General features: G+C 42.7%; 1 protein-coding gene across 1 annotated transcript; it reads right to left on the reverse strand.

The window, feature by feature from the left end:
- Positions 1–28,129: 28,129 nt before the first annotated feature.
- On the reverse strand, positions 28,130–29,532 carry LOC127309075 (expansin-B6). Its single transcript, XM_051340060.2, has 3 exons — positions 29,245–29,532; positions 29,041–29,150; positions 28,130–28,919 (listed from the first exon to the last, which is right to left on the reverse strand). The coding sequence occupies exons 1-3, from the start codon at positions 29,432–29,434 to the stop codon at positions 28,410–28,412; spliced, it is 810 nt and encodes a 269-aa protein (XP_051196020.1). The 5' UTR covers positions 29,435–29,532; the 3' UTR covers positions 28,130–28,409.
- Between the last annotated feature and the right edge of the window lie 42,557 nt (positions 29,533–72,089).

Genomic DNA, 72,089 nt, shown 5'->3' on the forward strand with positions numbered 1-72,089 from the left:
CTCTCCCTGTAAAAAAACAGAGTTGTTTGACAAAACTTTTTATTATTATTTTAATACAATGGCAATTTTTTTTGCCTAATCTGTTGAAGTTTGACAACAAAATAACTTTACTATAAGGGATTACTCTCCTGATATTATTTCACAAAAATGATTGGCACCCGCTGAAACCCACAAGCAGGTTTTCCTCTTTTGAAGGAGAACAACGATCTCCTCTCCCCTAACCCTACCCCGCCGCCTCCCTCTCCCGCCCCCTCCTGGGCGGAGGCGGGGGCTCCTCCTCCCCCCCCCCCCCCGCGCCCCACAGCCACCCACCGCCCGTCGCCCTCAGCCGCTGCCGGCCGCGGCCCCGACCCCGGCGCTAGCCTTGGCCCTGGCCCCCGTGCCTCGGCCCCGGCCATGGCCCCGGTCCCGGCCTAGCTATGGCGGTGGTCGCGGCACCCCCTCCGTCAAATCGACGAGGGGGAGAAGAGGGTTTCCGCGGCGACGTTCTATGGGAAGTGATGTAGCGCTGCTGGAGGAAGCCGGACGGCACGGCTACTTGGCCGGGGCCTGAGGCTCTTCGTCGGTAGCCATGGAGGATCACTATGGTACATGACCATGTTTCTCTCCCTGTAAAAAAACAGAGTTGTTCGACAAAACTTTTTATTATTATTTTAATACAATGGCAAAAAACTTTGCCCAATCTGTTGAAGTTTAACAACAAAATAAAACTTTACTATAAGGGACTACTCTCATTATTTCACAAAAATGATTGGCACCCGCTGAAACCCACAAGCAGGTTTTCCTCTTCTTCTTTTTTTAATCAAAAATCACTTGGCTTGGCACAAGTTTGTTATGGGAGACACTAACGTTGTGCTAATTCCAAATCTCCCATGGGGTAGATCCGCCCCGACATCATACTGCACAAACTCGGTGACATAGGCATCCCCAATGGGCCTGCCGAAGATGGTACCCGAGATTTACTGAAGGCCCACGACCCGAAGGATAAGGAGAATTCGGAAGCCCAATTTGCTAGTTAAGGAAAGCTAGAGTTGTATTAGGAGAGAACACTTGTAATATTACGAGAGGAGTTGGAAACCTTCCCGGACTCTGTAACTTGTACATCACGAATCCCTCGGCTCCACCTCTTATATAAGGGGGAGTCGAGGGACAAAGAAAGCATCGATTCATTGTCTCACAAACCCTAGTTTTCATATCGTCGAGTACTTTTCGGCTGAAACCTTCGAGATCTACTTGCCCTCTACTTCTAACTAAAACCCTAGTCTACAACCCGTAGGCATTGACAAGTTAATCTCTTGTCAATTGGCGCCGTCTGTGGGAATTAGAGGCGTCAAGGATCTGAACTCGATGGCACGTTCAAGATCGTCGACTTCATCAACAGCAAGCAACGCGATGGATCGAGGTAAACAGATCGCAACTGGTCCTGTCGATTTTGTTCCTCACCCGCCCTCCCGTTTGGATGCATATGCGTATCTGGAGGAGCCTATGGAGATGACGTTCGGAAGGTTCCACTTCCGCGTCGAGAAGGAGGGAGCGTATCGTCTTGAAATTCCGATCTCGTCGGGATTATCAGCGGCCGATTCCGATTTTTCGAACTCAACATCGTCAATCGAGTCAGGCGAAGAGGAGACTTCATCACCACGCTTCATCAGCACCAGGGCAAGCGAAAAGCTCGCCAAGATCTTCAGCGACATGTCCTTCGAGTCGTCTGCGGACTCAGATATAAGCGATGACTCGAATAGCTTCGACAGCTTCAACTTCATCGACCGATCCACTACCGTTGGCAAGGTCTTCACCGATCTCTATGATGGTGTCACCAAACCCAACATGGTTCAGTATCCAAAATATCATCAGATCTATGCAATCGGAGATCCGAGTCGCCCACAAGAGGAGACATCTGAGAACTTCGACGAGGCAGGGAATCCATATGTCGATCCTGCAGATCTCACGAGAGGTCTAGGAACAAAATATATCGGACCAGGGACACGAGAGATGGTGCGATTTCCGCAGGAAGTATGGGATCGAGTCGCGAGAGCTATTAATGGTACGGAGCCAATGACTGTAACGGCGACACCTGAGGAGTTACAAGCATATCAGTATAGGCTTGCACGTACCAGGCGGGAGCTCGAGAAGCAGAAAATCGAGTTGGATAGAAGGCAGGAAGAAGCCTCTGCATCCAGCAGGCGAAGGGCAGAGTTAAGTCGACATTCAGGAACTTCGGGAGATAGCCATAGAGAAGCTCAGAACAGGGCAAGATCTAGGCTGCAAAACATACCTGAAGCTGATAGAGAGCACTTGGTGCAAAACCTCGACATGTCCTTTATGTCGATAGACACAAGAGGGAACATTATCCCTAAAACACCGGAAGCTGGGTATATGGCGACACAAGCCTTTATCCTCGCGTCCAGGCCACCTCCTGGAGATCCAAGGGAGGCATTATACAACATGGCCATGGCAGGTGTTGGGGCCATGGGAACGGCGTTTGCATCAACGCCTCCCGAAGGAACAGCAAGACAAAATAGTCCACGACCTGCGGTAGCAGCACCAGTTCCCGAAAGAACAAGTGGAGCAAGAGACACAGCAGCGCAGGCAAGGGTGGACAGAGCACGACAAAGTAGAAGGGAACATCGACACTCCCCAGAGATAGAAGAGGAGGATATGTGTGGGTTGCCGTGCTTTACAGGGAGGGTCCGAAAAACTCGAGTTCCTGCGGGGTTCAAATTGCCCGATAACTTCAAAAAATTCGACGGCTTGCAAGATCCAGAGGATTGGCTAGTTGATACGTCTCCGACGTATCGATAATTTCTTATGTTCCATGCCACATTATTGATGATATCTACATGTTTTATGCATACTTTATGTCATTATTATGCGTTTTCCGGAACTAACCTATTGACGAGATGCCGAAGGGCCAGGTCCTGTTTTCTGCTGTTTTTGGTTTCAGAAATCCTAGTAAGGAAATATTCTCGGAATCGGACGAAATCAACGCCCAGCATCTTAGAATCCCCGGAAGCATCCAGAACACCCGAGAGTCGCCAGAGGGGGGCCACAGGGGCCCCAGATGATAGGCCGGCGCAGCCCAGGCCCTGGCCGCGCCGCCCTATGGTGTCGTCGCCTCGTTGACCTTCTGACGCTGCCTCTTCGCCTATAAGAAGCCCCTCGACCTAAAACCTCGATACGAAAAAGCCACGGTACGAGAAACCTTCCAGAGCCGCCGCCATCGCGAAGCCAAGATCTGGGGGACAGGACTCTCTGTTCCGGCACGCCGCCGGGACGGGGAAGTGCCCCCGGAAGGCTCCTCCATCGACACCACCGCCATCTCCATCAACGCTGCTGTCTCCCATGAGGAGGGAGTAGTTCTCCATCGAGGCTCGGGGCTGTACCGGTAGCTATGTGGTTCATCTCTCTCCTATGTACTTCAATACAATAATCTCATGAGCTGCCTTACATGATTGAGATTCATATGATGATGCTTGTAATCTAGATGTCGTTATGCTAGTCAAGTGAATTTTACTTATGTGATCTCTGGAGACTCCTTGTCCCACGTGTGTAAAGGTGACAGTGTGTGCACCGTGTGGGTCTCTTAGGCTATATTTCACAGAATACTTATCCACTGTTATGAATGGCATAGTGAAGTGCTTATTTATATCTCTTTATGATTGCAATGTGTTTTGTATCACAATTTATCTATGTGCTACTCTAGTGATGTTATTAAAGTAGTTTTATTCCTCCTGCACGGTGTAATGGTGACAGTGTGTGCATCCGTGTTAGTACTTGGCGTAGGCTATGATTATGATCTCTTGTAGATTATGAAGTTAACTATTGCTATGATGGTATTGATGTGATCTATTCCTCCTACATAGTGTGAAGGTGACAGTGTGCATGCTATGTTAGTACTTGGTTTAGTCGTGTTGATCTTTCATGGACTCTAAGGTTATTTAAATATGAACATTGAATTGTGGAGCTTGTTAACTCCGGCATTGAGGGTTCGTGTAATCCTACGCAATGGTGTTCATCATCCAACAAAAGAGTGTAGAGTATGCATTTATCTATTCTGTTATGTGATCAATGTTGAGAGTGTCCACTAGTGAAAGTCTAATCCCTAGGCCTTGTTCCTAAATACTGCTATCATTTGCTTGTTTCTTGTTTTCTGCGTTACTGCTGCGTTACTACTGCTCATACTTATTCATACCACCTGTATTTCACTATCTCTTCGCCGAACTAGTGCACCTATTAGGTGTGTTGGGGACACAAGAGACTTCTTGCTTTGTGGTTGCAGGGTTGCTTGAGAGGGATATCTTTGACCTCTTCCTCCCTGAGTTCGATAAACCTTGGGTGATCCACTTAAGGGAAACTTGCTGCTGTTCTACAAACCTCTGCTCTTGGAGGCCCAACACTGTCTACAGGAAAAGGAGGGGGCGTAGACATCAAGCTATTTTCTGGCGCCGTTGCCGGGGAACAAAAAGCTACAATACAGGGATTTCCTCCCTCGTCAACCACGCGCCAGTTGTAGGCAGTCAAGCTATTTTCTGGCGCCGTTGCCGGGGAGGAAAGGTAAAAGGCACTCATACTCCGGTTCCAGGTAACAATACTCTTCTGGCGCCATTGTATTTGTGCTCGAAGCTATTTCCTTTAGATCCTGCAATTGTATCTTTTTGTTTCTTTTTTACACTAGTAAGGCATAATGGAAAACAACAAAAATATGAGAGATCTTTATGAACTTTATCTTGAATTAGGACATGATGTGTTTGAAGAGAGAATTAAAAAACCCATGGAACTTTATATGCATGCTAATGGGAATGTTATTAATATGAATGCTTTGAACACTATTGTTGCTAATGCTATGGAAAATTCTAAGCTTGGGGAAGCTGGTTTTGATGAGCATGATCTTTTTAGTCCCGCAAGCATGGAGGAGAAAATTTACTTTGATGATACTTTGCCTCCTATTTATGATGATTATAATGATAGTAGCCTTTTGGTGCCGCCTGTTATGGAGGATAAATTTGATTATGATTACAATATGTCTCCTATATTTGATGATGAGAATAATAATGATAGCTACTTTGTTGAATTTGCTCCCACTACAACTAATAAAATTGATTATGCTTATGTGGAGAGTAATAATTTTATGCATGAGACTCATGATAAGAATGCTTTATGTGATAGTTATATTGTTGAGTTTTCTCATGATGTTACTGAAAGTTATTATGAGAGAGGAAAATATGGTTGTAAAAATTTTCATGTTACTAAAACACCTCTCTATGTGCCGAAATTTTTGAAGCTACACTTGTTCTATCTTCCTATGTTTGTTACTTTGCTCTTCATGAACTTGTTTATTTACAAGATTCCTTTTCATAGGAAGCATGTTAGACTTAAATGTGTTTTGGATTTGCTTCTTGATGCTCTCTTTTTGCTCCAAATACTATTTCCTGCGAGTGCAACATTAAAACTGCTGAGCCCATCTTAATGGCTATAAAGAAAGAACTTCTTGGGAGATAACCCATGTGTTATTTTGCTACAGTACTTTCTTTTATATTTGTGTCTTGGAAGTTCTTTACTACTGTAGCAACCTCTCCTTATCTTAGTTTTGTGTTTTGTTGTGCCAAGTAAAGTCGTTGATAGTAAGGTTCATACTAGATTTGGATTACTGCGCAGAAACAGATTTCTTTGCTGTCACGAATCTGGGCAAAATTCTCTGTAGGTAACTCAGAAAATTATGCCAATTTACGTGAGTGATCCTCAGATATGTACGCAACTTTCATTAAATTTGAGCATTTTCATTTGAGCAAGTCTGGTGCCTCAATAAAATTCGTCTTTACGGACTGTTCTGTTTTGACAGATTCTGCCTTTTATTTCACATTGCTTCTTTTGCTATGTGGGATGGATTTCTTTGTTCTATTAACTTCCAGTAGCTTTGAGCAATGTCCAGAAGTGTTAAGAATGATTGTGTCACCTCTGAACATGTGAGTTTTTGATTATGCACTAACCCTCTAATGAGTTTGTTTCGAGTTTGGTGTGGAGGAAGTTTTCAAGGGTCAAGAGAGGAGGATGATATACTATGATCAAGAAGAGTGAAAGCTCTAAGCTTGGGGATGCCCCGGTGGTTCATCCCTGCATATTTCAAGAAAACTCAAGCATCTAAGCTTGGGGATGCCCAAGGCATCCCCTTCTTCATCGACAAAATTATCAGGTTCCTTCTCTTGAAACTATATTTTTATTCGGTCACATCTTATGTACTTTACTTGGAGCGTCTGTATGTTTTTGTTTTTGTTTTTGTTTGAATAAATACTTGTGTGGAAGAGAGACACGCTCCGCTGGTTCGTATGAACACATGTGTTCTTAGCTTTTAATGTTCATGGCGAAGGTTGAACCTGCTTCGTTAATTGTTATATGGTTGGAATTGGAAAATGATACATGTAGTAATTGCTAAAATGTCTTGGATAATGTGATACTTGGCAATTGTTGTGCTCATGTTTAAGCTCTTGCATCATATACGTTGCACCTATTAATGAAGAAATACATAGATCATGCTAAAATTTGGTTTTCATATTTGGTCTCTCTAAAGTCTAGATAATTTCTAGTATTGAGTTTGAACAACAAGGAAGACGGTGTAGAGTCTTATAATGTTTTCAATATGTCTTTTATGTGAGTTTTGCTGCACCGGTTCATCCTTGTGTTTGTTTCAAATAAGCCTTGCTAGCCTAAACCTTGTATCGAGAGGGAATGCCTCTCATGCATCCAAAATACTTGAGCCAACCACTATGCCATTTGTGTCCACCATATCTACCTACTACATGGTATTTCTCCGCCATTCTAAAGTAAATTGCTTGAGTGCTACCTTTAAATTTCCATTCTCCACCTTTACAATATATAGCTCATGGGACAAATAGCTTAAAAACTATTGTGGTATTGAATATGTACTTATGCACTTTATCTCTTATTAAGTTGCTCGTTGTGCGATAACCATGTTCACTGGGGACGCCATCAACTACTCTTTGTTGAATTTCATGTGAGTTGCTATGCATGTTCGTCTTGTCTGAAGTAAGAGCGATCTACCACCTTATGGTTAGAGCATGCATATTGTTAGAGAAGAACATTGGGCCGCTAACTAAAGCCATGATCCATGGTGGAAGTTTCAGTTTTGGACAATATCCTCAATCTCATATGAGAAAATTAATTGTTTTTACATGCTTATGCATAAAAGAGGAGTCCATTATCTGTTGTCTATGTTGTCCCGGTATGGATGTCTAAGTTGAGAATAATCAATAGCGGGAAATCCGATGCGAGCTTTCTCCTTAGACCTTTGTACAGGCGGCATAGAGGTACCCCTTTGTGACACTTGGTTAAAACATGTGCATTGCGATGATCCCGGTAGTCCAAGCTAATTAGGACAAGGTGCGGGCACTATTAGTATACTATGCATGAGGCTTGCAACTTGTAAGATATAATTTACATGATACATATGCTTTATTACTACCGTTGACAAAATTGTTTCTTGTTTTCAAAATCAAAGCTCTAGCACAAATATAGCAATCGTTGCTTTCCTCTTTGAAGGACCATTCTTTTACTTTTATTGTTGAGTCAGTTCACCTATTTCTCTCCACCTTAAGAAGCAAACACTTGTGTGAACTGTGCATTGATTCCTACATACTTGCATATTGCACTTGTTATATTACTTTACATTGACAACTATCCATGAGATATACATGTTACAAGTTGAAAGCAACCGCTGAAATTTAATCTTCCTTTGTGTTGCTTCAATGTTTTTGCTATGAATTATTGCTTTATGAGTTAACTCTTATGCAAGACTTATTGATGCTTGTCTTGAAGTACTATTCATGAAAAGTCTTTGTTATATGATTCACTTGTTTACTCATGTCATTTACATTGTTTTGATCGCTGCATTCATTACATATGCTTACAATAGTATGATCAAGGTTATGATGGCATGTCACTCCAGAAATTATCTTTGTTATCGTTTACCTGCTCGGGACGAGCAGAAACTAAGCTTGGGGATGCTGATACGTCTCCGACGTATCGATAATTTCTTATGTTCTATGCCACATTATTGATGATATCTACATGTTTTATGCATACTTTATGTCATTATTATGCGTTTTTTGGAACTAACCTATTGACGAGATGCCGAAGGGCCAGTTCCTGTTTTCTGCTGTTTTTGGTTTCGGAAATCCTAGTAAGGAAATATTCTCGGAATCGGACGAAATCAACGCCCAACATCTTAGAATCCCCGGAAGCATCCAGAACACCCGAGAGTCGCCAGAGGGGGGCCACAGGGGCCCCAGATGATAGGCCGGCGCGGCCCAGGCCCTGGCCGCGCCGCCCTATGGTGTCGTCGCCTCGTTGACCTTCTGACGCCGCCTCTTCGCCTATAAGAAGCCCCTCGACCTAAAACCTCGATACGAAAAAGCCACGGTACGAGAAACCTTCCAGAGCCGCCGCCATCGCGAAGCCAAGATCTGGGGGACAGGACTCTCTGTTCCGGCACGCCGCCGGGACGGGGAAGTGCCCCCGGAAGGCTCCTCCATCGACACCACCGCCATCTCCATCAACGCTGCTGTCTCCCATGAGGAGGGAGTAGTTCTCCATCGAGGCTCGGGGCTGTACCGGTAGCTATGTGGTTCATCTCTCTCCTATGTACTTCAATACAATAATCTCATGAGCTGCCTTACATGATTGAGATTCATATGATGATGCTTGTAATCTAGATGTCGTTATGCTAGTCAAGTGAATTTTACTTATGTGATCTCCGGAGACTCCTTGTCCCACGTGTGTAAAGGTGACAGTGTGTGCACCGTCTGGGTCTCTTAGGCTATATTTCACAGAATACTTATTCACTGTTATGAATGGCATAGTGAAGTGCTTATTTATATCTCTTTATGATTGCAATGTGTTTTGTATCACAATTTATCTATGTGCTACTCTAGTGATGTTACTAAAGTAGTTTTATTCCTCCTGCACGGTGTAATGGTGACAGTGTGTGCATCTGTGTTAGTACTTGGCGTAGGCTATGATTATGATCTCTTGTAGATTATGAAGTTAACTATTGCTATGATGGTATTGATGTGATCTATTCCTCCTACATAGTGTGAAGGTGACAGTGTGCATGCTATATTAGTACTTGGTTTAGTCGTGTTGATCTTTCATGCACTCTAAGGTTATTTAAATATGAACATTGAATTGTGGAGCTTGTTAACTCCGGCATTGAGGGTTCGTGTAATCCTACGCAATGGTGTTCATCATCCAACAAAAGAGTGTAGAGTATGCATTTATCTATTCTGTTATGTGATCAATGTAGAGAGTGTCCACTAGTGAAAGTCTAATCCCTAGGCCTTGTTCCTAAATACTGCTATCGCTGCTTGTTTACTGTTTTACTGCGTTACTACTGCTGCATTACTACTGCTCATACTTATTCATACCACCTGTATTTCACTATCTCTTCGCCGAACTAGTGCACCTATTAGGTGTGTTGGGGACACAAGAGACTTCTTGCTTTGTGGTTGCAGGGTTGCTTGAGAGGGATATCTTTGACCTCTTCCTCCCTGAGTTCGATAAACCTTGGGTGATCCACTTAAGGGAAACTTGCTGCTGTTCTACAAACCTCTGCTCTTGGAGGCCCAACACTGTCTACAGGAAAAGGAGGGGGCGTAGACATCAAGCTATTTTCTGGCGCCGTTGCCGGGGAACAAAAAGCTACAATACAGGGATTTCCTCCCTCGTCAACCACGCGCCAGTTGTAGGCAGTCACTAGTCGATTATCTCGAGACGGTAAAATTGACAGGAGGAACCAGAGCAACAGCCATGCAGAGCATCCTAGTACATCTGAGTGGATCTGCGCGATCTTGGATAAAGAAGCTTCCTCCAGGTTCTATCGACAGCTGGGATAGCTTCGAGGATGTGTTCGTCAAGAATTTCCGGTCTACTTGCAAAAAACCCGCATCACTAGAGGAGTTGAGAGCGTGTCGACAAAAGCCGGATGAATCAATGAGAAAGTACATCCAAAGGTGGAATATCATCAAAAACTCGGCAAAGAATATATCTGACGAGAGAGCGATAGATGTGTTTGTCGTAGGAATCCGACGAGGAGATTTTGTCGAGGACTTGGGGAGAACCAACCCAAAGACAGTATCTGCATTGATGGAGATAGCAAAACAGATGGGCAGATGGAGAGGATGCTGTTCACAACAAACGGCATAGGTCACCAGAGGAGGACCGTGGTCGAAATTATCAAAATAGACGCCGGTTTTCTCGGAAATACTCAAACTACGATGCACCTGGCCAAATCTCTGCCGGATTTCGAGCAAGCGCTGGAGGAAACAATAGAGATGATTATCAAAGGAGCAACGAGCAGCGAGGCGACAATAGAGATGACTCCCGAAATAACAGGCCAAATAATGGGCCTAGGTTCTAGAGACCTTTCGTGTCCCCTGAGGAGATGATGAACGGGCCATGCCAGATGCACTTTTATCTCGACAACAATGGAAAAAGACAATCAGGACACCTGCAAAAGGATTGCCGAAATTTTCAGGCAATGCTAAGGTGGGCAGGGCACGCCAACGCCCAGGCGACAAATAGAAACCCGCAAGGGCCCAGGAGTGAGATTCACTTGCCACCTCCTCCCGCAATTACGGACGTAAATCGACATCAGCTCAGAATAGCGGCAGCACCAGCACCACCACCTTATGTTGATCCCAACTCCAATGGAGCGGTCTCGATGATTCAGAAAGGCAGGCCATCCAATAGAGCTCAGAAAGTAATCTCGCGACAGGTGTTCATGGCAGAGAAGATGCCTCCACCAACGATTGAGTACCTCAATTGGTCAGGGCAAGACATTGGCTTTACAATAGCAGACCATCCGCAGCAAGTTCCTCGACCAGGGCAGTCAGCACTTATCTTACCAGCAGTAATCGCGGGATTCGACGTATCGCGAGTATTCATAGATGGAGGCAGCAGCCTAAACCTTATGTATGCAGATACACTAAGGAAAATGAACATATCTCTAGCAAATCTGAAGCCAACCGATACGCGTTTCCATGGAATTACGCCGTAGAAGCCAAGTTATCCGTTGGGGAAGATCAATCTCGACGTTCAGTTTGGGACCCGAGAAAACTACAGGATAGAGAGGCTGGAGTTTGAAGTCGTGGATTTCCCATCACAGTACCACGCTTTGTTGGGGCGCCCAGCATATGCCAGGTTTATGGCAGTACCACATTACACATACTTGTTATGGAGGATGCCTGGACCTAAAGGACCAATCACAGTTAAAGGAAGCTTCGCGTTAGCCGATAAATGTGACAAGGATTTTCATCAACTGTCAGAAATCTTCGGGATGTAAGCAGAGTATATGGCGTCAAGGCTCATGACTGATTACGCTGTGTTGCCAGATGTAGGAAGGCCTAACAAGGAATCAACTTTCAATACCGCGAAAAATTCTAAGGAGGTGCAGATTCACCCGACAGATCCAAAGAAGACGACGTCCATTGCGACAAACATGGACCTCACATAGGAAAGCGCGCTCGTCGAGTTCCTCCGTGAGCACTGGAAAATCTTCGCATGGTGTCCAGCTGACATGCCAGGAGTACCCAGGGAACTTGCCGAGCACCACCTAAACTTGGATCCACTAGCGAGACCAATAAAACAACCTTTGCGGCGTTTTTCGGAGCCAAACCGCAAAGCTATGCTGTCAGAGATTGATCGACTGAGAGAAGCTGGTTTCATCAAGGAGCTGCATACAGAGGCCACGTGGGTTGCAAACCCAGTATTGGTCCTGAAGAAAAACACTAAAGTCCTTCGCATGTGTGTCGACTTTACGTGTCTCAACAAACATTGTCCAAAGGATCACTTTCCCCTCCCAAGGATCGATCAAATTATCGACTCCACGGCAAGATGTGAACGTCTTTCCTTCCTGGATGCTTACTCTGGTTATAACCAGATCAGATTGAAAGAAGAGGACAAGGTCAAAACAGCGTTCATCACACCTTATGGCGTGTTTTGCTATCGAACAATGCCCTTTGGTCTGAAAAACGCGGGAGCAACGTACCAAAGGATGATGCAGAAGTGCCTAGCAACACAGATTGGGAAAAACGTACAAGTGTACATTGATGATGTCGTCATAACATCGAAAAGGGGGCAACGCTAATCGAGGACCTGAAGGAAACTTTCGACAACCTCGACAAGTTTTTCCTAAAGCTGAACCCAACGAAGTGTTCTTTCGGCGTCCCTGCAGGGGAACTTCTCGGGTTCCTAGTCTCAGCAAGAGGGATTGAAGCTAATCCCGAAAAAATCCAAGCTATCGTTACAATGAGGAAGCCAACAAAGTTAAAAGAAATACAGCAGTTAACTGGGCGAGTCGTAGCTTTAAGCAGATTCGTCGCCAGGTTAGGAGAAAAGGCGTTACCGTTCTACGCTCTAATCAAGCAAGGAGAGAAATTCCAGTGGAACGAAGAGGCAGATAGAGCCTTCGAGGATCTTAAACGCACAATCTCGACACCACCAATCTTGGTGGCGCCGAAAGAGAAGGAACCCCTCTTGTTATATATTGCAGCCACACCTCAGGTGGTCAGCACGGTGCTAGTTGTCGAAAGAGAAGAAGAAGGAAAACTCCATGGAGTGCAAAGGCCGGTATATTTCATTAGTTAAGTTTTATCGCCTTCAAAACAGCGGTACCCACAGTACCAGAAGCTAGCATATGGAGTGTTCACAACCGCAAGGAAATTGCGCCACTATTTTTCGGCACACCCGATAATAGTGGTCAATGAAGCACCTCTATCAAATATACTGAACAATCCAGAAGCTACAGGTCGTGTCTCCCTTTGGGGAATAGAACTTTCTCCTCGGGACATCACATACGAAAAAAGAAAAGCAATAAAGTCGCAAATTCTGCCAGATTTCATCGCAGAGTGGATGGAGTTGCAAAATACAGGACCCCCAGATTTATCGAGAACTTGGACTATGAACTTTGACGTGTCTAAGAGGGTAGAAGGAGCCGGTGCAGGCGTGATACTTATATCACCTGAAGGCGGCAAACTGAAGTATGTCCGACGGATGACGTTCCCAAACGCATCTAACTATGAAGCAGAATATGAAGCTCTCATACACGGGATGAAGATGGCGAAAGCTTATGGTGCAACCCGATTAAAAATCTTTGGCGACTCACAATTGGTGGCTCAGCAAGTCATGAACCAATGTGATGCAGTCAATGACAGCATGGTGGCATACAAGGAAGTGTACAACGAGCTCGAGAAGTTATTTGATGGATGCGAAGTAAATCACATCAGCAGGCTGAGCAATGATGAAGCCGATATTCTCGCAAACATCGGGTCGCAGTGCCTCGCAATTCCGCAAGGTGTGTTTTGGGAAGAGATAGCCGAGAGATCCACAAAGCCAAAGAAGGCACAGAAGAAGGAGAAGGAGGAGAAAACTTCAACGCCTCCCAAAGAAGCACTAGAAGAAGAAGAGGACCAGGAGCTGGTAATGATGGTGCAGGTCCCATGGATGCAAGCGTACATATCGTATATCTTAAGGAAAGAAATACCCGAAGACCCAGTTGAAGCAAGGCGAGTTATTCGATGATCCAAAGCCTTTACAGTGGTCAAAGGGGAGTTGTACAAACGCAGTATTTCGGGCGTGTTACAAAGGTGCGTCACACCCGAAGAAGGAAGGATAATCTTGAAAGATGTACACGAGGGAATATGTAGTCATCACGCGAGCAGTCGAGCTATCGCGACAAAGGTTTTTCGAGCCTGATTTTACTGGTTGACAGCAATCGAAGACGCAAAGGAGATAGTACGAACTTGTGACGCGTGCCAGAGATTTGTCGCAAAACCTCACTCTCCGACGGCAGAACTAATGCCAATACCATTGTCTTGGCCCTTTGCCCAATGGGGTCTCGACATGGTGGGAAAATTACACAAGGCCTCGCCAGGAGGATACGAGTATATGCTGGTCGCTGTCGACAAATTCACCAAGTGGATAGAAGCGAAGCCGATAAATTCACCAGATGCAGCGTCAGCAATAAAATTCGTGAAGAGCATTGTTTTTCGGTTTGGAGTACCTCATAGCATCGTCACGGACAATGGCAGTAACTTCACATCCAAGGAATTCAAGGCATACTGCGCAGAAGTAGGCATCAAATTGCACTTCGCGTCAGTTGGGCATCCGCAAACCAATGGTCAAGTCGAGAAAGCCAATGGTATCATCTGCAACGGTATCAAGAAGCGCCTACTTGGACCGCTAGAAAAGGCTCGACATACTTGGCCAGAAGAGTTGCCAAGTGTTTTATGGAGTATTCGAACAACGCCAAATACAGCGACACAGGAAACTCCGTTCTTTCTGGTCCATGAAGCTGAGGCAGTACTACTGATCGAAATAGAGCATGATTCCCCAAGAGTCACAGAATATGATGAAGAAACTTCTAGAAGAGCATTAGAGGACGATGTAGGTGCACTCGATGAAGCTCGAGACGAAGTACTGTCACGGGTCACCAAGTACCAGCAAGACTTGAAAAACTACCACAGTCGACGACTGCGGCCAAGGTCTTTTCAGGTCGGAGATTTAGTCCTACGGCTCAATCAACAGAGTACTGAAAAACTCGGGCTTGGCCCTTACATCGTCACAGAAGTAATCGAAGGAGGAGCATACATGATCAAGGAAAAGAAGACAGGGGTTCCCGAGAAAAACCCTTGGAACGTGGCGCAACTCAGGCGGTTCTACGCTTAGTGTCGAAATATAGTCCTCCTTTGTAAAAATACAATGTACTGAAACGCCCGCGAGTTTTCAGACGCACTCTTTTCCTTTTCAGGGCACCGAGTGGGGCTGGAAAGGTTTTTAATGAGGCGGGCTCGCGGTGCTGCAATATAGTAAAAGATATTGGTGATATACATCTTTTTCGTCGACAGGCTCGGGGGCTCATAACCCACGACAGCAAAATATCTATACTCTCGCAAAATAGTAAATTCATCAAGACGCAAAAATAGTATAAGCTTCGGCCAAAGGCTCGGGGGCTTCGCAATATAGATTACACTTCACAATATAGACAACTTCATTATCACAAAGAATTCGACAAAGAATACAGACATGATTTCTCACCATATAGTACAATTCAGTTAATGCCTAATATACTATCTATGGATAGACCTTTGTTATTTGCAGCGGTTGTCGTATGTTCAGCATAGCTCCCTTTGACAAAGAATTCAGAGTCCATCCGAAGAAGTTCGTCCATCATTTCTTCGGCTACAGGAGTTACAATGTCATTGATTTTGTCGACGTTCCTTTTTCGCTTCGATTGCTTGGCCAGGCATTTGGAGACAATCGTCGTCAGGTCTAATTTTCGATAGCAGATCTGTATCATGATCATGGCGAATCTTGCTCCAGCAGATAATTGAGCTCGCACAAAGTTATGGATACGAGGAGCATCCCGAAATTTTTCCATCAAACTAAGAAGAGTGTCGGGCGCCTCGTTCCGAGGAAACATCGTCTTGTAAACCAGGGACAATGTTCTAGTGCAGAAATCAAGGAACTCGCGAACCTGACAGACGCGGTCTTGAAACCTGACAATCTGTCGGGTCCGCTCTGGAGTGGCCCAGAACAGAGAACCATGGTCAAGAGAAAGGTTAACGAGAAGATTTGTCCTTGCGTTTACCCTTTCATCTTCAGCAGCAGCGTCGAGAAAGGAACCTATTTGGCGACGGCACAAGAATTTCAAAAAAGGATACAGCAGGAAGATAGAAGAAGTTCTGGTTTGAAAAAGCATACCTGACATATCCACACTGGCTTCATTCATCAGTTCGAGCATAAAATTCTCTCGAGTGGTTGCCTTTTCAGCTTCAGAAACGGCGGCTTCCTTGGTAGCTATGGCTTCTTGAGCTTGCTGAAGTGCAACTTTCTCTTTTTCGGATGCCTTGCGAGATTGCTCCATCATCACAAGTGTTTGCTTCGTCGCATACTGAAGTTGCTGACGAAGTTCTTCCAAGTCTTGCGATAAACTCTTACTCGAGGAATCTTCACCAAGTTCACTATTAACAAGCGCTTTCTTCGAGCGAGAAGAAGTAGGCAAAACATCGGAAGGAGCAGGAGTTGGAGTATAGTTATCGAACGTCAACTGAAAGAAAAGGCTCGACATCAATCATCAAGCAAGATAGAATTCCATTGATTTTCAGAATATTTACAAGACATTACAATGGAGAAAGCCCTAACAAACTAGTGGGTTGGCGTCACCAAAGCTACTTTGGCGACATCATCAAAAGAAAAAAAAAGAAAAAAAGAAAGAAAGGGTGGTCTACTTGACCTCCGGCTTGGATGCGCTTGGAGCAGGAGTTGGTTTAACACCAAGGAAGGCAAGGATTGGCTTTGAGGGAGGCTTGGCAGCTCTAATTAGAGATTGCCACTTCTTCGTTTCCATCTCCCCTATGTCGCCAACCTTGGTCCAGTCGACGTTTTGCTGGCTATCAGCAATCAGCGCGATGGTGCCCTCAACGCCAATCTTCAGGCCCTCTTGGCGAAGTTTGAGCCCAAGATCTTCCGGCACGTTGAAGCTTTTGGCAAGAGCAACAAAAGTGTTGGGCTCCTCTTTCTTCGGGAAGAAGTAGGGGAAAAGCTTCGACAGACCTGCCTCAGGGTCAGCAAGGCCTTCGCGTGCTTCATCCCCATGGATTTCAAGAAGGGTCAGCGCGTCGAGAAGCTCGTCGCCTTTAGGACCATCCACTTCGTATTCTTGATGAGTTCTCCCTGAAAACAAGCAAAGGGTAGCTCGTAAATAAGAATGCTCGGAAGATGTGAATTAACCCGAGGAAATGCACAAGGATTCGAGCACTTACTAACAAATCGTCGACTCTGTGCCTCCAAGCGACTGAGGATCTTTCCTTCTCGAGCAGCTTGCTCAGACACTTTGTCGCTCAAAGCAGTTTCTGCCTCATGAAGTCTCTTCCAAAGATCTTCGACAGCAGCAACATCCTCTTTGGCCTTCTTGGCATCCGCTACAGCCTTTTTATGAGCCTTTTCACTTTGCTCCAATTTTTGAGCAAGTGCATCAGCACGCTTGTTGGCTTCCGCAAGATTTTCTGCCAAAATAGTCAAAACCAGTCAAAACCACGACAAGAAATGAGTGAGAAGTCATGGGCCAGGAGAAGCAGCAAAATATTACCTTTAGCTTTGCTAGCATATTCACGGTACCCAACGAATTGGGCACCGAAGCGGATGAATTCCTTAATCAAAGGCTGATAAAGAAAGATAGAGAAAGAAAGCGTCAATATAGTAAAAAGCTCGACAACACAAAGCATGAACGAGGCAAACAACGAAAAAAGTCGATAGCATTGGAAAATACTTAGCACAAAAAAAAGAGAAGGGACTTACATCATCCAAAAGAGGAGTGGTGGAGCCACCCAATTGTAAGGCGGGCTCCGTGATTGATTCAACCCTTGCCCTTTTTGGCGAAGGGACACGGGGGCTTGCAGGAGGAGTAGGCTGTTCGGTGTTTTGTTGAGGAGGCGAAGATTCTTCTCCTTCAACTTGCACTTCAGAAACAACTAAAGTACGCGATGTACTCGTTCGAGCAGTCGCGTCAATAGCTTGCGCTTCTTCCTCGTCACCACTACAGTAAAATGGCGACAGTATAAGAAGCAAGATAGACAAAAAACGTCAAGAGCAAAACAGTAAGAAGCAAGGGGTAACTTACGAGCTGACGAGGGTATCATCGTATGGATTGAAAGCTGCCTTCCTATCTGAAGGACCAGCTTCTTCGGCTTTGGAGGTGCCGGAATCTTCGACTTCATCCCTCTTCCTCTTGTTCCTTGGAGAAACAGCAGGAGGAAGGGAGTGTGTCGAGGCAGTGGCCTCAGACTCAGCGTCTTTTTCAGAAGAAGCCGCGGATTTGTGAGAATCCGCGACTTCACTTTCAGGGCGCGAGGTACCTTGGTTGTCATCATCGACAACGGTACGGTCTTCAACTTATCCACCCTCAGGAAGAGGAGGAAGAGAAGTGAGAACGGGGTGATTCTGAGAAAAAGAAAGAGTGTCGATAAAAAAGAAGTTATGCAAAAAAAAGCTAGCAAGACAGTAGTCGATAAAATAGTAAAACACGAGGAGACAATATGGCAATTAAGAGGAAAAATTACCTCGGGGAGGGGATTGGCGCCACTATATGGCGTAATGCGGCAAGAGGATGTAATTGGATCCTTCTTGTTGAGCGATGAGATTTTGCGGATAAGCTTTTCAAAATCCTTCAAAGGAAGGTCTTTTGAGAGCCTGTCGACATCTTCTTCACCAGCATACTTCCAGAGGGGATTTTTGCGAGCCTGGAGAGGCTGCACTCTAATCCTAAGGAAATAGGTAGTAATCTCAATACCCGAAAGTTCCTTGCCGCGGGTGTTCTGTAGCTCGTGGATGCGAGTCATCAGCGCTTCTGTCGCCAACTTCTCAGCTTCGGTAGCTTTAGCATCCCAGGAACGGCGGCGAAGGATTTTGGCTTCTCCGTCGAAAGGGGCGATGTTGTCGTCCACTGGATTGGAGATTTCTTCGTGGATATACAGCCATTTCTTCCGCCAACCTTGGACAGAGTCGGGGAATTTGACGTCAAAATATTCGATGTCAGAGCGAACACAGATAACAACGCCGCCAATATTGTAGGAGACCTTGTGGGAGCCATTACGGCCGAGGCAGAAGATACGCTTCCACAGAGCCCAATTAGGTTGGACCCCGAGGAAGCACTCACACAATATGATAAAAATCGACACGTGGAGGATGGAATTGGGCGTCAACTGATGCAGCTGAAGCCCATAGACAAACAAAAGACCCCGAAGAAACTCGTGGATTGGGGGAGAAAGACATCGGATGAGGTGGTCAACGAAACTGACCCGATACTCGATTGGAGGCCTTAGATAGCTCTCCTCCTTGGGGAAGCGGAGCGAGTTCTCTTTCTTGCTGAACCCCATCTTCTTCAGCAGGTTGATGTCTTGGGTAGAGATCTTGGATCTTTCCCACTCGGCGCTTCCCAGATCCACCGTCGCCATCTTTGACTCCGGAGTGCTGTGCCTAGTCAAACGGATGCGAGGCGGCATCAATGAGCTTGGCGGCGAAGGGTGTGAGTGTGGTTGAGCGCTTGGAGCAATGGGAGCAATGGAGGATTTGGCAGAGGAGAAGCAGAGGTGCGGCGCGAGCGAAAGGACTAGAGGAGGAAGACGATACCTTTATATAGAGGTGCGGTGAATCGACGCGCCGTTGGATTGAGAGATTGCGGGACAGATGGTGTACACGTGGACAAGGGGTAAAAAGTAATTTCATACAGACGAGAAAGCACAGGAGCTGCAGTACGTGTGCCAGAAAAAGCGGAGAACGTGTGTCCCCCACTTGCACGACGTGTCAATACGGTGCGTAATTTGGGCCCGCAGGGCAGCGGGAGAGAACTTCTCACGTTTTCCAGGAACAGCGGTCGTGGCTATCGTCAGCAGTGATGTCACCTTAGCAAGAGAAAATTTCGACTCAACAGCTTCATAAAAAAGGCGACAGCAGAAGATTATGGATTATTTTGAGAGCCTTTGATCAAATACAAGTTTTTGACCAAATGCTCGGGGGCTACTTTGGAAAAATGAAAAATTCGAGAAAGACAAAATAGAAATGGCGAGAATCTATGATCAAATACAAGTATTTGTTCATAGCCTCGGGGGTTACTCCCATCGGGAGCGCTGTTCGCGCACCCGAGAGATTTGAAAAACTATGCGACAGGTGAAAAATATAACGACATAAGGCATGGAGCCTACACCCAAGCACAAGTCCTTGGCTGTAGCCTCGGGGGCTACTCCCATCGGGAACGCTGTTCGCGTGCCCGATGAAATTATAAAAAAAAGAGAGAAAAATAAGAAGAAAAGTGAGCATATTTCGAGTTATATAAATAACTCTACATATACTCCCATCGGGAGAGCAATATAAGTCATCCATTGACTCAATAAAATGTGCTATTCCAACAGCCGAAAAAGCACTCGACAATATATTCTCAGAACGCCAAAGTTGCGAACAATTTCTGAATGCCGCAAAACTTTGCGAAGGTAAGACCCCGGATCCGTTCTGTGTGACGTGGTGCCGTCTCTGACGTCGGTTTGCTACTTTTTTCCGTATCAACAGATACGAAGAAAAATCCTAACGGACGCGTTAGGTACCCGATAAATATGACTGGGACTCGACAGAATGGTAAGACCTTAAGCGGCACCTGTCGAAGTTTACACCAGTATCCCGAGATCATGTCCAGGGACGTGATCTTGAAGTAGGTTTTTGCGGATTGCCACTAGAGCAGTTAACTAGTACCTTATCCGTCAGATGAACTAGCCCCAACTACCATTATCCCTGTACAATATAGAAATTTGCATGCAAAGATATGTGGTAAAGTTCAGAGTTATCGAATAAATATAAAGGTGGAGATTTTCCCTGACTCTACGATTCAAGCAAAATCTCGGGGGCTACTGACATAGGCATCCCCAATAGGCCTGCCGAAGATGGTACCCGGGGTTTACTGAAGGCCCACGACCCGAAGGATAAGGAGAATTCGGAAGCCCAATTTGCTAGTTAAGGAAAGCTAGAGTTGTATTAGGAGAGAACACTTGTAATATTACGAGAGGAGTTGGAAACCTTCCCGGACTCTGTAACTTTTTGTACATCACGAATCCCTCGGCCCCACCTCTTATATAAGGGGGAGTCGAGGGACAAAGAAAGCATCGATTCATTGTCTCACAAACCCTAGTTTTCATATCGTCGAGTACTTTTCGGCTGAAACCTTCGAGATCTACTTGCCCTCTACTTCTAACTAAAACCCTAGTCTACAATCCGTAGGCATTGACAAGTTTGTCACTCGGGATCATCAGCCCCGTCCTTGATGAATCCCCATATGTGGATGGTATAGAGGTGATGGACGAACAAATGACATACCAACTCTAGGGTCTCCTTGCAATAGGGGCATACACTTTTTTCAAACGGTCCATCATTTAAATCTTATTTTTATTTTGGTTGACGCGTCGTTTACTTTGCATTTGACACCGACCATGGTGTCCTTGGCGGACCAGAGAAACACTCGCTTGATCTTGTTGATAAAATTTAACGTGTCCGTCGGAACAACAAGGGGTGTCAAGTAAGAGATGGCTTGATAATCAATGGCTGATTTAACCAATTCTATGCGCCCGACCATACTGATAAATTTGCCATTCTAAGTGAAGACCTTTCGCATTAACTGACTATTTTTTACTCCCTCCATTGCAATGAATAAGATATATCATTTTTTTTAAATTAAGCTAAGTAAGGCTTGACCAAAGGTAAATCTATCAAAAATATATTATTCTACAGATACCATATGGAAATATGTTTCATGATGTGTCTAATAGTATTAATTATGTATTTTGCGTGTTAACATTTTCTTGTAAAAACTTGGTCAAACTTTGTATGGTTTGACTCTTAAAAATAGTTAAGTATGCCTGGCACCCAAGAAATTGCCCGTGATGTGCAAATAACCACACAAACTTGAACTAAAGGGTGTAGGCCCGAGCCCGGCCCGGCCCGACCTTCGGGCTCATAAATCAGGCCTGAACCCAGCCCGAACAGAGAAAATCCCGGTCCGGACCAACAAGCCCGGCCCGAACTGGGCTTAAATCACGTTTTCTGTAAGCCCGAGCCCAACCCGGCCCGACGTTCGTGCTCCAAAATCAGGCCCGAACCTGGCCCGACATGCAAGCCCGACCCAGCCCCGCCCGGGATTTTCGGGCCGGGTCGGGCCGGGCTGCCCATGTCCAGATGTGCCCCAACCCCCCCCCCCCCCCCCCCCCCACACACACACACCAACACACACACATAGGGTGTAGTGCCTAACGTATATTTCAGATTCCTTTTGTAGCAGGAATCACTAATGGTTAACCACCTAGCACATCACACTATCAAGTGACACAAGAAGCATGTATGGCTATTTTGTATAAACACTTCCATAGAATTCGCCCGACGGTCATTGATTTGGTTAAAACAAAGATGTCAAAATCCAAAATCAAATCCCCATTGCCCTGTAGCAATTCTCCTTTGGCTCACTCATTTAGTTCCGACATGACCAGACAGCCATGCCATCGGGCTAGTAAGACGAGCTCAAGTTGTTCACCGTCATATGCGGCAAATCTCGGCAAATATCATAGTCTACATATACGTGGGCGTTCCAGGCTTATCCTGGCCGCACCACGTGCTTTGAGATTCGCACACATTTTACACATAACAACCTGGCATTACATTTATGTATCATTTGCAGGCCCCTCCCTATTTCCAAAGGAACCCTTCTTTATGTTAAGCTTATTCAAGGAAGTTGGCCATGGCAGTTTCCAAGATCGACATATCCCATCAAGGAAAGCGAGCGCAAACATTAAAAATCCGGAGCAAATCTTACCAAAAATATTGTGTTCGTGATTCATTTTCACAATTCGTACATGATTCAAGTAAGATTTCTGAAGGTATGTAAGCAAATCTGAAAGATTCACAGAAGCAAATCTGGAATCAAATCACACAGGAAGATTCGTGGATTCATACAATTTTGGAAAACTAGAGAAAAAAATCAATTTATGTATCCAAGCAAATCTGGAAGTTTCACAGGAGCCAATCTGGAATCCAAGCAAATCCCACAATTTTGGAAATCTAAATAAGAAACCAAATCACACAGAAAAATCTGGAACGTGAACAGAACTAGAGGACCAGGCAAAGCTCTCTGCAAGCCCTCGCGCTCGCAGACATGGCGACGACGGCGCCGTTGCGCAGGTCGTCGGTGTCAGGCGGCGGTAGGTCGTCGCCCTGGTTGAGGCGGGCGGCTGCTCCACCCGAGGCTTCCGCGAAGGGGCTGGAGCTCGAGCTGCAGGGAGCACCTGCCGAGACTCCACAGATTCGTCGGGGACTGAGACCCCTGATCTGGCCATGCTCAAAGTGTACATGTACATGTTAGTTGCTATAGGAGTGGGAAGATGGACTGTGTACAGGACGTGGATGTAAAACAACCATACACGAATCTTAAAGCTCGTTCAACCTTTGGATAAGCCAGTGACACCCACATATATGGAGAAAAACTGCGTTGCCAATCTCGGGGACTTGCTTACTCCGAAGCGGGTAGAGAGAGCGGTGGAGGAGACTCATCCTCCTAGAAGGACCTACAAGCAATTCTTGATCGGCCGTGGCAGACACCTTCCTCTTAGTCAAGAACATGATGAAAAAAAGATTCATTTGTGCTTGTTAGATATATATTTGGTAGTATATAATTTGTAATCATCTCCTACCTTATCTGTAAAATAGCTTTCTTGGTTTCCAAGACTTATATCCCTATATATACTCGCTCGAGAGGCTCAATACAACATCCAACACATTACGCCAAACCCCTCTCTATCGTTCTACATGGTATCAGAGCGGTGCCGATCCTAACCTAGTCGCCGCCCAAGCTTCCGCGCCGCGCCGCCCCAGGGAGGTCGATCTTTATGATCTACTCCGGGGGCCGCGCAACCTGTATGAGGGTTCGTCCGCCGATCCGTTGATCCGCTGCCCTCGAGTACTTTTTTAGATCTTTAGATCGGTTTTCTTTTTGTCCGTTGGTCGCTCGACCGGCGTTTTCTTTTTTGGTTTTACCGATCATAGATCGGATTGAGTCGCCCACCGCCGCCGTTATCACGCGCCTCTACTCCAACCTCGGCATCGACCGCATCGACCATCTTCATCAACCGCGCGGCGCGGCCGCACGTGTCACACACGGGACTCCTAGGTGTGATGCAGCAGGATGTCTCGCCCGCGTGGTCGTCATCGCTAGTCCGTTATCGCCCGGGACATCACCGACAACATCGCCAACGAGTTCGATCTGCGACACGTCATCCACGCCATGGCGCGTGTAGCGCTGTCGTCGGTCTGATCAACCGACCCCACGCACGTCTTCGCCAAGCACGTCCCCGAGCACGCGCCTACCACTGATTGAGCATCGGGTCGTTGTTGCGTCGCCCCTTCGGGCCGCAGCGCCACCACCTTTAGTCCACGCTGCCAGCCAACGACGTGCCTTCCGAGGCGTGTACGTCGCTGGTGGTGTCCCGCCGCTGCACCGACTCGCGCCCTACAACTATGCCACCCCCTCGAGCCGCAGTGTCGCTGCACGTGGTCACCTTCGTTGTCCCCCGCGCACCGGCGCATGTCGCCTCCATCCACGCATGGTCTTCGTCACGCCGCCGGGTTCTTCCTCACCTACTTCGTGTACCGCCGCCACGCCTCCACCCCAGGTCGCCGCTGGGCTCAGCAACCAGTCCAGGTCGCGCTGGGCTCGCCGACCACCGCAACCTTTACAGTCTAGGCATCCAGCATGGCCACTCCTGGTCGTGCTGGTTTTGCCGCCTTCTACGTCTCCGTCCACCACGACCTTTTCGCCAACATCATCGTCTCGTCCCCTACTACTTCGTCTACTCCGACAACCGCGGACTGCATCGGCACCTCTGCCTCTTCGCCGCTCTGCATCTCGCCACCGCTCTAGAGGCCTCCTCTGTTGGTCCCCCTGACAATGGCGCATGGTCTTTGATGGACCCTGCCCTCGCACGCCTGGTACTGACAACACCGGCCCGTGCCTTCGTCCCCGACGCGTTCCCGGGCCTGGCAAGCTCGGATCGGCGCCTCGTCTTCGTCGGCTTCGACGACGTCTTCATCGGCATTGCCTCTACGACTGCCTCGACCGCGTCACTGACGAGTTCTTCTATGCGTACTCGTTTTTGGAAAAACTATGGTTCCACTTCGTCCTCGACGGCTCAGACTGCATCGACTTCGGCATCGACCATCTCCACGACTGCCTCGGCGTGTCTCCGTCACTCTCCTCGCACACCACCTCGCATGCGGCTATATCGACACCGGCACCCGACCACGACATCGACCATGACATCCCCTCGCGCGGCTACCCCAACCAAGGTTGCAACACGCACAGTCTCGGCTACCTCGACATCGGCACAAAGGACTACCACCTCGCACGAGCACCTCGTGTTCCTCTACAGTCCAAGCATCCGCGACGCGACACCGTCCACGACGCTCCCGCTACGACTGCAGGGGAGTGTCATCCCGTTGGTTCATACCTTCGGTTTCTCTTCTGTCTGACCGTCCGCGACGCTTCCATTGTTCACATCACTACCGCTACGACTGCGGTGGAGTGTTAGAGATATATTTGGTATATGTGTATTTGGTAGTATATGATTTGTAATTATCTCCTACCTTATCTCTAGGATAGCCTTCTTGGCTCCAAAGACTTGTACCCCTATGTATACTCGCCCGAGAGGCTCAATACAACATCCAACACATTACGCCAAACCCCTCTCTATCGTTCTACAGTGTTGATCGATGTATGTCATGTTTCTAGGAGACTAGAAGGTGAAAAAAACCATTATGACTATGTCTACTGACTAAATAAACAGAGGGCCAAAAGATTTGCTTTCATCAAGCCTTTTTTTTTCCGAAATTTCCGGTCTGGCCGTCCAACGTGGCAGCAAATTATCTAATTGAGACTACTTAATGTTTTTAGCAAGTTTAAGTGCGTCTGCATCCTATTTTATATCAAGGACAAGTTTTTAGGTTACTAAACCCGATTTTACAAGTTTATGGGGTATTTGCACGTCCATGACAAGTTTTTAGATGTCTCATAAAACAATATGAGCGTTATTGATTGAAAGAGGGTAGTATTTGACTTGTGCGACTAACTGACTAGTTAAGTGTGCTGTGTGCATGGAGTCTATGACCATGTGAACATGCGAGAATCACGGTCCATGGAATTGCGGAGCGAACGGCAACTTCTCCATTTTTCAGCGCAGAACCAAAGATCCATTCTCGATCGTCGTAGCTAAGAGCATCTCCACTTGTCTCTCCCCGAGAAGCCCCCACGAGCTGTTTTTTACATCTGGACGGCGAAAAACGGTCTAGTCGCGCCCTCGGGACGAAAACGGCCTAATTTTGTCCGGACTCCCCGGGCCATCCTCGGTTTCCCGGGGATCTCTAGGGGATTCCGGATGGAGCAAAACCAACCGCCCACGCCCACGTGTCTCCTCTTTCGTCCGGACTTTCCGGGCCATCCTCTTTTTTCCCCGAGAAACACCGCTTGGGGAGCACACGACTGGAAATATACTGCCCCCATACCAAAAATCGATCCAATCCGGAGCTATTTTCATCCGAAATTCGCCCCGAGGGCCTCCAACGGCTGGGATGCTCTAAAGAAGACAAGTTTGGATCGTCGTAGCTAAAGAAGACAAGTTCTTCACCATAGATCACGGCAAGCATTCATTAACACTCACTGCAGTCGTCTCTTGACTCTTTTCGAGCCAGAAATTGTACGTAACCTTAACTGCAGTCTGCAGCCCTGCTCAGTGAGGGTTTAATTAACGCCGGTAATCACGGCCAGAATCTAGCAGGTCTTTCTTGTCAGAGAAAAATACTGTCGCCGGCACTAGTACGTCTGATTCGTCTGAAGGTAGTGTTCTGTTGGAGTGAATATATTAAGCTTTCGCATACTTTTTTTTTTTATAGATAATGAACACTTTATTACTTAAGGAAGCAATCGCATCCGATCTCTACAAAGGTAAGATGCACATAGCGGTTCCAAAAGTCTCAAAAGTCTGTAGTGATTAAAAAAGATGAATTACCTATCAAACATGAGCAACTCTAAGACGCCTAAGGTGAAGACAGGGGTCCAATCTGTAGATTATGCTGCCACCCATGTGGAGAAAAAGTACCTATCGTAGTGTCCTCCAACCGTGTACAGACCTTCGTAAAGAGGTCGCGATTCTCCATCTTTTGTAGCGTAGATCACGAACGGAGAGTAGTGGTACATCTGTACATAACCTACAAGAGAGAATAATTTTTATCATTAAAAACTTTGTCATTTCTACATAAGCTTTCACATAATTAAAAGGGAGAAATCACACATGAACAGCAGCACAATACTCTACTGAACTCCTTGTCGCAGAAAGAGCTATCCTACACAGCTAAGCCTGACGGTTAAATAAGCTTATAATCAAATAAAGTTAAGTGTGGCCCTGATGATTATGTTGATACCCTTTCTGGATTGGCAAAGCAGAGAAAGCGAAGTACTTGAGCTTTCTGTGCACTCCTTTTCTCCGAATGCTGCCTGGCACTGCTCGGGAAAGCGGTCCCATATCAACGGCCGATACGCTCACACAGTTACACTGCACTAAAATAGTAGCAAGAGCCTTTCCGGCCATACTTCTAATCTAATCTTATCAGTCGCTCGCGCCTGACCTCTAAATGGGTCCTTTGCAGCTGGAAGCCATTGATTTGATGGCAAAGCCTGAATTTGGAGCTGCACGTCCATGTGATATGCTTGTATGTACTATTTGCAGATGTGACAGAACATAGTATAACTCGGATGTTGTCATATTCATTTTTTTTAAATTAAATGGGGGCAAAAGCTTTACTCTATTATATTAATTAAATAGAGCTCTTCAAGAAAGTAAAGGTGCAAATATTACAAGAGAATCCCCGATCTCCCGGAATAACTTCACTCGTACATTTCGAGAACACATAATTTTGCCTCATGCTGATCTTTGCTAGAAAAACCGAAGGTGGGGCATCTCTTGTTGTTGAAGACGATCGTTTCATTCGTTCCAAACTTCCCACAAGGCTAGAAGATTGAGAGATGCCAATCCGATGGACCACCGCGAAGAGATGGATTGCACTGCCTAATTGTTGAGGTCGATGAAGTGAAGCCTGAGACAGTCCTTAGCTAGACCTCAAAGCTGCGAGGTGAATCTAGAATGAACTAGGAGGTGCACGTTCCGGCTCTCTTGCAAAATGGACAAAACCCCACAATTATTGGGGTAACCCCGCTTCTCGAGCCTATCGGTCATCCAAAGCCTATTTTAAACCGAGAGTGAAGCAAAGAACTTAAGGATTTAGTATTGTTCACTTGGGGTTACGCTCCAAACAATTTGATTCCATAAGCATAAGGCCACAATTGACGAAGATACGTTGAAAGGATTGTGTGGGCATATTTATCGTGTCAATCCATGCCTCGTCTTTGAGAGCTCGCTTCACACTCTATTTCTTCCTCTTAGAAATCACAAAAATAAGAGGAGATCGACTCAGAGAAATATATAAGTAGTAGCACAAACTGTACGTATATAATTTATAATAACTTGAATTTGGTTACACACTGTATGGTGTCAGTGGGCGGGAGAGCATGTGCAAACTTTGCCTTCCCGCGCATGCTCAACAAGACGCTAAACGACGGGCACACACGCATATGACACCAGACAGACGGCATCTCAGACTCCTTTTGATCGCTCGGAAATACCAAATAAAAATAAGGCAACGATTTGTTGGATGGATCGATTGAAGGCAGCTAGCACGTGGCTGGCCGATGGATCGGTCGGAATGAATCAACTGAACTGGACGAAGGAGCGGTAGTCGGTGTTGGGCCTCCAGTTGGCCGGGATGATGTTGTTGGCGACGAGCTGCTTGCCGGAGTCGCTGGTGATGCGCATGGAGAATGGCGCCTGGAGCCGGTGGTTGGAGTCCATCCTCCAGATGGATCCCCACGACTCGTGCATCGGCGCCCACGACCGGGAGTTGGCTTCCTTCATGTCCACCTGCGTGAGGTCGCCGTCCATGTCCTCGTACTCGATCAGCACCGCCAGGTACACCGCGTTGGAGCCGTCCACGACGTGGAAGTTGATCTTCAGGCCGGGGAAGTTGCAGGGCACCCGCCGGAACTGGATGTCGATGATGCCCGAGTGGCGGAGCTTCTCGTTGAGGCCGGGCTTGGCCAGGGCGCCGAAGGCCGTGCCGCTGAGGTCGAAGTGGTACTGGGCGACCGGGTAGTAGTTCATGTCGGTGATCATCACCGTCTCGATGTTGCCGGAGCAGGAACGGTCGCCGCTGCATCGTATCTGAAAGACGAAGCAACAAGGGTCAACCAAGTCAGCACTGTCTCAGTGAGTGTGAGTGTGTGTGTGTGTGTCCGATTCCATTTCCTCCAGGCAAACAGCTCCACGAAGAACGCAAACCTACCTGGTAGCATGAGCCGCAGCCCTTGCCGTCCTTGAACAGGGGCTGGTTGCCGCAGGACGTCATGGAGGAGAAGGGGTACTGGTTCACGTGCTTGAACCCGCAAGCGCCGCCTGCAGATACATCAACCAAATCATAAGTAAGCGATGATCGACAAAGGAACACGGAGCAATTGCTGCATCATGCCTCCATGAACACGAAACGTACCATTGTCGTCGGGCCCGGCGCCGGTGGGCGCGCCGTACCAGGTGGCCCTAGCAGGGAGCCAGCTAGAGCTGTAAGACACGGCGGAGGCGTTGTAGTTCTCCACCGGCTTCTTCGCGGCGGCGGAAGCAGCAAGCACGGAGAAGATCAGCCCGGCGAGGGCGGCGACCTTGACGGAGAGTACCCCGGCCATCTTAGCTAGAACCTTGTCGGAGTTGCAGGCTTATTGCCACTACTCTGCTGGTAGTGCTCTGCTTTGGACTCTGGTCTGTGACTTGATGGTCCAAGGGGAGGACCATTGCCGGGCTACTTATAGGCAGGATTCGACCGGCGTCATCGTCAACGGCCGTTGCATTGCACTGCATTGCATTGCGATGCACCGTACCGAACCTGCCGTGTTAGAGCTATGCATGGCTAGGTGTGTGCCTCATTAGTCATGTACGCTCACATGGGGTTGGGAGCAAATCATGGAGGATTGGAGGCTTCGGTTCACGAGCTTCGCCATTATAAAATCACGTCTCGGCCGCTATGCCATGTTACCTTGGTATGGACGGATGCGTACCGGCCAAATGATTTCTCCCAAAATAATCTTCTTGATTTCGATTGAGATGGGCAACTCGATGTGGATTAGTTAGCCAGACACCGGTTGTTGATCCGGGCACATGCGGTGGGAAACCACAGGAGCGCATCATCGCCCGCTTCTTCGATTACGTTACACGGATACTAGTCTCGGAATCAACACGATGCAATCATCATATCCAGCATTTATTATTCCAAAAGTAAAGCGGAAACCTTTCGACCTCTTTTCTTCTTTAGAACAACCAGTATTTCAGTAATAGAATATCAAGCATGAACAAACAAACGTGATAACTGAAAGATAAATCACAAAAAACCCAGCTATCCTAAGAGCACCTCCACCGATGTGCTCCAAATAGACGCCCGCAGTGCGCTATAGGATGTACCGACATGAGCTTCTTAGTTTAGGGATGTTCCACACCAGCGTGCCCTATACTGCCGATCCCCAAATTTTATTTACTATTTTCACCAAATTTTAACATTTTGCAACCACTTAAAACAATAATTTACAATGTTTAAACATACAAATTATTTCACATATATAGTGATGTGGACATTACCCTTCGAGTACCCGACATTAATCTACCTCCTTTGGCCCAACAAGGAGCTCATGAAAATTGCCCTGATCCATGGTGTGGGTCCATACGTCGGTACGTGCATATAATTTAATATAAATTAAATTATTCATACAAGCATCAAATAAATTGCAATCCAACAAGTTCATGAATTATGGAGCATTTCCTCTCCGCACCCACAAATGCTCAACTAGATCATTCTGCAGTTGAGAATAAACATCCGCATCTTAAATTTCTTCATGCATCTAGAGGAAAGTGGCAAGCTGGGCCGGTACGTGCTCAACCCTGAACAAGAGGTCCATAAAAATCAAATGGATGATCATCATTTGCAGGTGCGTCGCGCTCACTCTGAATGATCATATTGTGCATGATCACACAAGCGTTCATCACCTCCCACATCTGAGACTTCGACCAGGTGAGAGCTGGGTACCAAACAATGTCAAAATGCTGCTGGAGCATGCCAAATTCTCTCTCACTAGTGGAAAACAGGGCTTTTGTTCCGGGTTGTAAGAGTCTTTTGTCGCGGGTGGCCATCCGCGACAAAAGGGGCGCGATAAAAGGTCGACCTTTTGTCGCGGGTCGCTTACCACCCGCGACATACAGTCCACCACGTGGCAGGCGCGGGGCGCGCAGGGGACAGGCCCTTTTGTCGCGGGCGGTATTACCACCCGCGACAAAAGGCCCTCTACGTGGCGCGCGCACAACCCTGCTGCTTTAGGGTTTGAGGGGTGCAGCACCCCCCCCCCCCCGCCACCGACCCCCTTTTATTTCATTTTTTCATTCGAAAATAAAAGTTGCATACATTTGTACGCTACTAGAAATTGTACACGTTCATTCATTATATATATATATAGATCGATCAAACAAATATTGGAAGCAAAAGTCGATTCCCCTTACATATATATACATGGAGCTCACGATCGACAGACAAGCGGTACTAACGACCGTCTATTTGGAGGTAGAGCATCTACTTGGACTAAACAAGCCTTTGTTGTTTAATACTTCTCTAACCAAAAGTCCCGCCAGTTCCTCGGCGATTCCTAGTAGGTGTTCCTTTGGTTGGAGTATGTCCCGCATGTAGTCGACCTATATACGAAAATGAGATGAGTATGACTATATCAATCTTGATAACGAAATATTGATGATAATAAATGAAGTTGTGAATGTTATTGCTTACGTCAAATTTATTTTTGTTCTGCTTCTCAGTGGTTAACATGCGAATGGACTCGCAAACGTAGTATCCACATAGATTCATCCCTTGTGGCTGCTGGGGGCATGGTACAGGAGTAAATGTTAGCTTCTCTGCCCAGGTAATCTCCTTATGATGAGTCTTCAAAGCTCTCCAAGCCCTGCCAGGCAAAAGAATGATTGAATGAGTGGATAATTAATTGATATATCACGAAAGATAAAGCGCGGCGATGAAGGAAATTACACTTGGAGCAACTTATGCAAGCCGTGGAACCCGTCCACGCCTCTACTCAGTGGGTCTCTTACTTCAACTATTCCCTTATCAGGTTGAATGTCTAGTAGAATCCAGTGGAAGCTGCACATGTTATGTATATACGTCAGGAATTGCACTTAACATCGAGTAAGAAAAATTGAATGTGCATAAAAGATCATTAAGACTCTCACTCGTAGTGAAGGAGATATGCCCAAGAGGCAATAATAAAAGTGGTTATTATATATCTTTATATTTATGATAAATGTTTATATACCATGCTATAATTGTATTAACCGAAACATTGATACATGTGTGATATGTAAACAACAAAGAGTCCATAGTATGCCTCTTAACTAGCTTGTTGATTAATGGATGATTAGTTTCATAAATCATGAACATTGGATGTTATTAATAACAAGGTTATATCATTGTATGAATGATGTAATGGACACACCCAATTAAGCGTAGCATAAGATCACTGTAATATCCCAGGTAATGGGGTTACAAAAATAGAGGAAACAGATGTGTGCATTGCATTCATGCATAGAAAATCTGGGGAATTTTTGCGCTTTAAAGAAAAACAGTCACAGTAACTGAAGTTTCACTTGACCTTGGTGGAATTGAAGTAGCTCATCAAGTCAAGCGTTACAAACCTCAATGTGACTTTGCTAGAACCTTGTCTTGGGAAGAGATGATTTGATCTAAGGGGTTAGATCAAATGGAACTAATAATCAACACAACAACACTTTAATCAATGATCAACTACTTGATCCTATAATAGATCATAATATGGTAATCATTGCCACAACATAAGAACATCTATTCAATTACAAACCAAGTAACAATAAAATGGAGAAACCATTTCTGACTTATCTTTTCCATGTCTTAAGCTAATCCTTGAACCTACCACGAACCTCATGGTATTCATTATATTTCAATCTTGGAAACAAGACAAGGAGATCAACTCTAGAAATATATATATCCTTTTCTATTCCATATTAGTATACATCAAACCAAGAGAGATGAGAGTTCTACAATAATTATTAGAGAAGCAACAAACCTTGAGCTAAACCTTGGATATGCATCCAAGTATTCACATCATCATCTTAAAGAGAAACCCTAGGATATTATTCAAGTCCTTCCCAAGTAAGAGAGCCCATTCATATCAATTCTAGCTTTACCTATTAATGAATAGAGGACAATCTTTGAACTAAAGTATTGGGTTGTAAACCATTTCATCTTGGAGTGGTGAGATAACCAAATACCAAGTGGAATAAGACTATATCCATGAATTAGTGAAATAAGGGTTGGACTAATCCAACTAAGTCAGACAATTGAATCTTTAGCTCAGCAACCTAAATAAATATTAGGAGTACACCATAAACCCTAGAATAAACCATTCCTATATGAGAGAACTCAAGCAATGGAGTTACACTAAAAATAGATGAGGCAACACCTGGATTTGAGAGAGAGAACTATTCTTATGACCAGATGATCATACCATCATTGTTGAGTAGAACCCCAACATAATATCTCAGGCATTCTCCTGGGATATAAACTTTAGAGGCAACCATAGTAGTCCCATCCAAGAAAGTAAAGTATAAGTACTATACCTTAGCTGATCAAGACAATACTTGATCATGGAAGTGAGAACCCCATTTAATGAGAGATCCTTAGGAAGCCAAACCTTGATCATTATAAATTGAGTGATGATCATAAACCCTAAGAACTTGAGGTAAGGTATTAAGAGCAAGTTGATCATGTCTAATCCATGATCATACACTTGAGGTATGTGAGAATAAGTTGAATCCTAATAGGATAAGTAGATATCCTTCACCACATGAAATCATAGGGAGGTGTAACATCCCAAAAGTTCAAAACAAAACAAATGAATTTCCCTAGTTCCAAATTTTGGAACCAACAAAAACTTTTATTAAATTAAGTATGATACATAGTGATCTTGCTTAATTCTTGTGCTATTGCCATGTTTGCTTGTAATAGTAGTTTTGAAATGATCTTAAACCCTAAACCTTACCCCTCTTTTCACCATCCTAGCTAAAATAAAATAAAAGGAAATTAAATAAGAAAAAGGTAAATGTGCCTATGGCTATTTTTAAAAATCTTTACCCTAGACCTTTCTGCTTTGTTTAGAGGTTTGGAAAACCTTCATACACCCTATCTAGCACTTATCAAACCAAATCCAAAGTGAAACAAAAGAAATTAAAAAGAAACTAAAAATGCCATAGAGGCATATGAGAGTAAAATAGCAAATATGTGAATTTAAGAATCTTGACCCTAATACATATTGTGAATGGTGGGATCACTCCTATATACCATTTCAACACTCAACAACACCAATTGAGTCAAGCCAAGTCAAAGTAAAACACAAATGCAACATATGCATAGAGGCATATGTGACACATAGCCATAAAACCCAATTCTTGCCCTATGACTTTAAACCTTGACCAAATGATGTGAAACCATATCTAAACCTAATATAACACTAAATTGACCCTAACCCATGCCTAAGTAAAGCAAGGAGAACAATTTACAAGTTTAATGAAATTTGACATATCACCTCTCATGGGTTATGGCCATTTTTGCAAATCTTTGAACAAGACCATTTGAATTGGTTTCAATGGTTGGGAAATGTTTATAAACTAATAAGAATCACATTAGAGTCAAGAAATATCAAATAAATTGGAGAGAAATCAAATGGTGAGGAATTCCCAATTTCACTCACATACACATAAGGCCATTTTTGCAAATCTTCACCAAAGGCCACCATTGCTTGATCTATTGTTTGTAAAACTCTTATATATGATAAACAAACACAATTGCATCAAAGAAACCCAAATCAAAGCAAAGAAGAATTCAAATGCAACTTATATATGATAATGGTCATGTGACCATTTTATATTATCTTACCCACTTTGAGCTCTTCTATTAAGAAATTTTCAAACCAAACCCTAACAACTCTTTGCACCTCATCCAAGACCTCATCAAGATGAACATTTTTTGTGTTGACCACTTTGACCAAAGCTTTGACCATTGCTCTAATTATTCAAGCCAAGATGCCACCTTGAAACAAATTCTAGATTCCCTCCACTATTTGAATTTTCACAAAACCTCTCCAAATTTCAAACCAATGCCACACATTGTTGCCCAACCTCATTTAGAACACAACCATGCAGCCATTTGTCCAAAATTACACACAAGGGAGGTCATTGCTTTGGAGATGAGAAGTACACATAAAGTGAAAAAGGGGTACAATTCACTTTAATCATCACTTTCTCACTTTTTCTCTCTCTCTCCCTTGTCCTCCTTGTTAGTACACCATGGTACTCTGAAAATCACATCATGAAGTGACACCACCTTGGCCATGATTCACCATGCTCAAGCATGCCACTCATTTGCATGTACCACATATGCTTTTCACTTTAATCAATGGTGCACACCTCTAGCCCTCTCACACCTTGCACCCTATGTCAAATACCATCATCACACCTCAACCAAGCATGCAGCACTCATAGACCAAGAAAATGATGCAAAGAGGACCATGCCAAGCCCATGCCATTGATGTAGACCTCACCATGCCACCACTTGTCCTCCTCCTTCTCTCAAGCCTATATAAACCCCCCTCCTCACTTGGGACAGCACCACACCACCTCACAGCCTCCCTCTCTCCCTCCTAGAGCCTCCCTCTCTCCCTCCTTGCCTCACACCGGAGCCAAGAGCTCGCCACGGCCACCGGCGGCATCCCACAAAAACCGCCCAGATTTTCATCACCATAGCCATCGAGCCCTACACCAAAGTTGTAGCCCTTGAAAATACCTTTCCAACGCACCTAACCACGCCTCAATCCGAGCTCCGAGGTGAGAGATATGGCCCCCGCATGCTTGCAGCATCGGGAGGAAGACGACGGCCCAGCGCCGTCGGATCGTCATCCGACGATCTGTGCGTCCCGCGCGTGCCCGACGTGCATGCGGCATGCACGCTAGGCCCGGGCAGCAGCTGGGCCGGCCCAACTCCGTTCCCGCCCACCGTTTGAATTCAAATTTCGTTTTATTTATTTTTTGTGAATTGCTCTCTTATGCTTTGCTAAATCTTTAATAACTACAAATCTACTTGGCCAAATTTGATAAAATTTATATATTTGGAAAGCTTATGAAAATCTCTATCCAACCACACTGATTTCAACCCTAGATCTTGTGTAGAATTAAAGTAGCAAAAATAACAAGGCAGGGACTTTTCAGATTTCAAACATTTGTTAAAAATCAACCATAAAAGATTTTGAGGTGATTCCACCTCCCATAATTCACATTTCACAAACTATAATTGTTTATGTAAAAATATGATATGGGTTCTGTACATGATCATGGGCTAGAAGCAAAATATTGGCTATGTAGTCAATACTAGTCCATTTAAACTATATCCAAATTTTAGAATTTAAATCTATGAGGTGTAGCACCTCATTTAAATCCTTTCTCAAGTGATATGAAGTAATGTGTTGACCTTTATTTACTTAGGCTCATACTTGCTCACTTGTAGAAATTAAATCATAATAGTATTTCATTTGCAATAGTTATTTAAATCACATGAGATGATGAATCTCATTTAAATCATTTTTCTCAAATGATAAGTGTGAAGTGTTGACCTTGGTCAACATGTGATCACCCCTGGTTATTTGAAAAGATTAAATCTTAAGAAGAATTCAATGAGAGGAAATTATTCCTCCAAACCAAAGAGAAACCCTAACTTCAATGTTCAATAAGAGGAAATTATTTTCCTAATGTTAAATAAAGAAACCCTAGCAAAATTTGAGAATAAATGTTAAGTAGTGATGCTAGATCCTTTGTGTGAGCCAATAAGGCTAATTAAGACTACTTAAGTGTTGTTTGGTGATTGTATCCTCGTATTCGTTTATAGACGCTAGTACCGGGGACTATCAAGAGGAAGAGGTCTTCTACCAAGAGGAAGAGCAAGAGAACTTTGATCCCATCACCAACCAAGGCAAGCTATTACCAATGCAAGCTAGACTAATGCAAACTATTTTGGTTGCAAGTTTATATTCTTGCCAAGTGCAAAGCTCTACAAGAGCAAGGAACCATTACATTTTACTTTATGAACCTATCCCAAGTTTGTACTTTACAAGCTTTACTTGATTTTATTTATCAAAGTTACTTTTTGATTTATGATTCACTTGGTTGAATTATAGAGTAGTACAAGAGAATCACACTTAGCCTAGCAAGCTCCAAGATACTTAGCACCCCTCATAACTAGTGGCTAGTGCTCAATATTAAAAGTGACTACTCTAGTTGGGAACTTGTGAATTGAAATGAATTTGAAAACCTTGGAATGATGAGTCATTCTATTGAGAGATTTTGAAGGTGAATATGACTGGTGAATGACTTGGTGAATTTTACAAAAACTGATGGTTGGGTTCGGATGCGATACCATTCCAATTTTACAAGTACCCCCACAATACCTGAATCTGGGTAAGGCTTAGCTGGAAACTTATGTATTTTAGTATGGGTTCCCTCTAAACAAGCGTCATAGGGGTTATGCCGAGGCTTCCTCCGTACTGGTGAAGTGATGAGAAATGACGTGAAATGAGGTGAATGTCCGGCCCAAGCCCTGTGCAGTTCCCAGGCTGACCGCGTGTCTTCACTGGGAGGTCAAGCTCATGGGGAGAGGTGCCTATACTAGAGTATGTAAATGAAAGGTTAGGATTGGTAGTTCGCGTACTGCGTACGATAAATCAGGGCCAGTTACCCCTGACGAACTATTGCAATTGTTGTGGCACAAGTGTACACCCTCTGCAGAGTTAAACCTATTCGAATAGCTGCGTCCTCGGTTATGGACAGTTGGAAAGGCCATACTGTTCCATCATCAGAATTTTTCTAAAAATATGAATGGTGACTTGTGACTTGAATTGTAAGGTGACTTTGACTTTGAATCACAACTGAGTTGTGGGAATGACACTAATGTTCCCACTTGAGTTAGTTACGCAAATGAGGATTTTTGATTACTAAAATGCTTATGAAATAAAACTGGCTTTATGCAAATGAGACTAGAGCTTAGAACCCCCTTACTGTAGTTGATAGTATTTACCTTAGAATTAGTTTGCGAGTACTTTAAAGTACTCATGGCTGTGTCCCTGGCTATTCAAATGGCCAGACTATGAAGACGAGTACCAGAACCGGAAGAAGGACAGCGGGACGTCTACGACAACTAGGATCACTCGACGTCCAACGGTTGCCTGTGGAATAGATGGACTACTACTACGCTACTTTCGCTTCCGCTATGTGTTATGTAATGAATAAATAGAACTTTTATTATTGTAATGAGACTGGATCATGTGATCCTTTATTTGTAAGACGATTATGGTATGTAATGAATGATGTGTTGTGATATCAATCTATTATGTCTCGCAAAAACAATATTCCTGGGATTGCGATGAATGGCATAATAGGCATCTGGACTTAAAAATCCGGGTGTTGACAAGTTGGTATCAGAGCCATTGTTGACCTTAGGAGACCCTAGTTAGAATGGACGTCTGAAAATTTTAGTTTCAAAACAAATGAAGTGACTATTTAAGAAAACTTATTCTCCCTCTTATCATTGAGATCTTTTTCAAAATAAGAAAGTTATGCTCTATTCTTCCTATACCATTACCTAAAAATTGGACACACTTCTCTAACTTACTCATCATAATTCTTCACAGATGGAGTACAAATGGGAGTTTTATCAGCTTGGTCACGGAGGCAACCTGATGTTCGAGAAAGACTTGAAGCAACTAGTGGAATATCTAGGACACCCGTATCCCGAGTTCTTCGGAATACCCCTCAACAACCACTCTGGAGAAACACCTCGGTGGGAAGTTTCTACTGATCTACGAAGAAAGCTTGGAGCCCCGGTATGGGAAACCATCTGGATTTCTGTAACGGGAAACACTTGGAAGGAAGGACTAGTCAGAGCTATGCAAGAAGCAATTTCCCGTCTGTGTGGACAAAATGAGAACAAGATCAAGAACACTCGCTTCATCTACTACCCAAGACATGACTCCATGGGACGATCGATGACCATGCCCCCACACACGGAGATGAACCCCTATGTAGGACACCAGGACTTCAGGCTGTACAAAACCCGCAGGGATTTGGACAACGCCCTCGCCTCTCACCAAGCACATCACCCGTGAAGACGAAGCATCCACCCGAAAGAGTAGTATCACCCCAGCACTTAAGTAGGTGTGAGTTGTATCAGGATCCCCTTGTATCGTAGAGCGAATGAATGGTTCTTCAAACCAACGGTGTGTTAGATTTGTAATGTGTGATGTTTGGTATGAATGAAAAAGTGTTGTTGGTTTTTACCCCCTCAACACTACTCAATTTTCAAGTTTTGAACTTGTGAACTTTAATTCAAACAAACCGTAGAAATTTCCCTCTTATCTTATCATCTACATCAATGTTTAGATGGCCCCACCAACCCGCAACGCCACCCAGGATGCCATGATGCAACTGCTGCAGACGATGATGGCAGACCGAGAAGTCGAGAGAGCTGAACGCCAAGCCAACATTACCACACTGCAACAGATAGCTCAGAACAATCAAGGCCACGGAAACCACGATCACCCTGGATCGAAGCTGAAGAACTTTCAGCACACCAACCCTCCGGTATTCAACAAGACTGAAGAGCCCCTCGATGCTGATGACTGGCTCCAGACCATGGAAAACAACCTCGAAGTTGCGGGAGTTGAAGCCGCAGAAAAAGTACTGTTTGCCACCCACTACCTGTCAGGACCTGCCAGAGCCTGGTGGACAAGTGCCCGTGCAATGAATGCGGGACAGATGATGACATGGGAAGACTTCAAGCTGAAGTTCAGCAAATACCATGTGCCCCAAGGACTGATCAAGAAGATGAGAGACGAGTTCCGTGAACTCAAGCAAGGAAGGATGTCCGTGGTGGAATACCGCGACAGGTTTCTCACTCTGTCAAGGTACGCCCCGGATGAGACCGACACCAATGAGAAGAGAAAGGAAAGATTTCTGAACGGACTACACGACGAAATGCAGACTGTGTTAGTGAACATTCCGTTCGCTGACTTAGAAGCCCTGGTAGACTCAGCCATACAGATGGAAGGAAAGCTGCACCAGGCCAATGAGAACCGCAAGCGCAGAATGATGAACCAGAATGGACCCCACCATACCCAGAAGTACCGCAACAACTCCTCTGGAGGATTCAACCCAAGATACAACAAGCCCCCTGCTCAGAATTATCGCCCCAACTACACCAACAACAACGGAGGACCCCCAAAGCCCGGAGGCAACAACAACAATGGAAACAACAACAACAACCACCCCAACAACAGCAACAACAATGGAAACAACAATAACACCAATACTGCCCCAAGGACTGGAAGCAATGCTACCCCCATCATTCCCAAAGACAAGTCCACCGTCAACTGCTATGAATGTGGAGTTGTGGGTCACTTCTCCAATGAGTGCCCCAAAAAGCTTGCCAGGATTGCCGCCAATACCGCTGCACCTGCTCAGCAACAGCGTCGCTTCGCAGGTAGAAGGAACCAGAACAACAACAACGGCCGTCTCTACCACATGACTGCCACTGAAGCTCAGGAAGCACCCCAGACCATGCCAAGTATGTCTACTTGTTAATAAAATGCACAATCTCTCTTAGGAACCTAACTTTCTTAAAATCTCGGGACGAGATTTGTTTAAGGGGGAAGGGTTTGTAACATCCCAAAAGTTCAAAACAAAACAAATGAATTTCCCTAGTTCCAAATTTTGGAACCAACAAAAACTTTTATTAAATTAAGTATGATACATAGTGATCTTGCTTAATTCTTGTGCTATTGCCATGTTTGCTTGTAATAGTAGTTTTGAAATGATCTTAAACCCTAAACCTTACCCCTCTTTTCACCATCCTAGCTAAAATAAAATAAAAGGAAATTAAATAAGAAAAAGGTATATGTGCCTATGGCTATTTTTACAAATCTTTACCCTAGACCTTTCTACTTTGTTTAGAGGTTTGGAAAACCTTCATACACCCTATCTAGCACTTATCAAACCAAATCCAAAGTGAAACAAAAGAAATTAAAAAGAAACTAAAAATGCCATAGAGGCATATGAGAGTAAAATAGCAAATATGTGAATTTAAGAATCTTGACCCTAATACATATTGTGAATGGTGGGATCACTCCTATATACCATTTCAACACTCAACAACACCAATTGAGTCAAGCCAAGTCAAAGTAAAACACAAATGCAACATATGCATAGAGGCATATGTGACACATAGCCATAAAACCCAATTCTTGCCCTATGACTTTAAACCTTGACCAAATGATGTGAAACCATATCTAAACCTAATATAACACTAAATTGACCCTAACCCATGCCTAAGTAAAGCAAGGAGAACAATTTACAAGTTTAATGAAATTTGACATATCACCTCTCATGGGTTATGGCCATTTTTGCAAATCTTTGAACAAGACCATTTGAATTGGTTTCAATGGTTGGGAAATGTTTCTAAACTAATAAGAATCACATTAGAGTCAAGAAATATCAAATAAATTGGAGAGAAATCAAATGGTGAGGAATTCCCAATTTCACTCACATACACATAAGGCCATTTTTGCAAATCTTCACCAAAGGCCACCATTGCTTGATCTATTGTTTGTAAAACTCTTATATATGATAAACAAACACAATTGCATCAAAGAAACCCAAATCAAAGCAAAGAAGAATTCAAATGCAACTTATATATGATAATGGTCATGTGACCATTTTATATTATCTTACCCACTTTGAGCTCTTCTATTAAGAAATTTTCAAACCAAACCCTAACAACTCTTTGCACCTCATCCAAGACCTCATCAAGATGAACATTTTTCGTGTTGACCACTTTGACCAAAGCTTTGACCATTGCTCTAATTATTCAAGCCAAGATGCCACCTTGAAACAAATTCTAGATTCCCTCCACTATTTGAATTTTCACAAAACCTCTCCAAATTTCAAACCAATGCCACACATTGTTGCCCAACCTCATTTAGAACACAACCATGCAGCCATTTGTCCAAAATTACACACAAGGGAGGTCATTGCTTTGGAGATGAGAAGTACACATAAAGTGAAAAAGGGGTACAATTCACTTTAATCATCACTTTCTCACTTTTTCTCTCTCTCTCCCTTGTCCTCCTTGTTAGTACACCATGGTACTCTGAAAAACACATCATGAAGTGACACCACCTTGGCCATGATTCACCATGCTCAAGCATGCCACTCATTTGCATGTACCACATATGCTTTTCACTTTAATCAATGGTGCACACCTCTAGCCCTCTCACACCTTGCACCCTATGTCAAATACCATCATCACACCTCAACCAAGCATGCAGCACTCATAGACCAAGAAAATGATGCAAAGAGGACCATGCCAAGCCCATGCCATTGATGTAGACCTCACCATGCCACCACTTGTCCTCCTCCTTCTCTCAAGCCTATATAAACCCCCCTCCTCACTTGGGACAGCACCACACCACCTCACAGCCTCCCTCTCTCCATCCTAGAGCCTCCCTCTCTCCCTCCTTGCCTCACACCGGAGCCAAGAGCTCGCCACGGCCACCGGCGGCATCCCTCAAAAACCGCCCAGATTTTCATCACCATAGCCATCGAGCCCTACACCAAAGTTGTAGCCCTTGAAAATACCTTTCCAACGCACCTAACCACGCCTCAATCCGAGCTCCGAGGTGAGAGATATGCCCCCCGCAAGCTTGCAGCATCGGGAGGAAGACAACGGCCCAGCGCCGTCGGATCGTCATCCGACGATCTGTGCGTCCCGCGCGTGCCCGACGTGCATGCGGCATGCACGCCAGGCCCGGGCAGCAGCTGGGCCGGCCCAACTCCGTTCCCGCCCACCGTTTGAATTCAAATTTCGTTTTATTTATTTTTTGTGAATTGCTCTCTTATGCTTTGCTAAATCTTTAATAACTACAAATCTACTTGGCCAAATTTGATAAAATTTATATATTTGGAAAGCTTATGAAAATCTCTATCCAACCACACTGGTTTCAACCCTAGATCTTGTGTAGAATTAAAGTAGCAAAAATAACAAGGCAGGGACTTTTCAGATTTCAAACATTTGTTAAAAATCAACCATAAAAGATTTTGAGGTGATTCCACCTCCCATAATTCACATTTCACAAACTATAATTGTTTATGTAAAAATATGATATGGGTTCTGTACATGATCATGGGCTAGAAGCAAAATATTGGCTATGTAGTCAATACTAGTCCATTTAAACTATATCCAAATTTTAGAATTTAAATCTATGAGGTGTAGCACCTCATTTAAATCCTTTCTCAAGTGATATGAAGTAATGTGTTGACCTTTATTTACTTAGGCTCATACTTGCTCACTTGTAGAAATTAAATCATAATAGTATTTCATTTGCAATAGTTATTTAAATCACATGAGATGATGAATCTCATTTAAATCATTTTTCTCAAATGATAAGTGTGAAGTGTTGACCTTGGTCAACATGTGATCACCCCTGGTTATTTGAAAAGATTAAATCTTAAGAAGAATTCAATGAGAGGAAATTATTCCTCCAAACCAAAGAGAAACGCTAACTTCAATGTTCAATAAGAGGAAATTATTTTCCTAATGTTAAATAAAGAAACCCTAGCATAATTTGAGAATAAATGTTAAGTACTGATGCTAGATCCTTTGTGTGAGCCAATAAGGCTAATTAAGACTACTTAAGTGTTGTTTGGTGATTGTATCCTCGTATTCGTTTATAGACGCTAGTACCGGGGACTATCAAGAGGAAGAGGTCTTCTACCAAGAGGAAGAGCAAGAGAACTTTGATCCCATCACCAACCAAGGCAAGCTATTACCAATGCAAGCTGGACTAATGCAAACTATTTTGGTTGCAAGTTTATATTCTTGCCAAGTGCAAAGCTCTACAAGAGCAAGGCACCATTACATTTTACTTTATGAACCTATCCCAAGTTTTTACTTTACAAGCTTTACTTGATTTTATTTATCAAAGTTACTTTTTGATTTATGATTCACTTGGTTGAATTATAGAGTAGTACAAGAGAATCACACTTAGCCTAGCAAGCTCCAAGATACTTAGCACCCCTCATAACTAGTGGCTAGTGCTCAATATTAAAAGTGACTACTCTAGTTGGGAACTTGTGAATTGAAATGAATTTGAAAACCTTGGAATGATGAGTCATTCTATTGAGAGATTTTGAAGGTGAATATGACTGGTGAATGACTTGGTGAATTTTACAAAAACTGATGGTTGGGTTCGGATGCGATACCATTCCAATTTTACAAGTACCCCCACAATACTTGAATCTGGGTAAGGCTTAGCTGGAAACTTATGTATTTTAGTATGGGTTCCCTCTAAACAAGCGTCATAGGGGTTATGCCGAGGCTGCCTCCGTACTGGTGAAGTGATGTGAAATGACGTGAAATGAGGTGAATGTCCGGCCCAAGCCACTGTGCGGTTCCAAAGTGACCGCGTGTCTTCACTGGGAGGTCAAGCTCATGGGGAGAGGTGCCTATACTAGAGTATGTAAATGAAAGGTTAGGATTGGTAGTTCGCGTACTGCGTACGATAAATCAGGGCCAGTTACCCCTAACGAACTATTGCAATTGTTGTGGCACAAGTGTACACCCTCTGCAGAGTTAAACCTATTCGAATAGCCGCGTCCTCGGTTATGGACAGTTGGAAAGGCCATACTGTTCCGTCATCAGAATTTTTCTAAAAATATGAATGGTGACTTGTGACTTGAATTGTAAGGTGATTTTGACTTTGAATCACAACTGAGTTGTGGGAATGACACTAATGTTCCCACTTGAGTTAGTTACGCAAATGAGGATTTTTGATTACTAAAATGCTTATGAAATAAAACTGGCTTTATGCAAATGAGACTAGAGCTTAGAACCCCCTTACTGTAGTTGATAGTATTTACCTTAGTATTAGTTTGCGAGTACTTTAAAGTACTCATGGCTGTGTCCCTGGCTATTCAAATGGCCAGACTATGAAGACGAGTACCAGAACCCGGAAGAAGGACAGCAGGACGTCTACGACAACTAGGATCACTCCTGACGTCAACAGTTGCCTGTGGAATAGATGGACTACTACTACGCTACTTTCGCTTCCGCTATGTGTTATGTAATGAATACATAGAACTTTTATTATTGTAATGAGACTGGATCATGTGATCCTTTATTTGTAAGATGATTATGGTATGTAATGAATGATGTGTTGTGATATCAATCTATTATGTCTCGCAAAAACAATATTGCTGGGATTGCGATGAATGGCATAATAGGCATCTGGACTTAAAAATCCGGGTGTTGACAGGAGGTAACTAGTAATCAACCATAGAATTATATCCCAACCTTTACTTGTGCACCACTTGGTGATCATAATTAGAATCCTACTATATCTATATTTCATAAATTAATGAACCTAAGAAAACCTTAGAGTTGAACACTATACTTTATTTGGTGAGAAACCATAACTCCTTAAGACCAAAGTTAACTATAAAAAGAACTATAAATAATGAAGTTACTTTAATGATAAATTGAGGATATCAATAGAAGTTAATTGGTAGAAGATAAAACCAACTCTCAAATCCTTAGTAATTAGAGAAGCACATAAGATATGAAGCAAGTAACCAGATTACCAGGATTAGGGGAGATTAAACCCTAGCCAATGCACTATGGTGTCATCCCATATCTACAAACTAGAATAATATCTCAACCTAGTTTGTATCCCACTTGGGTGATCACCACTATAAACCTAATCCACATTTGAGTTCCAACCCATGTGTCATTAGGTTAATAGTACTGGAACCTAGAATTGTCCATAAAGTAAACCTTATGTTCCAATTTGTTAACATATAATTATACACATCAAATATTAAGCAAGAGATCACTTCCCAAATGGAAACTAAGTTCTAATAACAATCCCTCAAATACTTTGAGTTGGGAGTATCACTTCCCATAATTCAAAACAGAATTGAATCCATAAGAAAAAGGAAAATTACATTAGCACATGAAATCATGCCATCAAAATCAATCTCCTATTTGAAATCCATAAATAAGTATTATCTTAAGGTTGCTTCTTGCAAAGTAACACCAAACAAAACCCTAAATATCATTAAATAAGAAAAACCATCATTTGGAAAATAATTTGAATATCTCCAAAGACAAAATTCAAATTCATACCTATATGGATAATTAATCCAAATCCCAATAGCAATTAATAAACAAATGATTTAGTACCATATTAAAATGGATAATATCCAACAGTAATTATAAAGTATCTTGGGTGAATTACACAAGAATTCAAATTGTAAAATACCTGCATAGTATAGATGAATTCAAAACAGAAATATAAAACCAGAAATTCAAAATAGAAATAAAAAGAAAATAGAAAAGGAGAGGAGAGGGACTTACCTGGACCTTGCCAGCCGAAGAAGCCCAGCAGGAGTCCACCAATGCGGCCCAGCAGCGCAGCCCCAAAGAAGAGCCCAAACCAGCCCACTTACCGTTTCGATGGATAAGATCGGAGACGCCGTCTTCGTCTTCGTCTTCGCTCGCGTCGACGCACAGCAGCTCGACACCGCGATGGAGAGGCCACGTCCCGCGTCGTCGCCGCCGATACCGACCGCCAGCGCACGAGGAGGAAGCTATATAACGTGCCGAAGCCCACCATTTTCCCTCCTTTTGTCTCAATCGACCAGGACCCCGAAACCCTAGCTCGCCGGTGACAAACTCGCCCCGGCGATTCCGACCACCCCGAAGCTCGCCGATTAGCTCAGAAGGAGCGCCACGATGTCCTCGTCTATCTGGTATATGGGCGCGTCAAGGGGAGCACGGAGGAGGGCGAATTTCGGCGTTCCCTTCTGCCTGGGTTCGCCGGAAACCTTAAGCTTGCCGTCGTCTCCGACCACAATCGAGGTCGCCGATCATCCAGGAAGCATTCTGGTGAGCAGACGCTTCGATTGAGCCCTGACTCGCTTCCTGTGTCGCACCCTAGCATTATTTAGACACTGGCCGGAGCTCGCCGCCGTAGATGATGGTCGCCGGCGATGTTCCAGTGGACCATTCGAGCAGACAACCACACCATTAGACTCAGAGTGTCGAGGGGGTTCGAGTAGCGGTAGTCGCGCATCCAGGGGCGCCATAAATCGGCGGCGCCGCCAATACTCGCCTTTGCCGGCGTTTAAACGCCGGTAGGGTCAACACGCCAGTCAATTTTGACCAAGCACAGCTTGCGTGGCAGCCTATGTGGCACTGGTCCCACGGGTCAGTGTCTAGTGCTAGGTTCTGCCATGGTACATAAACCGTTTTCTTTATTTTAATTTCAATTCAATAATTACTGAAACTTTATAAAAATGTAGAAAATTCATTTTAAGTCAGAAAAATATAAATGAGATATTAAAATTCTTAGAAAAGAAAACTCTATCCAATAAAAATATAAAATGAATTTTTATTTTTAATAAAAATTCAATTATTTAATACTTGTTATTTAAGCCTTTAATTTTAATTCTAAATTCAATTAAAATTCAATAATTAGGAAAAAGGTATAAAATAAATAAAAACCAGTAAAGTAAATAAGGAAAACAATAAAATTAATTTTCCTTCTCTATTAATTTATTAAATCCTTATTAGGAGGATTTTAAACCCTAATTAATAATTATCTTAATTATTAATTATTTAAAAATAATAAAATGCTAAATCCAATATTAATTTTATTTCAAAGTTATTAATAACTTCAACCTTATAGTGAAGTTATTAATTCAAGAACTTTAGGGTATTTAGAAAACCCTAATTTCATAAGTAATAGAACCAGGAACCCATAATTTAATGTGGGACCCTAAAACCCGAATACCATTAGGCAACCTAGCTCCATTTATTCATATGAACTCTAATTTGTTTCTAACCTAAACCCTAGGTTAGGATAAGTGATCATGATATTTTTCCTCTGATCCATAGAACCATAATTAGCAAATAAATACTTACCATGTTCACATAAGATGTAGGAGCCCTATTATCCATAATTCAGTATTCCATGTATGCATACCTATCCTACCTAGTTAATCAAGTAGGGTGAGCCAAGTGTAAACCCTAGATCCTATTACTAAAACACCAACCTTAATCATTCCTACTTAGCATCACACCATCGTGATGAATTCTAATAGCAATCATATCTAATGTTTAGCATTACATACCATACTCCACTAAACCCTACTAGTGTGAGATACTTAGGAACCATCCCATCTAAGAGCCAACCATTTTTTACTTAGTGAATCCAATAGCAAACCCTAGACAACCTCAAACTAAATTATAATACTTCTTATTACTTAAGAAGTATGTTCTTCAAAAGTTATTCTTTTGAAGTAAATAAAGAATCATCATCAACCCTACTTATAAAGAACCTATAAACCCTAGCTAGCAATCACAGTCAGATAAATTAACCTTAACAGCAACCTTGTATGAATAATCGCTTAGGGTGCCTAGGCTTAACTCAACCTTACATGCCCTAGGTGTTGATGAATCCAACTAGGTTGTGATCCATCTAATACCTACTCCAGAATCTAAATGGAACCATCATCAACCATAGAACCCCTCAACCTAATTATCATACCTGTTCTTTATTAAAGAACATGTTCTTCAAAAGTTATTCTTTTAAAGTATATGATAATTAACTATTAACCATGCCTATAGTACTAAAACTGACCACTGTTCTTTACTTGTTAACATTATGCCAATTATCATTCTTTGTGTGCTCAATTGATTATTATGTTTTATTATCTACCTGTTTATGATACCAAGTAATCACACCTGAATAAGAACCTTATTTGTGAATCACTCTAAAAAGTGCAACACACCCTGAACCAATCATTACAACTCACTGATCCTAAATCATCGGGGTTAGGTCACGCTTAGAACAATTACATCTCATACTTATGCATTATTGCATCCTTGCCAATCTTTTAAACATCGTCCTTACCGGACGATGATGCTATTTCAGAATTTGGAGTTATTGCGTATCGAAGACCTTGCCTGCATAATCCTGCAGTCAAGAAAGGCAAGTTCATCACTTGCTCATGTCATTTGAGTATCTTTATCAAATTACTTGCAAAGTACTATGATTATCATTATTGCATAAAAACCAAAACCACTATTTTCAAAACTATGAATATGACTATGTGGTGGGCAATGGAACCATGGATTGTGTTGATATGGTGGAGGTTCCATTGCAAGGGTTTATATCCATCTAGGATTAAACAACAAATGTCGCATGATTCTTGTCTTAGTAATACCCGTGTTAACCATAAGATCTGGAATGGGACGGACTAGTCAATCGTATTTCCACCTCTTGTACATCAACGGATGCGCTTGCCATAGCAGTTGTATCTGGCGGAACAAACGGAGGGTGGGGATCCCACTCTAATTCCCCACGGTAAAGCATTGCTTGCCGTAGCAGTTGTGTCTTGCGGAACAACCGGAGGGTGGGGATCCCACTCTAATTCCCCACGGTAATGCGGTCTATGATGGGTTGCAGCTACCGGCGTAGGAGTGTATGGTAGAGCCCAGCACTGTCATCGTGGTCGGGGTCCACCCTGAAATCTACAGGAATAATGGGACCGGCGTGGACCCAGGGTCGGGGCATGCAACAAAGGGTGGGTGTGCGAGGTAGCGGAGGAATATGATTGACTATGACCTTACTCCTGACCTCACACCAAAGGAAGTGTGGACGAGCCTGCAACTCGGTTGGCAACAAGGATAAGATCTCTTATGGGTAAAGCAACACACCTCTGCAGAGTGTAATGAATCGTGACCTGTCACTCCCTCGTTCGGGATTTGGGCTGCGAACGCTAGGAAAGGAGCTCCATGAAGTTCTAGTAAACCGGTGAAGGCTGACGGACATAGTTCTTCTGAATAAAAGCAATCTTTTGAAGAAATGGTTACGAAAACTTGCATTGGTATTAGACTTTCTGGTCTAATGCCGTAGCTAGTGCATTAAACACCTCTTTCCTATAATGAACTTGTTGAGTACGCTCGTACTCATACCACTCTTAAATCCCCTGCTTAGATATGGAGGCATCGAAGGAGGATCTACAGTGCAACTCGAAGACCGAGGAGTCAACAACTACCTCACGAGACGGGACCCTGTCAGAGGAGTCAGATACCACATCCAACAAGGAGAAAACCTAGTTTAGCCATAGAATGGAACTAGCTTCCTAGACCTAGCTCCTATTTAGCTAGAGTCTATTCTTAGCCTCTGTAGTTAGTGAAATACTCTACAAATAGAGTTCATGATAAGACTAGACTACGAGTCGTTCTTCTGGAGTTTATTTACAGTTTTACCTCATTGTAAAGTAGGAGGCTGTGATGATCTTATGTAACAGAGTCGATGTTGTAATTCTATAGACATACCTTGGACCCGCATATGTTTCTGTTGTACCACTCTGAGCGATATAATACTAGTGGAACGGTGTTTCATTGGTGTTATATCAGACTTGCATACTACACCATGCAGTGGTATGCCTGGTCACCACAGTTGGTATCAGAGCAAATGCTTTGACCCTAGGATTAAAACCCTTTAAAGGAGACCTATAGGATTGGTAGTGTCTATAGGAAGTTGTCTTAGTTAAACCAAATACTTCTTATGACTTGAGATGGATATTCACTTAAGAATAATCCTGACACACTTAAGTCAACCTTTCTTATCTATCTTTACTAAGAGAAGTTAGTTAGTGAATCCCAAGTAGGTAGTATACCATTAAGTCCTTAAAACAATAGATGAGTAGATCACAGTTGGTATACAATACATGGTAGTCCAAAGAGAGGATACAACCATAAGGAAGATATCCTATTGGAAGATGTGTACCAGCACATGTTATAGTTAAATAAGAATTACTCAGACCTGCACTAGAAGTAATATCAAGTGATGAAGATAATTAAGATGTCCTAATAGAAGATGTAGACCAAGTTAAGTAATGGGTAAGTAAAATTTATCTAAAATTGTGAAATAACTGATAGTAAGGGATGAATATAAGTTATACGAGGTAGTATAAACCATGATGAGTCAATCATGGGAAGTAAGGAAGAGTGATAGGAATAAAAACTTGTCTACTTACATGGTAGAGTTGCTAGTCATATATGATTCACTTGAGAATCATTATGTGATGAAGTAGAACCTCTAAAGTATTTAGGAGGAGTACAATAAGAAGCCAAGTGCTAAACAAGTAGTGCAAGAATTGTATTCCAAAACCATGGGAAGTGTGCCAAGCACATCAGAACCATAGCCTTATGGTACAATAACTTGGAAGTATAGGAGCTATATTCCAATAGTTATGTGTCTAGAATAATGATGTTAGAAACAGACATATCATGTGTAGTAGTCCTCAACAAAATGGAAGTTAAGTAGTACTTCCAGATAAAATTAGGTTAACCTTAACCATCCCCAAACCACTTTGTGTCAAGTTTATCTCATTGCAATTGTGCAATTAAGGTAAATGTTGAGACAAATAGTAGAATCCCATATATTCGTGCTAAATATCACGATATAATCCTATATTATGTGGTGTTATATACTACACATCTCAGCCGGATGTTTAGAGATGTCTTACTCAACTATTTTATTCAGGCTTATGATGGTGTGTATTATAAGCACAAAGCTGAATCTTCTTGGATTTTATTGGATTTTCATTGTTTGACTAGATCCATACATGAAGTTTGACTTTGGTATGCAAATGCATGTTGCAATATCAAGTCCTTACTTGATGCTATAGATCTAGAGGGTAATACTATTCGTGTGAGGAAGCGGCAGAATACGGAAGATTTCGAAGTCAAGATGAAGGTTCATCAGATAAAGGAAACAAAGTTGTGGGAAGCAACCACAATATTCAGAAGGAAGTACCAATCAAAACTCATGCTTTACCTCAACAAAGGAGTACTTTAGTACATGAGAAGCATGAAGGTAAGAAATCTGGTGATTATGGAGAAGCTCAAGCAGATCCATAGTCAATATTGAAGGGGGAATGCATTGGAAATCACTTAGGATGCTATAATCATAGTGTCAGTTAGTGGTTCTCTTGCAAAATAAACCCTGACAGAAGGAAGATGACCTATGAAACCGTAGCAGATATAAGAAGACCATAATTGGTATCAGAAGACCACAGTTGTGGTATAGGATCAATACTGCGAGATAGAGTAGAAGATGTCTCGTCCAGTTGATCAGAACCTATAATAGAATTCATTTTTAGATAACAAATAGCCACAATTGGTATCAAGTAGTCCACCATTGGATCATTTGTACCAAGAAGTTGTGAACAAATAAAATTTTGTCAGCCAAATAACTATGATCTATAATCATTTAGTCGAAGGATTCACATTGGATGTCCACAATTGAGTGGATACACCACAAGGATTCTTCACGAGACCTTAGAAGAATATAAACCATAAGCTACACCTAGACTAATATTCTAACCATCAATCCAATAGTTGGAAGAAAAGGAGTTGAAGACCATAAGAAAATTCTAAGGGGTAGAGTAAAGATTGAGTTGGATATACAAGTACTCAATACTTTAAGCTAGATCGAAGCAGAAGGTCTGAACTGAGAGGAAGTTCGATCTTATTTTCATAAGATTGTTGAACATTACTTTCAGAAGGATGTCAGACCAGAAGCCGAGATTTATACCTCGAGGAAGTAAGAAGTAGACTATAACTTGAGAAAGTGAGTAATATTCACTCAAGATTCGACACTCAAGTAATCTAAGGTTAATGAAGTTGGATGAAGGAAATACCATAGACCAAATACAGTTCAAAAGGGCCAAAGACCGAAGAAGATTGAACATACCAATACCAAAGACTAATAGAATGATTCCTTTCATGGAACCTAAATAAACCAAAATAGTTATAGGTATCAATAATAAGCCATGATTGGATGGACTAAATGAGTCTAATCCATTCTTAGGGAAATAAACCATCAAGACCATTTCCATGTTAAGTACCTTACTTAGTACCATTATTGCAGTTTTGGTAGTAAGGGAAAACAAAGACCTATTTATCAATTAGGAGTGTACTATCAAATCAGTCTTCAGTTAAGACTAGCAGCACCAGAAGAAGTCCTATCATTGATTCTTCAATGAGAAAGGAAACAAGCTTATAGAGTTGAAAGAAATCAAATAATTAAAAGCCATGGCTCAGAGACATGTATTATTAGATACCAGAGAAAAATCATAGAACTGGAGTAAGAAACTAATGTTCAGAGACAAACCCTAATGGATTCCAGGAAGAATCTGGACAAGGGATATATTCAATTATATCCAGTAAGATCACCACGGAGTTCTAGAAAAGTCGTAGTCTGCACAAGTCAGATCCACACCTCGGAAACGTGAGAGAGATCAAACTTCGAGGACGAAGTTTAGTTTAAGGGGTAGAGACTGTAATATCCCAGGTAACGGGGTTACAAAAATAGAGGAAACAGATGTGTGCATTGCATTCATGCATAGAAAATCTGGGGAATTTTCGCGCTTTAAAGAAAAACAGTCACAGTAACTGAAGTTTCACTTGACCTTGGTGGAATTGAAGTAGCTCATCAAGTAAAGCATTACAAACCTCAATGTGACTTTGCTAAAACCTTGTCTTGGGAAGAGATGATTTGATCTAAGGGGTTAGATCAAATGGAACTAATAATCAACACAACAACACTTTAATCAATGATCAACTACTTGATCCTATAATAGATCATAATATGGTAATCATTGCCACAACATAAGAACATCTATTCAATTACAAACCAAGTAACAATAAAATGGAGAAACCATTCCTGACTTATCTTTTCCATGTCTTAAGCTAATCCTTGAACCTACCATGAACCTCATGGTATTCATTATATTTCAATCTTGGAAACAAGACAAGGAGATCAACTCTAGAAATATATATATCCTTTTCTATTCCATATTAGTATACATCAAACCAAGAGAGATGAGAGTTCTACAATAATTATTAGAGAAGCAACAAACCTTGAGCTAAACCTTGGATATGCATCCAAGTATTCACATCATCATCTTAAAGAGAAACCCTAGGATATTATTCAAGTCCTTCCCAAGTAAGAGAGCCCATTCATATCAATTCTAGCTTTACCTATTAATGAATAGAGGACAATCTTTGAACTAAAGTATTGGGTTGTAAACCATTTCATCTTGGAGTGGTGAGATAACCAAATACCAAGTGGAATAAGACTATATCCATGAATTAGTGAAATAAGGGTTGGACTAATCCAACTAAGTCAGACAATTGAATCTTTAGCTCAGCAACCTAAATAAATATTAGGAGTACACCATAAACCCTAGAATAAACCATTCCTATATGAGAGAACTCAAGCAATGGAGTTACACTAAAAATAGATGAGGCAACACCTGGATTTGAGAGAGAGAACTATTCTTATGACCAGATGATCATATCATCATTGTTGAGTAGAACCCCAACATAATATCTCATGCATTCTCCAGGGATATAAACTTTAGAGGCAACCATAGTAGTCCCATCCAAGAAAGTAAAGTATAAGTACTATACCTTAGCTGATCAAGACAATACTTGATCATGGAAGTGAGAACCCCATTTAATGAGAGATCCTTAGGAAGCCAAACCTTGATCATTATAAATTGAGTGATGATCATAAACCCTAAGAACTTGAGGTAAGGTATTAAGAGCAAGTTGATAATGTCTAATCCATGATCATACACTTGAGGTATGTGAGAATAAGTTGAATCCTAATAGGATAAGTAGATATCCTTCACCACATGAAATCATAGGGAGGTAACTAGTAATCAACCATAGAATTATATCCCAACCTTTACTTGTTCACCACTTGGTGATCATAATTAGAATCCTACTATATCTATATTTCATAAATTAATGAACCTAAGAAAACCTTAGAGTTGAACACTATACTTTATTTGGTGAGAAACCATAACTCCTTAAGACCAAAGTTAACTATAAAAAGAACTATAACTAATGAAGTTACTTTAATGATAAATTGAGGATATCAATAGAAGTTAATTGGTAGAAGATAAAACCAACTCTCAAATCCTTAGTAATTAGAGAAGCACATAAGATATGAAGCAAGTAACCAGATTACCAGGATTAGGGGAGATTAAACCCTAGCCAATGCACTATGGTGTCATCCCATATCTACAAACTAGAATAATATCTCAACCTAGTTTGTATCCCACTTGGGTGATCACCACTATAAACCTAATCCACATTTGAGTTCCAACCCATGTGTCATTAGGTTAATAGTATTGGAACCTAGAATTGTCCATAAAGTAAACCTTATGTTCCAATTTGTTAACATATAATTATACACATCAAATATTAAGCAAGAGATCACTTCCCAAATGGAAACTAAGTTCTAATAACAATCCCTCAAATACTTTGAGTTGGGAGTATCACTTCCCATAATTCAAAACAGAATTGAATCCATAAGAAAAAGGAAAATTACATTAGCACATGAAATCATGCCATCAAAATCAATCTCCTATTTGAAATCCATAAATAAGTATTATCTTAAGGTTGCTTCTTGCAAAGTAACACCAAACAAAACCCTAAATATCATTAAATAAGAAAAACCATCATTTGGAAAATAATTTGAATATCCCCAAAGACAAAATTCAAAGTCATACCTATATGGATAATTAATCCAAATCCCAATAGCAATTAATAAACCAATGATTTAGTACCATATTAAAATGGATAATATCCAACAGTAATTATAAAGTATCTTGGGTGAATTACACAAGAATTCAAATTGTAAAATACCTGCATAGTATAGATGAATTCAAAACAAAAATATAAAACCAGAAATTCAAAACAGAAATAAAAAGAAAATAGAAAAGGAGAGGAGAGGGACTTACCTGGACCTTGCCAGCCGAAGAAGCCCAGCAGGAGTCCACCAATGCGGCCCAGCAGCGCAGCCCAGCAGCAGCCCAAACCAGCCCACTTACCGTTTCGATGGATAAGATCGGAGATGCCGTCTTCGTCTTCGTCTTCGCTCGCGTCGACGCACAGCAGCTCGACACCGCGATGGAGAGGCCACATCCCGCGTCGTCGCCGCCGATACCGACCGCCAGCGCACGAGGAGGAAGCTATATAACGCGCCGAAGCCCACCATTTTCCCTCCTTTCGTCTCAATCGACCAGGACCCCGAAACCCTAGCTCGCCGGTGACAAACTCGCCCCGGCGATTCCGACCACCCCGAAGCTCGCCGATTAGCTCAGAAGGAGCGCTACGATGTCCTCGTCTATCTGGTATATGGGCGCGTCAAGGGGAGCACGGAGGAGCGCGAATTTCGGCGTTCCCTTCCGCCTGGGTTCGCCGGAAACCTTAAGCTTGCCGTCGTCTCCGACCACAATCGAGGTCGCCGATCATCCAGGAAGCATTCTGGTGAGCAGACGCTTCGATTGAGCCCTTACTCGCTTCCTGTGTCGCACCCTAGCATTATTTAGACACTGGCCGGAGCTCGCCGCCGCAGATGATGGTCACCGGCGATGTTCCGGTGGACCATTCGAGCAGACAACCACACCATTAGACTCAGAGTGTCGAGGGGGTTCGAGTAGCGGTAGTCGCGCATCCAGGGGCGCCATAAATCGGCGCCGCCGCCACACCCTGCCTCGCCGGCGTTTAAACGCCGGTAGGGTCAACACGCCGGTCAATTTTGACCAAGCACAGCTTGCGTGGCAGCCTACGTGGCACTGGTCCCACGGGTCAGTGTCTAGTGCTAGGTTCTGCCACGGTACATAAACCGTTTTCTTTATTTTAATTTCAATTCAATAATTACTGAAACTTTATAAAAATGTAGAAAATTCATTTTAAGTCAGAAAAATATAAATGAGATATTAAAATTCTTAGAAAAGAAAACTCTATCCAATAAAAATATAAAATGAAATTTTTATTTTTAATAAAAATTCAATTATTTAATACTTGTTATTTAAGCCTTTAATTTTAATTCTAAATTCAATTAAAATTCAATAATTAGGAAAAAGGTATAAAATAAATAAAAACCAGTAAAGTAAATAAGGAAAACAATAAAATTAATTTTCCTTCTCTATTAATTTATTAAATCCTTATTAGGAGGATTTTAAACCCTAATTAATAATTATCTTAATTATTAATTATTTAAAAATAATAAAATGCCAAATCCAATATTAATTTTATTTCAAAGTTATTAATAACTTCAACCTTATAGTGAAGTTATTAATTCAAGAACTTTAGGGTATTTAGAAAACCCTAATTTCATAAGTAATAGAACCAGGAACCCATAATTTAATGTGGGACCCTAAAACCCTAATACCATTAGGCAACCTAGCTCCATTTATTCATATGAACTCTAATTTGTTTCTAACCTAAACCCTAGGTTAGGATAAGTGATCATGATATTTTTCCTCTGATCCATAGAACCATAATTAGCAAATAAATACTTACCATGTTCACATAAGATGTAGGAGCCCTATTATCCATAATTCAGTATTCCATGTATGCATACCTATCCTACCTAGTTAATCAAGTAGGGTGAGCCAAGTGTAAACCCTAGATCCTATTACTAAAACACCAACCTTAATCATTCCTACTTAGCATCACACCATCGTGATGAATTCTAATAGCAATCATATCTAATGTTTAGCATTACATACCATACTCCACTAAACCCTACTAGTGTGAGATACTTAGGAACCATCCCATCTAAGAGCCAACCATTCTTTACTTAGTGAATCCAATAGCAAACCCTAGACAACCTCAAACTAAATTATAATACTTCTTATTACTTAAGAAGTATGTTCTTCAAAAGTTATTCTTTTGAAGTAAATAAAGAATCATCATCAACCCTGCTTATAAAGAACCTATAAACCCTAGCTAGCAATCATAGTCAGATAAATTAACCTTAACAGCAACCTTGTATGAATAATCGCTTAGGGTGCCTAGGCTTAACTCAACCTTACATGCCCTAGGTGTTGATGAATCCAACTAGGTTGTGATCCATCTAATACCTACTCCAGAAACTAAATGGAACCATCATCAACCATAGAACCCCTCAACCTAATTATCATACCTGTTCTTTATTAAAGAACATGTTCTTCAAAAGTTATTCTTTTAAAGTATATGATAATTAACCATTAACCATGCCTATAGTACTAAAACTGACCACTGTTCTTTACTTGTTAACATTATGCCAATTATCATTCTTTGTGTGCTCAATTGATTATTATGTTTTATTATCTACCTGTTTATGATACCAAGTAATCACACCTGAATAAGAACCTTGTTTGTGAATCACTCTAAAAAGTGCAACACACCCTGAACCAATCATTACAACTCACTGATCCTAAATCATCGGGGTTAGGTCACGCTTAGAACGATTACATCTCATACTTATGCATTATTGCATCCTTGCCAATCTTTTAAACATCGTCCTTACCGGACGATGATGCTATTTCAGAATTTGGAGTTATTGCGTATCGAAGACCTTGCCTGCATAATCTTGCAGTCAAGAAAGGCAAGTTCATCACTTGCTCATGTCATTTGAGTATCTTTATCAAATTACTTGCAAAGTACTATGATTATCATTATTGCATAAAAACCAAAACCACTATTTTCATAACTATGAATATGACTATGTGGTGGGCAATGGAACCATGGATTGTGTTGATATGGTGGAGGTTCCATTGCAAGGGTTTATATCCATCTAGGATTAAACAACAAATGTCGCCAGTGATTCTTGTGCCGTAATACCCGTGTTGACCATAAGATCTGGAATGGGACGGACTAGTCAATCGTATTTCCACCTCTTGTACATCAACGGATGCGCTTGCCGTAGCGATTGTATCAGCGGAACAAACGGAGGGTGGGGATCCCACTCTAATTCCCCACGGTAAAGCATTGCTTGCCGTAGCAGTTGTGTCTTGCGGAACAACCGGAGGGTGGGGATCCCACTCTAATTCCCCACGGTAATGCGGTCTATGATGGGTTGCAGCTACCGGCGTAGGAGTGTATGGTAGAGCACAGAAGTGTTGTCGTGGTCGGGGTCCACCCTGAAATCTACGGGAATAATGGGACCGGCGTGGACCCAGGGTCGGGGCATGCAACAAAGGGTGGGTGTGCGAGGTAGCGGAGGAATATGATTGACTATGACCTTACTCCTGACCTCACACCAAAGGAAGTGTGGACGAGCCTGCAACTCGGTTGGCAACAAGGATAAGATCTCTTATGGGTAAAGCAACACACCTCTGCAGAGTGTAATGAATCATGACCTGTCACTCCTGTTAGGGATTTGGAATCGCTTAACGCTTGGGAAAGGAGCTCCATGAAGTTCTAGTAAACCGGTGAAGGCTGACGGACATAGTTCTTCTGAATAAAAGCAATCTTTTGAAGAAATGGTTACGAAAACTTGCATTGGTATTAGACTTTCTGGTCTAATGCTGTAGCTAGTGCATTAAACACCTCTTTCCTATAATGAACTTGTTGAGTACGCTCGTACTCATCCCACTCTTAAATCCCCTGCTTAGATATGGAGGCATCGAAGGAGGATCTACAGTGCAACTCGAAGACCGAGGAGTCAACAACTACCTCACGAGACGGGACCCTGTCAGAGGAGTCAGATACCACATCCAACAAGGAGAAAACCTAGTTTAGCCATAGAAGGGAACTAGCTTCCTAAACCTAGCTCCTATTTAGCGAGAGTCTATTCTTAGCCTCTGTAGTTAGTGAAATACTCTACAAATAGAGTTCGTGATAAGACTAGACTACGAGTCGTTCTTCTGGAGTTTATTTACAGTTTTACCTCATTGTAAAGTAGGAGGCTGTGATGATCTTATGTAACAGAGTCGATGTTGTAATTCTATAGACATACCTTGGACCCGCATATGTTTCTGTTGTACCACTCTGAGCGATATAATACTAGTGGAACGGTGTTTCATTGGTGTTATATCAGACTTGCATACTACACCATGCAGTGGTATGCCGGGTCACCACAATCACGTCATTAAGTTATTTGCTATAAGCTTTCGATACATAGTTACCTAGTCCCTATGACCATGAGATCATATAAATCACTTATACCGGAAAGGTACTTTGATTACATCAAACGCCACTGCGTAAATGGGTGGTTATAAAGGTGGGATTAAATATCCGGAAAGTATGAGTTGAGGCATATGGATCAACAGTGGGATTTGTCCATCCCGATGACGGATAGATATACTCTGGGCCCTCTCGGTGGAATGTCGTCTAATGTCTTGCAAGCATATGAATAAGTTCATAAGAGACCACATACCACGGTACGAGTAAAGAGTACTTGTCAGGAGACGAGGTTGAACAAGGTATAGTGTGATACCGATGATCAAACCTCGGACAAGTAAAATATCGTGTGACAAAGGGAATTGGTATCGTATGTGAATGGTTCATTCGATCACTAAAGTCATCGTTGAATATGTGGGAGCCATTATGGATCTCCAGATCCCGCTATTGGTTATTGGTCGGAGAGAGTACTCAACCATGTCTGCATAGTTCACGAACCGTAGGGTGACACACTTAAGGTTTGATGTTGAAATGGTAGAAACTTGAATATGGAATGGAGTTCGAATATTTGTTCGGAGTCCCGGATGAGATCCCGGACATCACGAGGAGTTCCGGAATGGTCCGGAGAATAAGATTCATATATAGGAAGTCATTTTATAAGATTTAAAATGATCCGGAAGGTTCTACGGAAGGTTCTAGAAGGTTCTAGAAAAGTCCGGAAGAAACCACTTTGGAAGGCGGAGTCCCAAAGGGACTCCACCACCATGGCCGGCCAACCCTAAAGGGGGAGGAGTCCCAAGTGGACTCCCCTAAGGGGGCCGGCCACCCCCTCCCAAGGAAGGGTGGGAATCCCACCTCTAGTGGGAGTCCTGGCTTGGGTAGGTTTCATGTGATATGGAAGGTTTTGGTTTGGGGTCTTATTTGAAGACTTGTAGAGAAACTCTTGGGTGTTCCACCTATATAATGAGGGCCAAGGGGAGGGGGCCAGCCAACCCAACACCACAAGGTGGCCGCACCCCTATAGTGGCCGGCGCCCCCCTCTCCCCAAACCCTAGCCGCCCCACTCCTCCTTCTTCCCCGCACGCTTAGCGAAGCTCCGCCGGGATTCTCCACCACCACCGACAGCACGCCGTCGTGCTGCCGGATTCAAGAGGAGCTACTACTTCCGCTGCCCGCTGGAACGGGGAGGTGGACATCGTCTTCATCAACAACCGAACGTGTGACCGAGTACGGAGGTGCTGCCCGTTCATGGCGCCGTGATCAAGATCTTCTACGCGCTTTTGCAAGCGGCAAGTGAACGTCTACCGCAGCAACAAGAGCCTCATCTTGTAGGCTTTGGAATCTCTTCAAGGGTGAGTCTCGATAATCTCCTCGTTGCTACCGTCTTCTAGATTGCATCTTGGCTTGGATTGCGTGTTCGCGGTAGGAATTTTTTTGTTTTCTATGCAACGAATCCCTACAGTGGTATCAGAGCCATGTATATGCATAGATGGTTGCACGAGTAGAACACAATGGTTTTGTGGGTGTTGATGCTCTTGTTATCTTTAGTTTGAGTACTTTGCATCTTTGTGGCATAGTGGGATGAAGCGGCTCGGACTAACTTTACATGACCGCGTTCATGAGACTTGTTCCTCGTTCGACATGCAACTTGTATTGCATAAGAGGCTTTGCGGGTGTCTGTCTCTCCTACTATAGTGAAGATTCAATTTACTCTTCTATCGACAACATTAGTATCAACGTTGTGGTTCATGTTCGTAGGTAGATTAGATCTCTCTCGAAAACCCTAAACCACGTAAAATATGCAAACCAAATTAGAGACATCTAACTTGTTTTTGCAGGGTTTGGTGATGTGATATGGCCATAATGTGATGATGAATATGTATGAGATGATCATTATTGTATTGTGGCAACCGGCAGGAGCCTTATGGTTGTCTTTAAATTTCATGTTGAGTAGTATTTCAAAGTAGTTGTAATAGTTGCTACATGGAGGACAATCATGAAGACGGCGCCATTGACCTTGACGCTACACCGACGATGATGAAGATCATGCCCGAAGATGATGGAGATCATGTCCGTGCTTTGGAGATGAAGATCAAAGGCGCAAAGACAAAAGGGCCATATCATATCACATATGAACTGCATGTGATGTTAATCCTTTTATGCATCTTATTTTGCTTAGATCGCGACGGTAGCATTATAAGATGATCCCTCACTAAAATCTCAAGATAATAAAGTGTTCATCCTTAGTAGCACCGTTGCCAAGACTTGTCGTTTCGAAGCATCTCGTGATGATCGGGTGTGATAGAATCAACAAGTGCATACAACGGGTGCAAGACAGTTTTGCACATGCGGATACTAAGGTGGCCTTGACGAGCCTAGCATGTACAGGCATGGTCTCGGAACACGTGATATCGAAAGGTAGAGCATGAATCATATGGTTGATATGATGAACACTTTGAGTGTTCGCCATTGAAATTACACCTTGTCTCGTGATGATCGGACTTAGGTGTGGTGGATTTGGTTCGTGTGATCACTAAGACAATGCGGGGGATATTGTTTTGAGTGGGAGTTCACCTAGATTTTTAATTATGTTGAATTAAAATTTGAACTCAATTTATCATAAACATAGTCTAAACTTTTGCAAATATATGTTGTAGAAATGGCGTCCCCAAACAATTTTAACCAGTTCCTAGAGAAAGAAAAGCTTAAGAGCAACGGTAGCAACTTCACCGACTGGTTCCGTCATGTGAGGATCTTCCTCTCTGGCGGAAATATGCAATTTGTGCTTGATGCACCGCTAGGTGATCCTCCTGCAGAAACTGAAACCGATGAAGTAAAGAATGTTTACAAGACTCGGAAAACTCGGTACTCTCAAGTTCAGTGTGCCCTCCTATGCAGTCTGGAAGCTGATCTTCAAAAATGTTTTGAGCACCACGATCCTCATGAGTTGGTCAATGAGCTGAAAGCTATATTTGAAACTCATGCGGCCGTGGAATACTATGAAGCATCGAAACACTTCTTCAGCTGCATGATGGAAGAAGGCAGCTCCGTTAGTGAGCACATGCTCGCCATGACCGGGCATGCAAAGAAACTCAGTGACTTGGGAATGGTGATTCCTAATAGACTGGGGATTAATCGTGTCCTTCAATCACTGCCACCAAGTTACAAGAACTTTGTGATGAACTACAATATGCAGAACATGAACAAGGAGTTACCTGAACTCTTTGGCATGCTAAAAGCTGCTGAGATTGAGATCAAGAAAGAGCACCAAGTGTTGATGGTTAACAAGACCACTAGTTTCAAGAAACAGGGCAAGTCTAAGGGAAAATTCAAGAAGGGTGGCAAGAAAGCTGCCACGCCTCCTATGAAACCTAAGAACGGCCCTAAGCCTGATGCTGAGTGCTATTACTGCAAGGAGAAGGGACACTGGAAGCGTAATTGCTCCAAGTATCGGCTGATACGAAGAAGCGGCCTTGTCAAGAAGAAGAAAGAAGGTATATCTGATATACATGTTATAGATGTTTATCTCACTGGTTCTCGTTCTAGTACCTGGGTATTTGATACTGGTTCGGTTGCTCATATTTGTAACTCGAAACAGGAACTAAAGAATAAACGAAGACTACTGAAAGATGAAGTGACGATGCGCGTTGGAAACGGATCCAAAGTCGATGTGATCGCTGTCGGCACACTTCCTCTACATCTACCTTCGGGATTAGTTTTAAGCCTAAATAATTGTTATTTTGTACCCGCGTTGAGCATGAACATTATATCTGGATTTGTTTAATGCAAGACGGTTATTCATTCAAGTCTGAGAATAATGGTTGTTCTATTTTTATGAATAATATCTTTTATGGTCGAGCACCTGAAAAGAATGGCTTATTTCTGTTAGATCTCGATAGTAGTGATACGCATATACATAACATTGATGCTAAGTGAATTAAATTAAATGATAATTCTACTTATATGTGGCACTGTCGTCTTGGTCATATTGGAGTGAAACGCATGAAGAAACTCCATACCGATGGATTACTTGAATCACTTGACTTTGAGTCACTTGATAGATGCGAAGCATGTCTAATGGGAAAAATGACTAAGACTCCATATTCTGGTATGATGGAGCGAGCCACTGACTTATTGGAAATCATACATACCGATGTGTGCAGACCAATGAGTGTAGCATCGTGATACGTCTCCGACGTATCGATAATTTCTTATGTTCCATGCCACATTATTGATGATATCTACATGTTTTATGCACACTTTATGTCATATTCGTGCATTTTCTGGAACTAACCTATTAACAAGATGCCGAAGTGCCAGTTGCTGTTTTCTGCTGTTTTTGGTTTCAGAAATCCTAGTAAGGAAATATTCTCGGAATTGGACGAAATCAACGCCCAGGGTCCTATTTTGCCACGAAGCTTCCAGAAGACCGAAGAGGAGACGAAGTGGGGCCACGAGGTGGCCACACCCTAGGGTGGCGCGGCCTGGCCCTTGGCCGCGCCGACCTGTGGTGTGGGGCCCTCGTGTGGCCCCCTGACCTGCCCTTCCGCCTACTTAAAGCCTCCGTCGCGAAACCCCCAGTACCGAGAGCCACGATACGGAAAACCTTCCAGAGACGCCGCCGCCGCCAATCCCATCTCGGGGGATTCAGGAGATCGCCTCCGGCACCCTGCCGGAGAGGGGATTCATCTCCCGGAGGACTCTACGCCGCCATGGTCGCCTCCGGAGTGATGAGTGAGTAGTCTACCCCTGGACTATGGGTCCATAGCAGTAGCTAGATGGTTGTCTTCTCCCCATTGTGCTTAATTGTCGGGTCTTGTGAGCTGCCGAACATGATCAAGATCATCTATCTGTAATTCTATATGTTGCGTTTGTTGGGATCCGATGAATAGAGAATACTTGTTATGTTGATTATCAAAGTTATGTCTATGTGTTGTTTATGATCTTGCATGCTCTCCGTTATTAGTAGATGCTCTGGCCAAGTTGATGCTAGTAACTCCAAGAGGGAGTATTTATGCTCGATAGTGGGTTCATGTCTCCGTGAATCTGGAGGAGTGACAAGAACCTTTAAGATTATGGATGTGCTGTTGCCACTAGGGATAAAACATTGGTGCTATGTTCGAGGATGTAGTCACTGATTACATTACGCGCAATACTTAATGCAATTGTCTGTTGTTAGCAACTTAATACGGAGGGGTTCGGATGATAACTTTGAAGGTGGACTTTTAGGCATAGATGCATGCTGGATAGCGGTCTATGTACTTTGTCGTAATGCCCAATTAAATCTCACAATACTCATCATAATATGTATGTGCATGGTCATGCCCTCTCTATTTGTCAATTGCCCAACTGTAATTTGTTCACCCAACATGCCGTTTATCTTATGGGAGAGACACCTCTAGTGAACTGTGGACCCCGGTCCTATTCTTTACATCGCATACAATCTACTGCAATGCTTGTTTTACTGTTTCCTGCAAACAATCATCTTCCACACAATACGGTTAATCCTTTGTTACAGCAAGCCGGTGAGATTGACAACCTCGCTGTTTCGTTGGGGCAAAGTACTTTGGTTGTGTTGTGCAGGTTCCACGTTGGCGCCGGAATCTCTGGTGTTGCGCCGCACTACATCCCGCCGCCATCAACCTTCAACGTGCTTCTTGACTCCTACTGGTTCGATTAAACCTTGGTTTCTTACTGAGGGAAACTTGCCGCTGTGCGCATCACACCTTCCTCTTGGGGTTCCCAACGGACGTGTCAACTACACGCATCAAGCAAATTTACGGCGCCGTTGCCGGGAGATCAAGACACGCTGCAAGGGGAGTCTCCACTTCCCAATCTCTTTACTTTGTTTTTGTCTTGCTTTATTTTATTTACTACTTTGTTTGCTGCACTAAATCAAAATACAAAAAAATTAGTTGCTAGTTTTACTTTATTTGCTATCTTGTTTACTATATCAAAAACACAAAAAATTAGTTACTCGCATTTACTTTATCTAGTTTGCTTTATTTACTACTACTAAAATGGCCACCCCTGAAAATACTAAGTTGTGTGACTTCACAACCACAAATAATAATGATTTCTTATGCACACCTATTGCTCCACCTGCTACTACAGAAGAATTCTTTGAAATTAAACCTGCTTTACTAAATCTTGTTATGCGAGAGCAAGTTTGCAGTGTTAGTTCTGATGATGCTGCTGCCCATCTTAATAATTTTGTTGAACTATGTGAAATGCAAAAATATAAAGATGTAGATGGTGACATTATAAAATTAAAATTGTTCCCTTTCTCATTAAGAGGAAGAGCTAAAGATTGGTTGCTATCTCTGCCTAAGAATAGTATTGATTCATGGACTAAATGCAAGGATGCTTTTATTGGTAGATATTATCCCCCTGCTAAAATTATATCTTTGAGGAGTAGCATAATGAATTTTAAACAATTAGATACTGAGCATGTTGCACAAGCATGGGAAAGAATGAAATCTTTGGTTAAAAATTGCCCAACCCATGGACTGACTACTTGGATGATCATCCAAACCTTTTATGCAGGACTGAATTTTTCTTCGTGGAATTTATTGGATTCAGCTGCTGGAGGTACCTTTATGTCCATCACTCTTGGTGAAGCAACAAAGCTTCTTGATAATATGATGATCAATTACTCTGAATGGCACACGGAAAGAGCTCCACAAGGTAAGAAGGTAAATTCTGTCGAAGAAACCTCTTCCTTGAGTGATAAGATTGATGCTATTATGTCTATGCTTGTGAATGATAGGACAAATGTTGATCCTAATAATGTTCCGTTAGCTTCATTGGTTGCACAAGAAGAACATGTTGATGTAAACTTCATTAAAAATAATAATTTCAACAACAATGCTTACCGGAACAATTCTAGTAATAACTATAGGCCATATCCTTATAATAATGGTAACGGTTATGCTAATTCTTATGGGAATTCTTACAACAATAATAGGAATTCACCCCCTGGACTTGAAGCCATGCTTAAAGAATTTATTAGTACACAAACTGCTTTTAACAAATCTGTTGAGGAAAAACTCAATAAAATTGATATTCTCGCTTCTAAGGTTGATAGTCTTGCCTCTGATGTTGATCTTTTGAAATCTAAAGTTATGCCTAATAGGGATATTGAAAATAAAATTGTTACTACAGCAAATGCCATCCAAGTTAGAATTAATGAGAATATAAGATTAATGGCCGAATTGTGTGCTAGGTGGGATAGAGAAGAAAATGAAAAACTAGCTAAAGAGAAAAATGTAGCTAAAGTTTGGACTATTACCACCACAAGTAATGTTGACTCTTCACATGTTGCTGCACCTCCTACTATTAATGGTAAAATAATTGGTGTTGGCAATGTTTCTACTCCTAGTGCAAAGCGTATAAAATTGCCTGAAATTGCTAAAACTGCTGAAACTGCCTGTGATAAAACTGCTGAAATTTTTTTCCAACATTGGGGATGATGATCCCATTGCTTTAGATTATAATGGTTTGAATTTTGATGATTGCCACATCTCTGAAGTTATAAAGTTCTTGCAAAAACTTGCTAAAAGTCCTAATGCTAGTGCTATAAATTTGGCTTTCACGCAACATATTACAAATGCTCTCATAAAAGCTAGAGAAGAGAAACTAGAACGCGAAGCTTCTATTCCTAGAAAACTAGAGGATGGTTGGGAACCCATCATTAAAATGAGGGTCAATGATTTTGATTGTAATGCTTTATGTGATCTTGGTGCAAGTATTTCTGTTATGCCTAAGAAAATCTATAATATGCTTGACTTGCCACCGCTGAAAAATTGTTATTTGGATGTTAATCTTGCTGATCATTCTACAAAGAAACCTTTGGGGAAAGTTGATAATGTTCGCATTACCGTTAACAATAACCTTGTCCCCGTTGATTTTGTTGTCTTGGATATTGAATGCAATGCATCTTGTCCCATTATATTGGGAAGACCTTTTCTTCGAACCGTTGGTGCTATCATTGATATGAAGGAAGGTAATATTAAATATCAATTTCCTCTCAAGAAAGGTATGGAACACTTCCCTAGAAAGAGAATGAAGTTACCTTTTGATTCTATTATTAGAACAAATTATGATGTTGACACTTCGTCTCTTGATAATACTTGATACACACTTTCTGCACCTAGCTGAAAGGCGTTAAAGAAAAGCGCTTATGGGAGACAACCCATGGTGTTTACTACAGTACTTGGTTTTTATTTTGTGTCTTGGAAGTTGTTTACTACTGTAGCAACCTCTTCTTATCTTAGTTTAGTGTTTTGTTGTGCCAAGTAAAGTCGTTGATAGTAAAGTTCATACTAGATTTGGATTACTGCGCAGAAACAGATTTCTTTGCTGTCACGAATCTGGGCTGTTTTCTCTGTAGGTAACTCAGAAAATTATGCCAATTTACGTGAGTGATCCTCAGATATGTACGCAACTTTCATTCAATTTGAGAATTTTCATTTGAGCAAGTCTGGTGCCTCGATAAAATTCGTCAATACGAACTGTTCTGTTTTGACAGATTCTGCCTTTTATTTCGCATTGCCTCTTTTGCTATGTTGGATGAATTTCTTTGATCCATTAATGTCCAGTAGCTTTATGCAATGTCCAGAAGTGTTAAGAATGATTGTGTCACCTCTGAACATGTTAATTTTGATTGTGCACTAACCCTCTAATGAGTTGTTTCGAGTTTGGTGTGGAGGAAGTTTTCAAGGATCAAGAGAGGAGTATGATGCAATATGATCAAGGAGAGTGAAAGCTCTAAGCTTGGGGATGCCCCGGTGGTTCACCCCTGCATATTCTAAGAAGACTCAAGCGTCTAAGCTTGGGGATGCCCAAGGCATCCCCTTCTTCATCGACAACATTATCAGGTTCCTCCCCTGAAACTATATTTTTATTCCATCACATCTTATGTGCTTTTCTTGGATCATCGGTTTGTTTTTGTTTTTTGTTTTGTTTGAATAAAATGGATCCTAGCATTCACTGTATGGGAGAGAGACACGCTCCGCTGTAGCATATGGACAAGTATGTCCTTAGGCTTTACTCATAGTATTCATGGCGAAGTTTCTTCTTCGTTAAATTGTTATATGGTTGGAATTGGAAAATGATACATGTAGTAATTTGCTAAAATGTCTTGGATAATGTGATACTTGGCAATTGTTGTGCTCATGTTTAAGCTCTTGCATCATATGCTTTGCACCCATTAATGAAGAAATACATAGAGCATGCTTAAATTTGGGTTGCATAATTGGTCTCTCTGAAGTCTAGATAATATCTAGTATTGAGTTTTGAACAACAAGGAAGACGGTGTAGATTCTTATAATGTTTACAATATGTCTTTTATGTGAGTTTTGCTGCACCGGTTCATCCTTGTGTTTGTTTCAAATAGCCTTGCTAGCCTAAACCTTGTATCGAGAGGGATTACTTCTCATGCATCCAAAATACTTGAGCCAACCACTATGCCATTTGTGTCCACCATACCTACCTACTACATGGTATTTCTCCGACATTCCAAAGTAAATTGCTTGAGTGCTACCTTTAAAATTCCATCATTCACCTTTACAATATATAGCTCATGGGACAAATAGCTTAAAAACTATTGTGGTATTGAATATGTACTTATGCACTTTATCTCTTATTAAGTTGCCCGTTGTGCGATAACCATGTTCACTGGGGACGCCATCAACTACTCTTTGTTGAATTTCATGTGAGTTGCTATGCATGTTCGTCTTGTCTGAAGTAAGAGCGATCTACCACCTTATGGTTAGAGCATGCATATTGTTAGAGAAGAACATTGGGCCGCTAACTAAAGCCATGATCCATGGTGGAAGTTTCAGTTTTGGACATATATCCTCAATCTCATATGAGAAAAATAATTGTTGCTAAAAGAGGAGTCCATTATCTGTTGTCCATGTTGTCCCGGTATGGATGTCTAAGTTGAGAATAATCAAAAGCGAGAAATCCAAAATGCGAGCTTTCTCCTTAGACCTTTGTACAGGCGGCATGGAGGTACCCCATTGTGACACTTGGTTAAAACATGTGCATTGTGATGATCCCGGTAGTCCAAGCTAATTAGGACAAGGTGCGGGCACTATTAGTATACTATGCATGAGGCTTGCAACTTGTAAGATATAATTTACATGATACATATGCTTTATTACTACCGTTGACAAAATTGTTTCTTGTTTTTAAAATAAAAGCTCTAGCACAAATATAGCAATCGATGGTTTCCTCTATGGAGGACCATTCTTTTACTTTCATTGTTGAGTCAGTTCACCTATTTCTCTCCACCTCAAGAAGCAAACACTTGTGTGAACTGTGCATTGATTCCTACATACTTGCATATTGCACTTATTATATTACTCTATGTTGACAATTATCCATGAGATATACATGTTATAAGTTGAAAGCAACCGCTGAAACTTAATCTTTCTTTGTGTTGCTTCAATACCTTTACTTTGATTTATTGCTTTATGAGTTAACTCTTATGCAAGACTTATTGATGCTAGTCTTGAAGTACTATTCATGAAAAGTCTTTGCTTTATGATTCACTTGTTTACTCATGTCATTACCATTGTTTTGATCGCTGCATACATTACATATGTTTACAAATAGTATGATCAAGGTTATGATGGCATGTCACTCCAGAAATTATCTTTGTTATCGTTTTACCTGCTCGGGACGAGCAGAACTAAGCTTGGGGATGCTGATACGTCTCCGACGTATCGATAATTTCTTATGTTCCATGCCACATTATTGATGATATCTACATGTTTTATGCACACTTTATGTCATATTCGTGCATTTTCTGGAACTAACCTATTAACAAGATGCCGAAGTGCCGATTCTTTGTTTCTGCTGTTTTTGGTTTCAGAAATCCTAGTAAGGAAATATTCTCGGAATTGGACGAAATCAACGCCCCGGGGTCCTATTTTGCCACGAAGCTTCCGGAAGACCGAAGAGGAGACGAAGTGGGGCCACGAGGTGGCCACACCCTAGGCGGCGCGGCCTAGCCCTTGGCCGCGCGCCGACCTGTGGTGTGGGCCCTCGTGTGGCCCCTGACCTGCCCTTCCGTCTACTTAAAGCCTCCGTAGCGAAACCCCCACGACCGCGAGCCACGATACGGAACCCCTGCCAGAGACGCCGCCTCCGCCAATCCCATCTCGGGGGATTCTGGAGAACGCCTCCGGCACCCTGCCGGAGAGGGGATTCATCTCCCGGAGGACTCTACGCCGCCATGGTCGCCTCCGGAGTGATGAGTGAGTAGTCTACCCCTGGACTATGGGTCCATAGCAGTAGCTAGATGGTTGTCTTCTCCCCATTGTGCTTAATTGTCGGGTCTTGTGAGCTGCCGAACATGATCAAGATCATCTATATGTAATTCTATATGTTGCGTTTGTTGGGATCCGATGAATAGAGAATACTTGTTATGTTGATTATCAAAGTTATGTCTATGTGTTGTTTATGATCTTGCATGCTCTCCGTTATTAGTAGATGCTCTGGCCAAGTTGATGCTAGTAACTCCAAGAGGGAGTATTTATGCTCGATAGTGGGTTCATGTCTCCGTGAATCTGGAGGAGTGACAAGAACCTCTAAGATTATGGATGTGCTGTTGCCACTAGGGATAAAACATTGGTGCTATGTTCGAGGATGTAGTCACTGATTACATTACGCGCAATACTTAATGCAATTGTCTGTTGTTAGCAACTTAATACCGGAGGGTTCGGATGATAACCTGAAGGTGGAGTTTTTAGGCATAGATGCATGCTGGATAGCGGTCTATGTACTTTGTCGTAATGCTCAATTAAATCTCACAATACTCATCATAATATGTATGTGCATGGTCATGCCCTCTCTATTTGTCAATTGCCCAACTGTAATTTGTTCACCCAACATGCTGTTTATCTTATGGGAGAGACACCTCTAGTGAACTGTGGACCCCGGTCCTATTCTTTACATCGCATACAATCTACTGCAATGCTTGTTTTACTGTTTTCTGCAAACAATCATCTTCCACACAATACGGTTAATCCTTTGTTACAGCAAGCCGGTGAGATTGACAACCTCGCTGTTTCGTTGGGGCAAAGTACTTTGGTTGTGTTGTGCAGGTTCCACGT

Source organism: Lolium perenne, chromosome 1, assembly GCF_019359855.2.
Source record: "Lolium perenne isolate Kyuss_39 chromosome 1, Kyuss_2.0, whole genome shotgun sequence".
Classification (NCBI taxonomy): Eukaryota; Viridiplantae; Streptophyta; class Magnoliopsida; order Poales; family Poaceae; genus Lolium; species Lolium perenne.

Excerpts from the sequence above, each read along its gene's own strand:
- LOC127309075 (XM_051340060.2), bottom strand. The coding sequence starts at position 29,434 with ATGGCCGGGGTACTCTCCGTCAAGGTCGCCGCCCTCGCCGGGCTGATC. Across the intron at positions 29,151-29,244 it reads CGCCGGGCCCGACGACAATG|GCGGCGCTTGCGGGTTCAAG; the intron begins GTACGTTTCGTG and ends ATGTATCTGCAG. Across the intron at positions 28,920-29,040 it reads GCTGCGGCTCATGCTACCAG|ATACGATGCAGCGGCGACCG; the intron begins GTAGGTTTGCGT and ends TTCGTCTTTCAG.